Raw genomic sequence first — 70319 nt, 5'->3', positions numbered from 1 at the left:
GAAAGGCCAAAAAAGAAAAAGAAAAAAAAAGGACATTCAAGAAACGCATCACCCACGCGCGGGAGGGGCGCGTGTAGTCGCCACGCAACCAAATAAGCGCGACACGAAGTTCGTTATTCTCCGCCGCAGTTCTTCCCACATTCTCTCACATTCAAAACAGTAGTCTCTCTCTCTCCCGCTCTCTCGCGGAGCACGAGCGTAGGAGAGAGAATCGATCCATACCGATCGAATCGCTTCCGACGAAACCGAGCCCGCACTCCATCGGCCACCGAGCAAATCGCCGCGCGGGGAAATGGAGGTGACGGCGAGGGCGCCCGGCAAGATCATCCTCTCCGGCGAGCACGCTGTGGTCCACGGATCGACCGCCGTCGCCGCCTCGATCAACCTCTACATCTCCGTCACGCTCCGCCTCCCGTCGCCCTCCGGTACATTTCCCTCCCCCCCGGTTGTTCTCCGCCGCTGCTCACGTGCCCGCGCGCCGGCTTTCGTTTCGTGTGAACTTCGTTTGAGATGAGTGTCGTCAGGCGTCCGCTTGCCGATATGAAAATTCGCTGTAGCCTATGGCGAGGTGTAAGTAGCCATGATGAAATTCCTGGAAGGCCTGAGTTGAGCTGAGCTCCATGTGTTTAGTCCTTAGTTGGACGTGCTCAGTTCCGCACTTAATTCTCAATTCTTGTCCAAGTTTTTTTTTTTCTTGATTTTAGTTGCTCGTCTTTTGAATGCGCCTCAAGGTCGTACCTTTTCGCGGTCACGATTGAGGTCGAATCGTGGGAATCCTCTCCGGATGATGATCTTGATCGTCTTCTATGGAGAATATATGATCTTTATCCAAGTTCTTCTTTTTTTTTTTCTTTTTTTTAGTTGCTCGTCTTTTGAATGCGCTTCAAGGTCGTACCTTTTCGCGGTCCCGATTGAAGTCGAATCATGGGAATCCTCTCTGGATGATGATCTCGATCGTCTTCTATGGAGAATATATGGGAGGAGGAAAAGGTTTCTAAAGATGAATACTTTAACAATCCATTCAAATGAGTGAACAGATTTTTACCTGCCATTTTAGATTGGTTGAGAGGATTTGTCTGTGTTCTCTATTACCCTTGTCTTCGATTTGTTTTGCCATCTGGGTGAGTATTGAATCTTTCCCCAATCGGGTTGACCTTGCTGTGTTTGAACTGGTGCATGAAGCTTGTAGTGGAGGGCATACTTTGCACCATAATGTTATGCAATACAATGTGTTTTATACATTGGAATATTGTTCTATCACTAGATTTTTTATTGGCTTTGGTCACGACATAATATTGTCTTTCTGAGCAGAGACCAATGACACACTCAAACTCCATTTCAAGGACATTGGTTAGAATTTTCTTGGCCTATTGGTAGAATCAAAGAAGCACTTTCAGAATTAGATGGTATCGACTGTTCAACCCCCACGACATGCTCCGGAAAATTTGCAGAATCAATTTCTGCTCTAGTTGAAGAACAAAACATTCCAGAGGCAAAAATTGCACTTGCATCCGGAGTTTCAGCTTTCCTCTGGCTCTACACCTGTATCCAAGGGTATGTCTCTTCTAATCAGGTTCAGCAATACATTTTGCGCAGTGCATAGTTCTAATCTTTTCCTCTCTGTGGGTCAGGTTTAAGCCTGCCACCGTGATTGTCACTTCTGAGCTTCCTCTCGGCTCAGGCTTGGGATCATCTGCCGCAATTTGTGTGGCACTTTCAGCCACTTTTCTTGCTTTCTCCAAATCTGTGAGCTTGGACAAAGGCCATCAAGGATGGCTCGATTTTGGGGAGAATGAACTTGAATTGTTGAATAAACGGGCTTTCGAAGGTGAAAAGATTATTCATGGAAAGCCATCTGGAATCGACAACCTGTGAGCACATATGGTAAGTATCTTGTGCAAGTAAATTGTTACCTTCTATCTAGATTATTGGACTCTATGCTGGCTTTCTAAATTGATTATGATCCTTACCTGTCTTTGCTAGTGGTAGATCAACTGGTCTGCATGCTGGCATTCAATGGAAAGATTAACATTAATGTGACTCTAATGTGGTTTGGGAGCCTTTTTTTTTTTTATCTAGTTGGTATCCTGGCAAAGAAACAAATGGAAGAAAAACTCTTAATAATGTGGATTTTGTCAGAAATTATTTCCTGGTGTATAAACTCCAAGTGGTGGTTGTAAGACTACGTAGATAGAACCACTTTAGCCTTCTCAACTTGAGAAGAAGATATAGAATCAAGAAATGTCAATGCTAGATCTATTAATACAATCGAATGGTTCCTAATCTCGTTTGGCTGTGAATCAGGAGAAGGGGTTCTCTCTTTCAATTGGTAAATAGCGTTTTTTAAGTTGTCGAGCTTAACTAGAAAGGGTTATTGTATTGACTGTATACTTTATTCCGCAGGTAACATGATCAAGTTTAAGTCAGGAAGTTTGACACGCATTAAGTCCGCTGTGCCCCTTAGAATGCTGATTACCAACACAAAAGTGGGGAGAAACACGAAGGCTTTAGTTGCAGGTGTTTCAGAGAGGACCCTGAGACATCCAGATGCCATGATCTCTGTGTTCAACGCTGTTGATTCTATCAGCAAAGAATTGTCGACTATAATCCAAGCACCCGCTCCTGATGAAATCTCGGTAACAGAGAAGGAAGAGAAAATAGGGGAGTCGATGGAAATGAATCAAGGTTTGCTACAGTGCATGGGGGTCAGCCACGCCTCCATAGAGACAGTCTTGCGGACGACATTAAAGTTCAAATTAACCTCTAAACTAACCATAGCTGGGGGCGGAGGCTGTGTTCTTACCTTGCTGCCAACCTGTATCCTTTCGCTCAATTCTTTTTCTCTCGATAATGTCATTTGTTTAGTTTCGAGTTTTCACTGGGGTCATGCATGTCATCGTCTTCTTTTAATTGAAGCATCAATTCTCCTCATAAGGATACAATAGTTTTGAGAGAAGTCATTTCGTGTGCTAGTGTAGGATTTGCATAATTCTTAGCTCATACACTTGCATGAGTTGCATCCCCGTGGGTGCTTATGAGTGTCAAGAAAGAAGTAGGAGGCAGCACCTGCTCATGAAGGCTTGGGATGCTTTTTATGCAAATGCAATGTAAGTTCCATCCTGGGACAAGAACATGGAAAGACACCATGGGTCCGTAATTACGGCTTAGCACCTCAGGAAATCTGTCTGACTTGCACTAGAGAACAACTGAATTAATGTGTGGGTTCTCCAGTGGCCTGGCAACCTGATTCTTGAAAGTCTTTTTCAGAATTTCGAAGATGGGTTAAGTCCCGTTTGGTTCAAAGATTCTCAAGGGGCTTTCGCCTCGAAAGTTTATTGAGAAAAAAATTGAAGTGTTTGGTTCAGCATTTGGAAGTGTCTCGAATGCGACCTTTGAAATCTTTGAAAGCCCAAAGTGGGGACTTTTGGGCTTTCGCCAGCATTTTTAAATGCAGTTCACATTTCTTATTCATTCGATGATTTTTTTTTTAAAAACCAATCATCTTCCCCACACCTCAACCGCCGTTGATCGACGACGGAATTTCATCGGATTTTATTTTTATTTTTAAAAAATAATAATAAAACTCTTTGCAAATGTTGGATTCACCTTTTTTGTTGTCATTTTTATCTTTTGACAATCAATAGCCCAACTTTTATCAATACATTAGAATGATCATTAATTAACGAAGATGATTAATACTACAATAATTAAAGAAAATTATTTAAAGTTGAAAACAAATCTAAAAAAACCTAGGCTAAAAGTTGAGCTTTGCATTTAATCTATAATCAAATTCTTTTAATATAATTTTTAAATAAATTTACTAATACCTATCTTTTACATTACTCTCAACATAAAAATGTAAAAGGTTATATAGTCATTGTTTCTTTTTGCAATTTTAAAAATACTAAAACTAAAAAAACTTAATTTGTTTACACTAAAGGGCTTTTCAAATATATGTTTACCAAACAAGGTCTTGTATTTTCCGAAACGCTTTCACTTATAATTAATTTCAAACAGTCTAGCATTTTGAAAAATCCCTTTGAGGTCATTTGCATTCTCTTCGGGCCCTAGCTATGTTCTGTCTCATGTATTCATATGCTGTTTGTAAGTCTATTCCTTGACCCTGCGGATCAGTGCTATCAGGGACGGTTGTTGACAAAGTGATTGCTGAATTGGAAACCTGCGGATTCCAATGCCTGATCGCTGGAATTGGCGGGAAAGGGTGCAAGTCTCTTTCAGCGGTTCTTCGTGATCCCATTTCGCAGTGGCTATAAAGATTGCAGGAATTGGCAGACGAACCATAAAAAGATTTGCCTGCCTTCGCCTTCCCTTCTTCCGAGTTTGTTGTTGTACTTGTATATTATTCTCTCTTGCATTTTGAAACATTTTGTGTTTCGATTATAACCGAACCTTTAGTCTTAGCCTCTAATTGAGGTCGGATTACCATGTGACCATGTTGCCGCATGTCAAGTGTTTAAATTTAGTAACCCAAGAGCAATAAGCAATGAGATCTGGCGAACTACTTTTGCAACACTGTTCTCCATTTGGGGTTTCTATCGTTTCTTGTGCTTCAGATCTTAGGCAATCGCTCTTTTCTTCTCTTTAAATCGAGTATTTCTTTGGCCCGACTCTAGACTGGCAGTAGACATGTTCATGTTTACTCGAATGTCTGATCCGGATTGTGTATGCTGTGGTCCTTTCCATTTTTCTTTATGATCGTGATTCACAAGTGAACCGAGCACAACAATGTGTTGCAGCCTTTAGCATTGCTAGTTGGTAGCAACCTGATGAGTGATAATCCGAAGATTACATAACATACACAAATCTCAACACGAAGCATACATGTGGGATAATTGTACAGCGTTCTTTAGTATTGACCACTTACAGTTTGCAACGCAACATACACCAAGTTTTATAGTTTATTTGACATGAAACCCGTACGTTTAAGCTTTCTTCATGTCATAACATCAAGCTGAAGTATACCGACTTTACACACTTTAGAACTTCATAACACACATCTAAGAGACTTAACACCACAAAGGCACACCACCCTTTAGAACTTCGGTTGTATTAACCATTCACTATTGCCCCACCTGCAAAGAAATTGCAGAACCGAGCATACTCTTAGTAGTGGCGAGATTAAGTAAATGAAACTTGCAATTATACCGAGTGTTCTCACCGTTGGGATGAAGGACCTGGCCAGTAATGTAGGAGGAGCAATGGTTGCACGCAAGGAACACATAGCACGGCGCCACCTCGATGGGCTGCCCGGCCCGCTTCATTGGCACCTCCGACCCAAACTTCTTGACCTCTTCCTCGCTGAACGAGGCCGGGATCAACCGGGTCCAGATGGGCCCTGGTGCGACTCCATTGACTCGTATGCCCTTGCTCACTAGCTGGAGTGCAAGTCCTCTGGTGAAGGCTACGATCGCTCCTTTTGTTGCCGTGTAGTCGAGCAGCTCGGGATTTCCTTTGTAAGCGACTATTGATGTCGTGTTGATGATGGCGCTACCTTCCTTCATGTGCTTCAGAGCGTGCCTACAATCCAAAACTCAAAACTCAGGAGGAAATATCATGTTTATGCACGAACCGAAAGAGCAAAACGAAAAAACTTAGTGAAGTCTAATTTATATGCAAGTTATTCTAAAACTAAGTCTTCATATACCTGGTAATGAAGAACTGGGCAAATATGTTAGTCCTGAAGACTCTCTCAAGTCTTGCCTCATCAATCTCTTCAATGGTGCTGCACTTATATTGCTCTGCAGCATTGTTCACAAGTATATCGATCCGACCGAATGAGTTGACCACTTCATCAACCACTTTCTTGCAAGTCTCATCGTACCCAAGATCGGGCACGGCTATGGCTATTGGATCCTTCACATTAGACGCCTTTGCTTGCATCAAAATTTGGAGCAGGTCGTTCGCATCCTTGTGCTCTCGGTCCTTGACGAAGGTGAATGCCACCGTCGCACCCTCTTGCACATAGCAATGGCAGACCGCTCTCCCGATACCAGAGTCTCCTCCGGTAACAAGTGCGACTTTCCCCTTCCACAATTTCAAAATAAGTAGCATATTATGAACGCATACAAGAGAAATATCCGATCAAATTCCTGTCGGAGACTTGTTTAAATTGAGCATCAAGTATCAACTAATGGCTACTTTTTAGGCAACAAACATTTACTGATAATAGCCTCAGCACAATTCAATCTTTTCAGCATGCCTAACACTTGACACTAACACCTAGCGTGCGACTATCACAAACCTCGTTGTTTCCATGCGCTAGTACAAGTTCTACATCACGCAATGAGGGCATGCCACAAGGTGATGCGAATCAGCATAAATTTTTTCAGATTGGCTTCTCGAAACCTGGTGCCGAATGGAAGGGCATGCTGAGAAGATTGACTAATGCAATCGCCTGACAAGTGGTATCGGAGTTAAGGGTCGGGACACCGTTCGGGAGGGTGAAGTTGGTGGTAGGTCAAGGGCCGGACTTACTTGAGAAGGCGCAAGTGTAACCAAAGTCACTACTCACCTAGACCGAACCAGGATAGAGTGGATTGATTTATACCTCATGTTCATCTAGGACACACCAGATATTCTTACAATTGCTTCAATTATGTTTCTATCCAAGTTTGAATTTTTTAAGTGAAAATGCAAGAAGGATGAAATTCTTGGATGTCATCCTTTTTCAGGATTGAGAGAGAGAGAGAGAGAGAGAGACCCTAAAGATGAAGTTAAGTGAAAGACCTGGAGCTTGCCAGAGGGCTTGTAGTCATGGCTGGTGAACTGGGGAGTGGGTTCCATCTCGTGCTCTTTCCCCGGCTGCCTCTCCTGCCTCTGCGGCGGAAACTGCTCTCCTCCACCAGACGCCATCTCTCTCTTTTCTCTAGTGAACACAACTTCACGGCGAGCGTCCAAGCTCAAAGTGCGTGTATAGTGCTTAAATGGTAGACGTGCTTCGGTAGCTAGCCGATGGGGGAGGTGGCCACGTAGCATTACGTGGCGGCACCTGATTCCACGTGGCCGGCTGCAGCGAAGGACTCTGACCACTTGGCTTCGCGTGGATATGCAAAGTGAGCAACGTCGAGACGTGACGCTGCCCTTAGAGTCAAAGCCAAAGGCAAGAGAACACAATCAGGACGAGGGTGGAGCAGAGAAGATGACGATGACGATGGAGATGGAAGGAGAAGCAAGCGCATTTTGCGGCACACGTCGCCACGTCATGACCGTCATCCTCGTCGGTTTGACCTTCCGTTTCGACGAGGATCCGGAGAATCTCACAGCGCTGCAAGTGTCCCCTTCTCGTTATCCTTAGTTCTAAGAATCTCTTGTTTTGGGAAAGATTCGACGTATCTAGATTCTTAAAAACGCTTAGAGGCAGTTAAGTTGTGAGCCAATTAGATATATCGATTGTATACGTTCCATCTCAAGTGAATTCTTGATGGGGAAGTCCTATCATTTTCAAAGGGAATTCCTGAAATTTCACTGTGATTTGACTTTAAAATGACAATGGCATGGCGTTCGAAAAGTAACTACTACTGAAGATTTGTGGTTGATTAGGGGTGCTTTCCCAAGAAACAGAGAGTGACAGATAGATCGATATAAAAGTTCGAATAACCGATGAAAAACATGATGTATATCTTACTATCTCTTCAGGGATTGACAATGGGCACGCGATATCACGTGTCACAGGGGAGAAAAGAGATCAATGGACTATTTTTCACCGAAAAAGTTGATGTCATACTCATAGTGTACTTCTTGTTTCTATAGCCCCAAAAGGGTGAACCAGTTTTGTTGTCTCTTTTCATAGGACTATGTCATATCTTACGAAATTTGTCAGGCATGATTATCTAAAGGTTTATGAGGCACGATTATCTAAAGGTTTATGAAACACTTCGTAATTCTTACAAACTAGTTAAATCTAGACTTTTAGCCTACATAAGGCCTTTAATCAAGAGCAGTTTATATCTAGTTAGTAGGATTCGAACAAATTATCTCTAATTCTTGAATTGGAAATCTTTTAACGCCACAACCAACTCCGAGGGGTTCTTATTTATTGCCTTCTATTTAGTATTATTTCAATTGTTAATTTATATTTTCTTGAAAAAGACGCTCCGCCTATAAGAACTATTTGTGATTGGATTGTAACTCATTGTGCTGCAGCAATTCTTCATGTTGTAACTTATGTGTTTGATAATAAATATCTTTAAAATGCGGCGCATAAAGTTGTGTGCAACTAAACCCCATTTGGTTCAACATTTGGAAGAGGCTTTGGGACTTTAAAGTCCCTTGGCCAAATGCAAATGCATTTGGTTCGATTTTTTTGGGTGGCTTTGACAAGATGCAATTGTATTTCAAATGGTTCTAAGGGCCTTTAGCCCAATATAGCTCTAGAGGTACTTTGGAAAATTGCATCTTCGGAATACAAGTTCCCGGTATTGTTCATTCTCCAAAACCACCGCATGAAAGCCGATCAGAGGCCGACAATCGTCGGCCAAGGGGTCATGCATGCCGGTGACCGCCCCCTGAGGGTTGCCCAACCTCGACGACCGTTGCCGGACCTCAGGTGATGCTTGGGTTCGCGCGACCTAGGTGACTAATGGCTTGAATTACTCGACCCAAGTGACGGCCGCCTGGGGTCACCAACCTAGGCGACATCATTCGAGGCTAGATCTAGCCATCAGGTGGCCAGATCCGACGGTTTCGGGCGTTAGATCCAATAGTTCGATAGCCAAATCTAGCGGTTCGGTGGCCAAACTTAAAAAAAAAAAAAAAATACAAATGTTTTTTTTTTTTTTTTAATTTAATAAAAGTCATTTACAAATATAAATTTTACTAAACGATATTTTGGCCAAATTTGTTTCTCAATACACTTTATAATTACAATTTACCAAATGCTATTTATATTTCGAAAAATGCCCTTCACCCAAAGGTATTTGCATTTTTGCAAATGTATTATTCAAAAGTCAAATCAAATGGGCTGCAAATCCATTCCTCAAAAGTCGAACCAAACATGCCCTAACTTTTTTAAGAGCTGCCGCTAGGTGTTGTAATAACAAGTAGTTTTCCCATTATCTTATAAAGTTAACAGCATTCATTTTTCACCGGTGGAGAGACTGCCAGGTAGCCGTACCGAAATCTAATATTCGAACGCGAACCTTCACGAAATCGAGCCGCGAGACAGGCAGCGAGTCTCAGTTTTCATTTTCTGCATGTCTGCCACATGTGAACTCATCTGTCAGCTCGCTGCTTCGCCATTACTGGAAAGCGGAGGCAACGAGGTGGCACCTGGAAACTCCAACGGCAAAAGAAAAGCCAATAAGATGAGTAGATAAGAAGCACCGAAAAGCCAACTTGTTCTTCCTTTCATATCCACTTTTCTACAAAGAAAATCTGCAGCCGGGGTTCATATAAAGGTTTCGTTCTTCATTGCCGACTTACGACGATCTCGTTCCATTATTCACAATGGGTTTGGTCAATTTCTCCTCTCTGGGTTTGTTCTCGTTCATGCCATCTTCTTGCAATCATACCCAGTGGTCTGTAATGGTATGTCCTGTTTGATCGTTAATAGTTCTGGGGTTTGTCAGCTTTTACTTATGGAGTAGTTTCGTTTTTCTCATTACTACTGCTGCTGTTGTTTTTCATGGTATTGCCAATTCACGACCTAAGTGCATGCATAATTTCCTGTGCCTAAGAGGAATTCTACTTCGGCAGATCTGGTGATTTGGTCATTACTTAGTAATTATTAGTAGCTGCTGGCGTTTGTCTCGACTATGGTTGATTCTTGATTGGGATTGCCCAAATAACTCTATTGTTGATCCATAGGAGTTTTTACATTCCTACTTATATACCTTCAAGGGTTCTCGAGTAATCTGAGTTGTGTGAATAACAAGCAATCTGAGAGCTTCCACTCTTCACTCTTTTATCTTCTTGCAGACGACGAGGACAATCTTCTTCAAGGCATCAACAGCTACAGAACTTCCCAGAATCTCCAGCAGCTCGCCAAGAACGACAAGGCCAACTGCTTTGCGGACGAGCTCGCCGACAAAATCGACGACCAGCCCTGCAGCGCCACGTACGGTGCCAACACCCTCCCGGGCGTCGGCCTGCAGTCCTCGAGCTACCAGGACGCCCTGTCCAAGTGCAAGATCCACCCCAACTACACGACAGATGGCGTCATACTCCCAGTGTGCGTGGCGAAGCTGGTTCCGACGCTAGTCCTCACCAACTACACCCACAGCCCGTACCAGAAGTATTTGAATGACTCGAGGTTCACAGGAGCTGGTGTTGGGTCGGAGGACGACTGGATGGTGGTGGTGCTAACCACGAGCACACCGGGAGGGAGTTTTGCCGGTGGGGCCGCAGCCTTGCTTGGTGGGCTGAGTATGTGGGTGTGTCTGTTGCTCGGAAAATTGATGATGTTCTAAGACCTCTCTCTCTCTCTCTCTGTGTGGGGTTAATTCTGTATGTAGCTGGTTGGCTGTGGATGAAAGGAAGTGATGCATTTTGGGAACATGCAAATCTAATCACTTACTGCTGTAGAAAACTGTGGTAGTGTAATGTAAAAGTGAAAGGCAATTGTCACGATGTGCATTGGTTTGAATGGCTATCTTGTCTACCAAGGCACCGTCTCCCTATTTGATGGGGCCGTCATTCATATTCAAAGTGGATTCATCTGTTTTTAACGAAGTCACAATTCGCAAAAAGGGTTCTCTTGATAGCTTGCTTATGGGGATCTATTAATGTTCAAGATTCTTTCACAAGAATCGATCAGGAATATGCATTATCTACGAAAATCTATGCATAATCCTGACAGATGCAATCCAAATGAAAAGCTGAGATGCATCGACATGTTTTTCGTAACGAGCGTTTGATTTGTCAGTCTCTACTCCTGAACAAAAGCTGAGATTGCGTACATCCCAAATCGAGATCGGGGTGAATTAACGTCAGGATTGCATATATCTCTCGAGATTGCGTACATCTCAAATTGACTATAACTAATATCATGATTACCTCGTTACCTAAAATGGATATAACGTATTTATCAAATATATATCACATATCAAAATATACAGTATCTCTCTTTTTCGCTTCATTCTTCTCTATCTATCGACAGGTCTGAGTCGTCTGTACTGTCTCTCTCGCTCGCTCTTGTTTCTGTATGCAGATTTTTTCTTGCTTGTCTTCTACCCTCGTTTTGTTCATTCGCTCTTTGCAGAATATGTTGTTTCTGAGATCCATTATTCTTCCATTTATTTTCTTTTTTCCCTGAAATTTTTGATTGTCCATGTTGGATAATGTCACGTGCCGGAGAAAAATCAGTGCCGGTTGCGAAAAATCCAGTGGAATTTGATTGAGTACATGGTTTGCTATTTGTACTCTCAGGCGAAACTTTGTAGTTCCAGCCTCACTTTTTTGTATAGATCCCCATGTCCAACAGATATCAGCTGCTCTTACATGTTCCAAAGTATACAGGTGTTTAGATTTTTTCTTTTTCATTTTTTTTTTTTTTTTGCACTTTTTTTTTGCATTTTCTAAAGTATACAGGTTTTATCTTGATTTTCTTTTTATCTTGATTTCACGCGTGCAACTTGAGATTTTTGGGCTTTGACCACTTCACTATTTTGAGAAAGTTTTCCTGTTAGTTTTATTTATTTTGTTGAAAATGAATAATTTTCATTATAGATAATAATTTATATTTGAAATTTTTGTGGAGGATGAGATTTTCTAAATTGTTTTGGATGTGCCTGATGGTTAGGTGGATTTGGCAGGGGTGGTGTTACAGATTTGATGGGAAACGCTTCTGCTAGAAATGCTTTCCCTGGTGGTGGAACCGGCGTTCGAATCGTGGTTGCTGGGGACCGTGCACTGGGAAATCGAGCTTGATCCGAACAGCCGCCGCTGCTGTTTTTCCAGCGAATGTCCTGCTGGGGTTGTCACCAACGCGTTTGCCCCAAGATTTTTATCCAGATCGCGTGCCTCTTACAATTATCGACACCTCTTCAAGGTGCTCTACCGAAACTGTTCTGCTTTAACTTCCATCATCATCCAGGGAGTAAACCATATGTTTTAAACGGGGGTCACGTTAGCTCATTCAATATCTGTTTTTGCATGAATCTGAAATAAGAGTGGAGGACAGGGAGGACTCTGGGTGAAGAGCTGAGGCGGGCCGATGCTGTGGTTCTTACGGATGCATGCGATCAGCCTGCTACCCTTCTTCGATTCAGTACCTTTTGGCTTCCAAAACTTCGTCGATTAGACATTCAGCATTGTAAATCGGTTGTTCCTTTGTTTCTTGATTCCCTGCCATGGGAAAGAATTGCGACTTTCTTCTGAAACTTTTACTCTTGGTCGTGGAAGTCAAGCACATCGACTTCACTTTGATAGGCAAAGCCTTGTGAAGTGGCCTCTGTTCTGGTGTTTGAGTCACTGTCAGATATCTCTTAAATGTCATCTTTAGGTAACAGTCCCATTTATAGTGGTGGGCTGCGAACTAGATTTGAGAGATGAGAATCGGCAACTTAACCTGGAGCACATAGGGATGCTGATAATGGGAGATTGAAACTTGTATTGAGTGTTTGGCTTACAATCTATTTCAGGTTTGTATGAATGCTCAGCTCTCTTGTATTAGTTATAGTGATCCAGTAACATTTTGTCCTTGTCGAGAATTTTCTCCCTGTAGAGGTTTTCTCCTATGCACAAAGTTTTCTTCATCCAACCGGCCTACTATTTGATCGAAGAGCGAATTGTAAAGCCTTGTTTTGTCGAAGCCCTGGAGTGGATTTTCATTCTCTGCAATTGTGATAGGGATGGTGCCCTCAGTGATGCAGAGCTATCTGAATTTTAGGTCTGCATTTGTGCTTGCATTAGTGTGTCTTTTCTTTTGCAAGTTGGTTTGCATTTGACGCTATTTTCTTTTCCTTCTTTGGGAGTTGATGTATATAGATAGAGACTGCTTTAAGTGCCAAGAAGTTCTGATAAATAAGGATCATCCTGGCTATTTTAAGGAACCCTTAGCAAGCATATCTTCTGTTATATAGTCTTCAGAATGCATTCATATCACCTCAGTTCAAATGTTCGACAGGACAAATGTTTTAACACGCCTATACAACCTTCTGAAATAGTAGGAATCAAGAGGGTCGTTGAAGATTTGTCATCTGAAGGCACCGATGAACGTGGGCTGATATTGACAGGATTCCTTCTTCTCTATTAGCTGTTTATAGAAAGAGGACGTTTGGAGACAACTTGGACCATTCCTGAGGAAGTTTGGTTATGACAATGATATCCAACTAGCAGAGTAACTTAATTCCATCTTCATTGTGAAGATCAGGTACCTATATGTTTGGACATAAATAGCAAAGAGTAAAGGAGTTAAGACTTTGCTGTTTGCCTGGAGCAACATGTTGATGGCTTCTTATTTCACGACTTCATTTTAGTGACAATTTTCCTTCTTTTTTTGATTGCTTTAGCCAGAGTAAAAGGTTATTTTCTGTCACCCAACTCAACAAGAACAAGGGCATGATACGGCCATCCTTTCATGAAAAGACGCAGTCTCAACATAACTAAAATTCATCCTGATATCAACATATATACATCCACATATATATTTAACAAAAAGGACATTTGGTTATAATATCAAAGTTTTTATAAATCATCAAACCAATATATACCTCCAAAAACTAACTCACAAACTTATCAACTATATATAATTCATACCAAATTTTTTTATTTCACAACTCAAGCAATCGATATTTAAATATCAAAGCACTTTTCAAACCCACATTAATAAATCATTAACTTTTCAAGGTTCTTTCATAAAAAGTTTCACAAACCATTTATAATCAATTATTCAAGTTGAAGTCAAAAGTTGACCTCCCTTTTTAAATAACAAAACATCAATAAAGCCTTGATCATATTTTATGCAACAAAAGATGATGTTCTTAACTCATAACATATTTAGTAAAAAAACATGAGTTTAAAACACAAAGAATAAACAGTGTCACTCACTTGGAAAAAGCCAAAAAACCAATTACAGTGGTTATTTAAGTTGATGCACTCGAATTTTAACAAATAACTGAAAAACAATATAAAAAGACCAAGTAAAATGATATTTTAATAAATGACTCAACTATACTATGCTAATTTGTCAATAAAACAACACCTACGCGCCAACGAAAAACTTGCCTCTAACAAAAACCTATTGTTGTTTGCTAGGCGCAACTCATATGTTAAAATTCATAATGTCATAACTTTTCCACATAATTCCATTTCAGGCCAACTTATAGTCTATAGAAAGCCATTTTGACATACTATAAGAACCCCAATCCAGCTGCCCTAAGACCTTGTCGGAAATGACTGAAATTCGGTTCAAAAGTTATTGTTTGAAACTCTGTCCATAACACACACCGAACTTGAAAATTCCATTCTAGGTAAACTGTAAGCTTAAATCAAGATCCGTAAAATCTTACAGCTTCACAACACCCTGAACTATCATTTCTATAAAAATATGTAGCTTAAAAACTTAAAATCTGACTTCACCGAACAAATTTCCATTAATTATGAATTTCAAGCCCTAAATTTAAAACTACTCGGATTGAATGAACAAAGGGCGTGAGCATTTACCAAGCATTGTGAATCGGAGTTGAGTCGGCTTGATGAGTCATCCGTAGCGCGCGCACAAAATCCCCCTCTTTTTCCTTTCTTCTTCCTCCTTTCTCTTCTCTCTCTCCTCTCTCCTTTTTCTTTCTTTTCCCTAAAGTGGGTTCTTGGTCTCTCTCTCTCTCTCTCTCTCTCTCTCTCCCCTTAAAAGAGCCGAAGCTTCCAGTGTTCTCTCTTTGCTTCTTTTCTTGACTTTTCAAACCTCTTTTTTTTGTCCTTTTTACTTTTCAAAGCTCATATTTTACATTCTCTGCTCCTTAAAAAGATTTCATTCTAGAAATTTACAATACCTAAATCATGAAACAAGTGAGGGTATTTGCATATTGCCTCCTCCTCAAGCTCCAAAGTGGCCTCCCTCTGGTATGGTTTTGCCACTAAATCTTCACGTAAGGGATGGCGTGTCGTTACAACACCTAATCTTTCTTATTGACAATACAAATGGGCTACTCTTCATACGTTAAGTTTCTCTCAACTTCAACTATGTAAAATCTAGTATATGATTAGAATTTGGCACATATTTCGTAATAAGGATATATGGAACACATTATGCACTTCAAATAATGCTAGTGGTAAAGTCAATTTATAAGCAACTTCACTAACCCTTTCTAATATTAAGAATGGTCCTACATAACTTGGACTCGATTTCCATGCATGCCAAATCTCCTTATGTCTTTCATAGGAAAAACCTTCAAGAATACATGCTCTCCCATATTAAATTCTACCTTGCACCTTTTGAGGTATGCATAACTTTTCTAATAGTTTTGTGCAGTTTTCAAACATTATTGAATAAGCTTGACTTTCTCTTTTGATTGTTGTATGTACTTGAGGCCAGTTAACATACAAAGCTTCGAAATGAGCTATCTTAATGCTGGAATGATAGCTGTTACTATAAGAAAAATAAGTTCAAACGTTACATGAACCACCAATGTCAATAATGCAAGATCATAGCATATCCTCTAATGTCTAAATGGTTCTCTCTAATTGACCATCTATCTGTAGGTGTAAAAAGATGTATTAACGCCCATTCTAAACTCTTCCAAAAGTTAGACATAAATCTAGAATATCTATCGAAAATAATACTTAATTGGAACTCCATGAAGTCTTACCATCTCATTAATGTACCACTTCATCATGTCCTCAAGTGAAAGGCTGAATCAATATTACAAAAGTGTGTAGATTTAGTCAATTGATCGACAATCACTTATATAACATTCTTACCACTAGGCATTCTCAGTTAATTGATGATGAAATCAATGATAATATGCTCCCACTTCTATTTAGGTATTTCAAATGGTGCAATTGGTCATCTAGTTTCTGATGCTCAATTTTATTTGTTGACAAATCAAACATTGGTCGATAAACTTTACAATATCTTTTTTCATATTGATACACCATAATTTTTCTCTTAAATCTTTGTATATCTTAGTGCTTCTTGGATGAATTGAGAATCTAGTGCTATGAGTTTCCTATAATATCTCCTTTTTCAATTCTCAATTATTGAAACACATAGCCAACCACCAAACCTCAACGATCCATCCACGTGGATACTAAAGTTGTAATGATCCCAATTTCATCTCCAAAGTCACAAGTAGTGGGGCTTATTTTTACGATATCCTAGGCACATCACCGTCTCATTTCTTTTAAATATTCAATTTAAGTACAGTGGAAGTGTATACAACAACCATCTCTTTGACAACACAACAATCAAGCAGCTATGAAAATAGTACACAAAGCATGCTGCTACTATATTACATCAGTATATTTACAAGCCCTTATTTATGGGGCTATTTCCTTCCATGGTACATTATTGAGAATCTCTAGCTACTCTAGCGAGACTACAACTCCAAAGGGGGAGACTTTCATACTTACAAATTTGAGGGAAAAAAACAGGGTGAGTTATAAACTCAACAAGTAAATAACTTATTCAATAAAAGCATAACTTATTCAAAACATTTTTGATGACAAATCAATAGCAAAACAAAAGCCTTGTTCTTAATTAGAACATGAGAAATCGCCATTTAATAATATGCAAGTGTAAACCAAGATTCATTCCATAGTATGTGGAACTCACGCCTCACTCAATAATATGCAAACATAAATCAATATTCATCCCACAACATGAGGAACTCACGTCTCACCCAATAATATGCAAGCATAAACCAAATTTCATTTCATAATATGAAGAACTCATGTAAATAGGTTCATTCATTAATAGCTGAAATCCATTGACTCTTTCGGAATCTAACAAGCATCTAAAATCCATTAAGCAACATTCATTAATCCAAGGGTGATGGTGATCCTCAATAATGAGTCCGTTAGGCATCCAAACTTAATCTAGGAATGTCCCATAATATCCTCCATTGAATCCATTGGCAACATTGCCAAAATCCATCAATCAACGGTTAGAAATTAGTCCCTTGTATGACCATGTATTAATCATCACAATTTGGATTCTTATCTTCACTTTTAGTTCAAGAGCTTGAAGACGTGTTATGCATAAGTTTGTGAAATGACTCATCATAATCAAACGTTGAACATGTCGGGTGCAAATCAAGGATTGTGGTTTGATCCGACAAGTTTCAGTATCAATCTAGTACTAAACTTGGCTAAAAAACAATATGTGTCAATATCACATGAGACCATGAAAGGACTAATCCGTTTGACATGTTCACTGACCTAGTGTCAAACTTGGCTCGAGAATGATACACCTCAATAACGCGACATGATCACCGAGACCAAAAAGAATGACTAGACCCTAGTTTGTTTGTGACATGATCACGGACCAACCGGTGGTTCGATACCAACCTTGGCTTAAGAATGATACGCCCGCCCACCCGCCCACTTGGACCGGACCCGGTTATATAATAATATAATAATTTTTAATATTTAAAAAAATCACAAATCGAGACCAATCTTGAAATGACTAATCCATTGTGATCTCCCTTTTCTGATTCTCTTCCCCCTCGAACTTGAACATTTGTTCAAGGCTGATAAAACCCTTTTTCTTGAAAGGGCGGGAGATGGCGGAGGTAGTGGCAAAGATAAACTAGGACATGCACTTGAGGAGAATAAAGCTATCATGGTTGGGAGAGCTATAATAAGTTGAGGAGGGCAAGGAAATTACAAGCTTTCACAAAAATAATTTCCAAATCGGTTTGAATCAAAGCATAACCAAGCTTATCAAATAAGAACATGAACAAATTGGTTTGAATCAAAGCATAACCAAATATATCAAATAAGAACATGAACCAATTCTTCTAAAACAACTTAAGCCAAAGCACAAGCCAAAGCTCATCAAGAAAGAATCGAACTCATCCAACAAGAACACGACTTAAACCGAACTAAACGAGCATTAGCCGAACTTCAATTAAGTAAGAACAAACTTCCAAACAATTTCAAACAAGGATTCTATAGACTTGGACTCACATAACACAACACCCGGACTTGCATAACACAACACCCTAACCAAATATTAGTGAGTTCACTTACCACTTCCTCAGGTGGTGACCATGGCCAAGTGGTGGCTAAATGCAAGAGGTGAGCAGCAAGGGAGGAAGTGGTAGTGAGAGAGAGAGAGAGAGAGAGGACATGCAAGAGAGGGGAGGAATAGAGGAAATGAGCTAAGGTTTAGGGAAATGAATGGGTGTGCCTCTATTAATGGGCCAAGCTTCTAATTGTCTCAAGTCAAGAAGCATTAAAGGAGGATTAAATGGAAGACAACTTGGTCTTCAAGTCTTAACTTAAGAGAATTTATTAGCCTAAGCTCTTTAGGGACACATGGACATGTGACTCACCTATTGCATTAACTAACTAGTGTCCAAAGTCATTTAAGACAACTTGATCTTAAAGACAATAAAGTTCTAAAATGACTTGTCCTCCAAGCTTGGGCATGTGGCCCTCCTATTTTAAGGTGAAGAATAGTTTCGAGCAACTTTAAAAATTAGTGTCATTACCTTATCAAAAGAGTTCAAAAAATTATAAAAATTAAATAGTTATAAAGAAGACCTTAAATAATATTTTTCACAAAGGAAGCCAATTCAAATTCTTTTTATGGAAAGAGCTGCAAATCACCGAACACAACCCATCAATTTGTCTGTCGATTAGATTCAATGACCATAGAGAAAAACCCATTTTGAAATACAAATTTTCATAATTACTTTAAAATTTTGATATATTGTAAACATGGATGTCATTTACAACTTTTGTAAAGGAAACATGTTTAGATTCCAAAAGAAAAAATTTATAAAAAATCAAAAAGACAACTTAGTCACCGTTTTTATTGCACTGGATAGATTCATGCAGTAAAGGAATAAGGCTCTCGTATTAAATAGTATACCTAAAAAAAATCTGAAATTAAAGTATGTTTTAGATCAAGATGTTTTGAACAATTTTTATGATGGAAGTTTCACCAAATTCAAAACACAAAAAGCTCTATAAATTGGAAAACAATGAATGTCCAGTAGTTTTGAAAAATTTAAGATCTAAGTTAGAACTTAAGAAACCAAATGATGGCAAGTATATGAAGAATGAAGTGGTGCCTTACTTAATCTTGAGTGAAAAAGTATCAATGGTTGGATAATCTTGTCCTGCAAGTCTCCAAATGGGGGAATTAATGGCCCCAATCTAATAGGGACACATAAGCGCTAAAAGTCATCCTCTCCATTAATGACCTTAGATTTTGTCCATTATGAAGTCTAAGACCTAGTCATCTTGCTCTCTAAAGACTCTCATTAGGCATGTGACTTATTCCCATAATAATGTGCTAGAAGCCAAAGAACATCAATAACTTTAAGAGCAAAACCATTTCTTGCCATGTGTCTTGTTAAGTCAATATTGCGTTTAATTATTAGCTTCCAAAAGCAATAAATGCATTGTGGGAAAATATCTAAGTTTGAATGCCATCTCATTGGGTGGGAATTAATCGAGTCTAAATTACCTTATTTGGTCAAGGTTTGTGCCTAAGCCATGATTGAACAAAACCAAATGCAATTGAGCTTAATTGGCAAAGCCAAATTCAAATATCTCCCTTCCCATGTAAATGGGCTTTGGATGGGTCCAAAGTCAATCCTTAGGCAAGTCAATTGGTCCCCTAGCTGGTCCAAGGTCGTGTGCCATAATCCATGGCTAGTTTGAAATTGATCCATGTTGAATTTATTCGATCATGGTTGATTCTTAGTTATTATGTAATCATGTGGGATCGATTGATCCGCCTTCACACATAGTCACATTGAATCAACCATTCACAACCTACAGTGAGTTATTACGTAGTTGTGTGGGATCAATTGATCCACCTTCACACACAGTCACATTGAATTAATTCAAGGTCATTCACGAGTTACAATGATTGTATGGAGTCACCAACAACCATTAGTACGACCGTGCGGAATTGATCCATAACTATCCATTGTTCAATATGTGATGATGCACGATTGTCCCACTACCGATCATTATAGTCAAATAACCTATTCATGGTCAAAGCTCTATCCGAATATAATTAGTCCTAGTTGCCTATTTCCTAAACGGGTTAAATGGCTCAAAACCAACCCTTGGGTCAACTTATGGTCTATTCGACATCGTGTACCGATCCTTGGCTTCTTAGTCATGACTAAAATAGGTCAAAATTGAGGTTGTTACAAAAGTCGTCTTGTTTCCTATCTTCTATACCTTATTTGATCTTCCCCAATTAAGGATCTTCATTTTGTTTAGCCTTGATTCTATTAATCAACATCGGTTGTACTCAAAGATTAGCTAATCGAGTATTGAGCTGATATTACCAATACCTCAAGGTCTAACTTTTTCATATCCTCAAGAATAAGCTTTTGAGAAGTGTGCAATGCTACAACATTTTCAAAAGACTTATGACTCAAGGCATTAGTTATCATGTTAGCTTTACCTAATTGGTAATTGATGGATAAGTCATAATCTTTCAAAAGTTCAAGCCATCTTCTTTTTCTTTTTTAGTAAAAAAATATACTTCGAAGTCTTGTGATTTGTGAAAAATTCACATTTTTCACCATAAAAGTAGTGTTGCCATATTTTTAAGGTAAATACAACCATTACCAACTTTAGATCATGAGTAGGATAGTCCTTCTTGTAAACATTCAATTGACTAGAGACATAAGCCACAACTTCATCATTTTGCATAAAAACACAATCTAAACCTTCCTTAGATGTATCACGGTAAATTATGAAACTACCATTTCCTAAAGATAAGGTTAATATAGGAGTTGACACTAATTGCCTCTTCAACTCTTGAAAATTGCGCCGATATTGATCTTACCATACAAATTTAACTCCCTTTTGAGTTAGGCAAGTAAGTGAACTAGCAATCTTAGAAAACCCCTCCACAAATCATTTATAATAACATGCTAACCTAAGAAACTTCTCACTTTGGTGACATTAGTAAGATGATTCCATTGAATAACTACTTCAATGTTCTTTGGATCAACTAAAATACCATCTTTTAAAATTACATAACACAAGAATTCTATATGATCAAGCTAGAAGTTGCACTTATTGAATTTAGCTTTCAACTTTTTTTTACGTAAAATTTGCAAAATAAGCCTTAAGTGTTGCCCGTCTTCATTCAAACTCCTCAAATACATCAAAAAATCATCAATGAATACCATAATAAATTTGTCAAGAAATTGCTTGAATACTCTATTCATCAAATCCATGAAAATAGCTGATGCATTCGTTAACCTGAAAGGCATGACAAGGAATTCATAATGCCCATACTTGTTTTGAAAGCAGTCTTTGGGACATCATAAACTTTTATCTTCAATTGATGATACCCAAAATGAAGGTTGATCTTAGAAAAACCAGAGCTCCTTAAAGATGATCAAATAAATCATCAATCCGTGGTGAAGGTGTGGCATCCTAGAATTTCATGAAAATCCCTAAGTATTCCATGAGCCATGGATAGGCGATGGAAACACCGTTATTGTATTTTGTAGCCTTTTGATCCATGATTTGCAATGAGATTTATGGCCAAGCTTTTAATGGATAAATTTTGGGAAAGAAAGTTCTATCTTTGGCCATATGTATTATAAATTGGAACTTATGGATTTATGATTGCAAGTGTATAGCCATTTAATTTGCAATTTAGTACTTTGATTTAATAGGGATTTAGTTAGTTTTTAAAAGGGTCAATTCTGGATTTATTTAAGCTTGGGTCTTAGGCCCAAGAGTGTTGGGCCTAAGATGGGCCTTAATGGCCGGTCCATAAGCCCATGAAGGGCTGTTGTCACACGAAGGAGCCGGGGGGGAGGGGAGTCCGGTTTGCATGCCTCCCTCCATTTGTCCCATGGTGATGGCCAAGTGTCACCCCATGCAAAAGGTGATGATGGCTAATGATGAAGGGAAGGAAATTAGGGGGAAAAGGGTGGCCAGTTTAAGCGAGAGAGAGAGAGAGAGAGAGAGAGAGAGAGAGAGAGAGAGAGAGAGGAGAGAAAGAGAAGGAAGAAAGGAAGAAGGGGCCGTGCGCCCGCCTAGCCGCGCCATCGAGCCCGCTTGCCCCACCGTTGTCTTGCTGAGTTTTCTTTGGATTAGAGGCAAGTGAAGTCCTAAAACCTACTCTTTGCATTGCTGTGTGTATGTGTAGTAGATGGTAAGTCTCGGTTGTGGAAGATGGGATGAAATTTCTGAGCTATGGAAGAGATTCGTTGGTCATGCATGCTGTTTCTGGAAAGACCAGTTTGACCATTTTTGAGTTTGTGTGTTGCATGTGAATTTTTAGTCGGAATCTTGTTTCTATTTCTTCATAAAAGTTGTATAGAATAACTTGAAGAACAACATACTAAAATTTGAAGAAAAACGAACAAGAAATGGTTAGTGAAATGATTTTTCTTTGGAGAGACTAGATCTGGAATTCGTCGTGCTGACCTTCAGTGGTTTCGTGGTCTGTAAAGTAACCTTCTTGTGAAAATTTTACTTTGATCTCTTAACGAAAGTTGTAGTGTACTTCTTGAGGTAGAACATATAAAAAATTTAGAGGAAATTAACATATGTAGGACGGTGAAATGAGTTTCTTTTGAAAGATGATAATCTGGGAAGAGATGACACCGAGAACAGGGGGAAATAATTTTCTATACCCATTAACCTAGAACGATTTGGGTTTTGATGTCTTCATGAGATATTTACCTCTAGGACTTTTCTACAACATATTAAAATTTCAGAATTTTTTGGAGTTAATTTGGGTATTTAATTTAAATTTCCTTTGAAACGGTGCAAGTTGAAATATTGAAGTTTTGAAAACTGTGATGCATGGACCGTGCTGTTGTGTGTGAGGTTCTTTTGGTATGATATTATTCATGAGATATCTGCCTTTAGGTCTTGTCTATAATGTATCAAGTTTTCATAATTTATTAAAGTCATTTATTAATTTCTGGAGTTTTAATGAGAGGAATGCATTCTGCTTTATTCGAAAACTGATGTGTTTTGATAAATAAATGAAATTCTCCATGTGATGAAATACTTTGAGTGGTTGATTTTGCTGCATATGTGATGAAATATGACATGTTATATGGCATGAAAATTTAGTTGAGACCCTTGATATTGTTGCATCAAATGCCATGTTGAAATTGAGATACATGTGTGAATATGAATTGAGATAATAACAAGACCGTTAGAGGTGTGAGCCGACGATGCCCCGGGAGTGTCGGGATGCTCGGAGTGTGTGTGCCGGATGCTCGGAGGTGTGTGCCGGATGTCCTTAGGAGTTTCAAGATGCCCGGTAGTATACGGTACGTAATGTCCAGGAGGAATGCCTAGTGGTATGGCGGTACGTAATTCCGGAAGCCCCGGAGGTGTGTGCCGGGGGGATTCCTCGTGATGCCAGTTGGGGTACGAGATGCCCGGAGGTATGTGCTGGAGGTTCCTTGCGATGCTAGGTTGGACGCGAGTGATAAATTATGGGATGCGAACATTGGTCCCTAGAAAGAAAAACTGATGAGATCCTTGTGAAAGATAAGAATTGAAAGTGAATCATATGCAATCATATGCATGGGTATATGCATATGGCATGATGCATGATCTGCTTATGAAAGTAAATTGATGTTATTTGATATTGAAAATGCGATCATGAAAGCATGAATGGATCTCATGGTGATGTATGCTTGATAGAATGGATGATATGAATCATGGTGATATATGCACGATGGCATGGTGAGATATGCATGACTGCATGGTGGTATATGCACTATGGCATTGTGAGATATGCATGACTGCATGATGGTATATGCATGACTGCAAGGTAAGGTATGCTTGAATGCATGAATAATATGTGCTTTGTTCATGTTACCTTGATTGTTCTGTTTGACGCATTGAGTAGTTGGGTGGATCTTTACTGCTGAGTGGTTGTACTCACCTCATTTGGGGAATAACATTTTAGACTAGATAAGATATCTCTACTGCCACTGCCACCGGTAGATGGATCCAAGTGGTTGGATATGACCGCGAGGAGGAGGATAGCAAATGAAGGAACTTTTGGATGCCGACACTGATCGATAGACTTTAAGTATATGACTATTGGAGGAGATGTCGATCATTTTTTGAAGTATAGCCGAGTATAGAAGACTACGACATTTTGATGTACCGATTAATGATGTCCATCAAGTTATGTAAATAAAAGTGTACGGCTTTAACTTATATAAAATGTTTAGTTGGTATGCATCGTTTTATGAATCTAAGGAAGGGAGTTGATGGATGTGCTTCCTCCATATAAAATGCGCAGGGACCGATCTAAATGTTGTAAACCCCAGGATTGATAGACCTTCAGGTCAAGCAAGAGAATGTAAATCGTACTGTGGCGACTCTAACGATTCAGGGGCCGTCGAGGGGTGCCACAGAAGGATATTTGTTTTTTATTGTCACCTTATTGAGTTCTCCATAGTCTATGCAGCTATATACTATCATCCTTTTTTTTTCACAAATAGAATAGGAAATCCCTAAGGTGATACACTAGATGTGATGATACCTTTATTCAAAAGTTTTTGCAGTTATTTTTTTAATTCATTCAATTCAGAAGGTGTCATCCAATACGGTGTCTTATAGATAGGTGTCATGCCAGACATTAAAATGATGGAGAAATTAATCTCTTTATCAAGAGGCAAGCTAAGTAAATATTCAAGAAATACATCAAGAAATTCTCTATCAATATGAGCATTTTCTAGTTTTACCATTTCCTTACTTGTGTCTTTTACACAAGCCAGATTACCACAAAAACCTTTTCTCAAAAGCTTCATTATTTACATAGCTGAAATTAATCTTGCAGAAGTGCCTTTATAACTTTTTGAAAAAGAGAATCCGGGTTGATTTGAAGGTCAAAAGACAACATTCTTTAAATAACAATCAACAATAGCATAATATTTTAATGACCAATTCATCCCTAGAATAACATTGGAATATGGTATATTTAACTTCACCAAATTCACAAGCTATAGTACATCATCAATCCAGAGCAAACAGTTCTTGAAAACACAATTAGCAATTAAGAAATTACCAATGGAAAATTAGTATGCAATTCATATTATAAAAGCTTAGGCAATACATCAAATTTCCTTGCAAAGCAATGAAAGTGAAGGAATGCAGGGCATTAGGACCAATGCATAAGTGTATTATGAGACAACAAAAATATTACTTGCAATAACTATGTTAAAAGCCATAGCGTCCTCTTTTGTCATCGCAAATTTTTTTTTAGTTCTCCTTTACCTTTGCTGGCTTTCTTGTAGCCTATCAATTAGTGGGGCAGTCTTCCTCATAGAATAAGTATATGCCAAATGTCCAAGTTGTCCACATACAAAACATATTCTACCATTCCTAGGAAAATTCTTCTATATAAGATAATCACAGGTTATATGTCCCATTTTTCCACAAAGAAAACATGATCCTCTCTTGTGGTAACAAGGATGGCTATGGTATCTCTCACAAGTAGCACAAGGGCCTAGATTACTTTGAATTTTGAACTTTCCTGACTGGTTAAAAACTCTTTACTTGTTGCTGCCACTTGTTCAATTATCCCGATAATCAATGGATTTCCATTTTTATGTTGAGATACACCTTGTGCATCGCACTCCAAAATGTCTTACTCAACCCTAATCGCTCGATTCAAAACATCTTTATGGGTTGTTAGTTCAAGAAGTATGTGTACAGTTGAATGTCCAATTGGAGCCTGCAGTGAACATGTCCACCTCTATGCCTTTCATTGATGGCAAAACCATCCTTAAATTTACTTAACTAATTAAAGCGGGTTGTGTACTCCATAACTATTTAACTACCTTGAGATATATTGACAAAGTCGCTTCTCATCTTCACTTTGAAGGACTTTGGAAAGAATTAGGCGTTAAAAGCCTCAATGAAATCTTTCCATGAAATGATTGCATCATTACTTCTAAGGGTCGATCTAATTCCTTCCCACCAACCAATAGCTTCACCTCCAAGGCATTGACTGCCAAAGCTGACTTCTTTATCGTCACAAACATTCTCGGCTTTGAACATCCCCTCCATGCTTCTAATTCAATCGTTAGCCTTGAAAGATCCAACTTCCCATCAAACTTAGGTGAATCCGTCATTCTAAATTGGGTGAAGGTACATGAGCAACTACTCCATCTTCACTTAATTCTTTTGCTTGACATACCCATGGATCATTGCTTGTTGAAATTCGGTCAAAAGAAATGGCTCTTGGTTCTCTTACCTTGCTTCACGTGGGTTAAAACTCCTATCATATTGATCCTCCCGTCTCCTCCTTAAAGCTGCATCTCGAGAAGTTTGAGGCAAGTCTCTAGCATTAGGGGCAACAACTTGCTTGCCTCTACTATTATTATGAAGTGAGGAAAGTGTCTCAAAATCACGAATTATCATTTGAACAAAGAATGGAGCTGCAACTTAGTATCTAAAGGGCTAACATATTAAAAATCTATCACACAATCTCACAATGTCCCATATCTATCAAAATAAATCAAAACTTAAGTTCTAATACCAGCAAATGTCACATCCCAACTCAAATAAGAACAAGGGCATGACACAGCCTTCCTTTCATGAAAGGATGCAATTTTAATATAACCAAAATTCAGCCTAATATCAACATATATACATCCACACATATATATTTGACAAAGAGGTCATTTGGTTACAATATTAAAGTTTTTACAAATCATCAAACCAATATATACACCTCCATCAAAAACTAACTCATAAACTTATCAGCTATATATAGCTCATACAAAAAATTCTCTAATATCAAAAAGCCCTCCCCAATAACGCAATACTCACGTCCTACTTGCGGCTTGCTGAAGAACTTGTAAAAGCAAGTAGATGAAAGGAGTCAGTTACCATGGCTTAATGAGTAATACATTTATTTTAAGTGGACTGAACAATTACTATACACATTTGAAACACAAATATAACTCACTTTCACAGAATTTGGAATTTAACAAACCTTGAATACCAAAGTGTGATGTTTCTTACTTTAACATAATAAATTCATAACAAAAGTACCCACGATAATAACAAAGCAAACCTAATGGTCTAGCCCATTGATCAATATCATAAAAACATAATTCAATGGTATACTATGTTGACTAATCTCATGCTTAAATATCTAACCATGGTCATGAGTAACGCCTGTGATAAAGCGACCAAGATTCCCCACTTAGTTAGGTCTCCACTTATTATTAGTCAGTTATTTGACCCATAATGATGATATCCTAGACTAGTATGCTTATACCCACACACCCCTTAAGATTTACAGAGACACTGAGCATTAATCATTAATGACAATCTCTAGTACTCCACAAATAGAATAAGAATGATCTCACAACACAAGCAATTGATATTTAAATATCAAAGCACTTTTTGAAATCACATTAATACATCTTAAACTTTTCAAGGTTCTTTCATAAAAGATTTCACAAACCATTTATAATCAATCATCCAAGTTGAAGTCAAAAGATGACTTCCCTTTTTAAACAACAAAACAATGGTAAAGGCTCGATCTTGTTTTATGCGACAAAATATGTTATTCTTAACTAATAGCATACTTAATCCATAATTTTTTTTTCAAAACATGAGTTTATAACACAAAGAAAAAAATATCACTCACCTAGGAAAAGCCAAAAACCAACTACGGCGGTTACTCGAGTTGATGCACTCGAATTTCTAAAAAATAACCAAAAAACAATATCAAAAGACTAAGTAAAATGATATTCTAATGAATAACTAAACTATATTATGCCTATTTGTCGATAAAACAAAAAGCTCGCCTCTAGCAAAAACCAATTGTTACTTGCTAGGCACGGCCCATGCGTTAAAGTTCATCGTGCCATAACTTCCTCCTTGGAATTCTGTTTCAAGCCAACTTATAGTCTTTATAAAGCCATTATGACATACTATAAGAACCAAACTCTATTGCCCCAAGACCTCATTGGAAACAATTGAAATTTGGCTCAAAAGTTACTGTTCGGAACTCAATCCAGAACACACGTCAAATTTGAAAATTCCGTTCCAAGCAAATTGTAAGCTCAAATCAAGATCTATAAAATCCTACAGCTTCACAACACTCTAAACTATCATTTCTACAAAAATACTTAGCTTAACAACTCAAAAATCAGACTTCACCATATGAATCTCCAATAATTCCGAATTTTAAGCCCTAAATCCCAAACCACTCCAATTGAACGAACAAATGGTGCGAGCACTTATCGAGCATTGTGAATCGGAGTGAGTTGGCTTGACGAGTTGTCCGTGTTGTATACAAGCCAAATCCCCCCTCTTTTTCCTTTTTTATTTCTCCTTTCTCTTCTTTCTCTCCTTTTTCTTTCTTTTCCAAGCGGTCTCTCGTTCTCCCTCTCTCTCTTCTTAAAATAGCCGAAGCTTCCACTATTCTCTATTTGCTTCTTTTGTTGACTTTTCAAACCCCTTTTTTTTTTTTTTTTTTTGCCTTTTTTACTTTTCAGAGCCCATTTTTACATTTTCTTATTCCCTTTAAGTTATTAACTATTTTACCCTAGTCTTGGGAACATGATGTAGTGTGAGATCCCTACTTAGACGAGAATTCGCAAGGCCTTGAATGACAAAACTTGGTTGATATCTTGAACAGTTTCTTTATATGAAATTCCGTAACTTAGTTTATCTTTCATTATGCTTAACTCATTGTTCTGGGGCATTGAATGCTACATGCTTGTAAATGTGCATACAATTATGGGTTCACTACAATACTTAAATTGGTAATAACAAACTTCTTGCCTACTTGGTTAATCTATCTTGATTTGGAAATTGTTTGATAATCTCATTCAACTTTCTTCTTTGGAAATTGGAATAATATTTCTTTAAGGACCCGCATGGTAACATTTCTATTTCTCCCAATTTATGTTCTTTTGTTCCCTGAAACAAAAAAAAAAAGAACAGAAATTCGTTTGGTAAAACTTTTGTTCCTAAGAACAGATTTGGAACAAAAAAAAAAAATTAGCTTATTCCCAGAAAAATTTCTAGAAATAAGCCAATTTTTTCTTTTGTTTTTCTTCCTTGCTGCAGCCTTGGGTGGCTGCCTGCCAATTGCCAACCACCTCTGGCTGGCCGTGGCCACCGTTGGCTTGACGCCGAGAACCCCACCGATGGCGACCATCATCGCTGCTGCCATCTGATCGTTATCGCTGCCGCCCATAGCCCACCGGCCACTCCCGATCGCCAATGATTGCCACCGACCGTTCGCGCCGTCCATTGCCATGTTGATCGCCAACCGCTAGCCACTTGTCGCTTGTTGCCGTTGCTTGTCGCCCGTCACCATTGGCCATTGCCGTAGGACCATCGGCCGCCGACCGTTGCCCTCAACCAATCGTCGTCGCCTCCTACGGCTGCCTGTTTGCCTCCGGTGGTCGGCGGTCGGCAATCCTGCAGTGACGGGTGGCGGGCAACGACGACGAGTGAAGGGCGCCTGGTGGCCATCGGTCCATGAGCAAGAATAAAAAACAAATTAATACAAAAAATAAAAAATTGTACCAAACGCATTTCTATTCTTTTTCTATTTCAAGAATATAAATTTTTTGTAGTTACCAAATACATTATTTTACTCATAAATTGTTTCCTAAAGTAGAAATAAAAAAGAATTATTTTTGAAAAGAAACTGTTCCCCGACCAAGAAGGGTTACCATTCGCACCCTAAGTTTCTATGGCAGTTGAGGTGCTAATGGGAATGATCTTGCCATGTTTGCACTAAGTTGAAGAAAACAACATATGATTTGCATATTTTCTAATGTAAATGAGTGTGAATTTACCCGTTGAGTGAAATTGTTTAGGCTTTAATACAATTATTATATATATAACTCAAAGGCTGCATTTGGCCGTCAAGATAAAATTCAGAATCGCATAAAATTTATCATATCTTGCATTTGATGCCTGCTTAAGATAGGATAAAGTTAAATATATGAGGAGTATAGATTGGATAAAATTATCCCATAGAGAAGTGAGATAAATGTAGATATGATTTCTAATAATTATAATAAGGAAGTTATATTTTTTGAATAATAATTTCTTAAAATTATGTTTCAATACAAATAATATTTGAATTCTAATATTAGAAATAAAAAAAAAAAATAAAAAATACGTTATTTTAATTTTATCTTATTTTTATTTATATATTCGAATTTAATTTTATTTTATAATACAAATTCAATATATAAATATAAATATATATGTATAGTTATTACATATTTGAGGTATTTTAATATTTTAGGTATACTAGTACCATTTACTATTTAATAAATATTTATTAGAGAATGATGGAAGGAAAGAAGAAATAAAAAAGAGAAATTAATTCAAAAAGAGGAAAATAAATAAATAAATAAAATCAAATAAAAATAAATAAAAATAAAGTAGGTAAGAGTGTCACCAAGAATTTTTATCATCTGAGTTACATTTATACTAATATGTCATTTATACCAAACACTATATGTGATATGATGTGAATACATCTGATATTATTACTGTAATCACCAAGTAGTGGATATGATAAAATGAAATCCCTAGATTTTATATTTTATCATATCCAATCTAATCCTAATTAGAAATCTAAACGATCAAATGTAACCAAAGAGGCTAGTAGTTGAATCAAGTGAATTAGACATAGATTTTACACATAAAGTTATTAGTATGGACCATACTTTGCTAATTACCATCGACATTGACTATGCTTTCTTTGTCAAGTTAGAAATTACCAGTATAAAAAGAAATTAAGTGATTCATAACATATATATGACAATACGTTTAAATATAGAAATTTTAATTTGTTAATTGTACATTGCAATCTTGTCATAGTACCATATGAAATGCCACATCATTTTGCGCAGTGGTGAATTGCTTTCTACATAAATATATATATATATATATAGTGTTAAGTTGATGATACAAAAAAGATAAACATCATATAAAAAGTCGGTATTATCTTTGGATTGAATTTTACTTTTTATTTTTGCTTAATTTAAATTTTGTAGTTCATACAGAATCCGAAACATTTGAACTTTCATCGCACTTAAATGTTGACACGTAACTATACATTTTTAAGATGTTTTAATTTTTGAATAATGTCTTTAACGGGAAGTTTCTGCTTTTATTTAAGTCTAAACAAACTAGAATAAAGAAAAGACGAGAAACAGTTAGATTTACAGAGTTGGTTCTATCATTGACAATGTGGACACTCTTCGCTTAGGATAACATGTAGAGATAACTACAATAAAAAAAAACACATGAAAACCCAAGCAAAATATTGAAAAAGTTTGAAGTAGAAAGTAGGTGTTGAAACCTCTTCATTTTAATCTATGTTGCTTTCTTTTCGAACTATTATGAGCCGAGCAGGCAAAATTTGTGAATAAAGAATATTCTACGGAGTCAATTACTATAATTTGTTCACATCACAGTCAATTACTTTTGCCACATATAAAAAGAGCGAAATTCTTGTTCAAACTAAAAAAGTAGTGCCCGACAAGTTTGAACAAATCAAAGTACCATGAACACGGTGACCAATACATTGACACGAGGATAGACGTGTTATTGAAAAATTGAATTACGGCACTGCAACAAAACCGGGGGAGCTGAGCTAGCCTACGGTAAGAGACGTGTTATTGAAAAATTGAATTAAAATTTGCAAATCAATTGGGAACAATAATACATTGTACAAGTATCGATTGGCCACGTTGCATAGCGTCCGTCTTATTATCGGTGCATATAATTCTTTTTTCACTTTATAAATGCAATCCTTCGTGAAGTTTGGTTTCTCCCATCTTGCTTCTTGCTTGGCCGAGGATTGCATTTGCAATGCAGGTGGCGTTTTGAATCACGAAGATAAGTAACTCAAGCCAAGGAAAGAACAACCAAATTCAGCTAGCACAAGATAGGAAATGTGAATTTGGCCATAACATAAGAAAGGAAAAAGTAAAGGATTATTCAGCTGGAAATAATATAGAAAAGGTGAATGTTATTTCAATCCTATGAATGCAAAAAATTAGGCAATAGGGACTTAAAATTTTCAGCCACAAAAATAATGTAGATGGGGCCATAATATCATGCAAAATTCGGTCAAATATAGAGCAGGAGCGTGCTGGTTTGGATGGTGGTGCGAGTACAAAGGCCTAGACATGAACAATTCTTGGGTCAAAACCAAGGTCGATCCGAGAAGAAATTCGGCTAGCGTCCACGGTAATGTCAAGGTAAACACTAGAGATTTATGTGTTGTGAGTGTGGAACATAAATCGATACCTACACTCAGGAAAAAGCCTGATACCTATACCTGAGAAAATTGTCAAGAGAGAGCCCAAGTCTAAGCTCATCAATATAATTACTTGAACCCACCTTCACTAAAAAGTATAAACCAATGAGTTATGGGTGAAAACATTTATGCGATTATTGTTCATCGGGAATTCTCTCTACTGGATTCCCGATTCACTGTTCATCGTTCTGTTGCAAGGCTATTTCCCGTGGCTGTAGTCATCGGAATGGGCTGATTTTTGGAGGGCAACTTCATCTCAACCTCATCTTCAGTTCCACTAAAGGGATTCGTAAAAGATGATATGTAGCCAGAGATCTCGGCTGCCTAGAGCTGCTGGGCGAACCGGTTCTTCTTAAACTAGTTTTGCTGGTTTTTTCGAGTTCCCGGGATTTCTAGTGGTCGGTTTCGCTTCAAATTTAGAAGGCAATCTCCTGGTGCTTCCCTCGACCTTCCCTCCAAAGGATTTGTGCTAGTTTGCTCTGGATCTCGAGATCCATTTACTCCTAGGTGGGCTGTTGCAGGCTGGAGTAGTTCCGACCGGTGGACAGAGCTCAGTTTCGGTGGGTGGAGTCGTATAGGCCTAGGATCCCACCCTCCAAGCGGCATCCACTCAGGTCGACTACAGAATCAAGTTCCGGTTTCTTTACTCTGCTGTTGTGAGCTACTGCACGATTCTGGTTCATTTTTTGGTGGTGTTACTCCTTGTGCTGTGCTTTTCTAGATTCCTACTTGCCCCTGAGTTGCTGTTTGATGCTATATCGGATTAGACTATTGCATTCGATGGTTTCTCTTTGGTTGTGATTGGGAGCACGCCAGGTGTTTGTGGAAATGTCCACGTCTGTTGTTCAGGATGGAGTCCTGGATCCAACGACCACTTCTCTGCAGGATGCTTCCAGTGGCCGCCCCAATCCATCTTCAGGTGTGGGATTGCCCTCCAAGCTGCATGCTAGGGCCATCACTTCCTTGTCCGGCAATGCTGGACCAAAGAACAAGCAGCAGGTCCAACATGATCTCTCTTCTCGGCCTCACCAGTCTAGGGGACGGAGTTGCAGGCTTTCTGCTTCGAAGCGTCCTGAGCACATCCCTACTGGACATCCGAATGCCTTGGCCCGTTTTGGGCTAACGTGGCTCAGCTAGTTGTGAAGGGATCCGAACTGTCCTATATCCCCCCTCGTTTGTTGATGGCAAACCAATGGTGAATTTGCCGGATGAAGCTTTAGATGCTGCGGACTGGAAGTGGCATCAATGCTTGGTCGGCTATTTGGTAGGAAGGAGGAAGCTCCCTTTCGGTCTCATGGAGCAATCCCTGAAAAAGGTTTGGGATGCTAAGCTTGTCGAAGTCCTAGCAAATGATCAATGATTTCTCTTCTTCCACATTCCCGACCCAATATTTCGGAGAAGGATTCTTAAGGAAGGACCGGTCACGGTTGCTAGAGTGCCACTTATTTTTCGTCAATGGCAACCGCTCATGGACCTTAAGAGGGAGAATCAATCATCTATCCCGGTTTAGATCCACCTAAGGAACCTTCCGTTCGATTGTTGGACCGTGTCGACGATGAGTGCTATCGCGAGTGTAGTCGGCAAACCACTCTATGTTGACCAACGGAATGGACCAAATGAAAATGGTCTCCTTTGCCAGAATTTGTGTGGAAATCGCCATTAGTAAGCCAAGATGTAAGACCATTGAGGTGGTTTTAAAGGGAGTCTCTCGAACCATATTCATAGAGTATGAATGGCTGTCGGCTGAATGCTTGGACTGTGGGACATTTGGGCACAATTGCCGTGCTCCCCCTCCTCCTTGCAACCCCGCTGGACACGCAACCAATCTGAGACAGACCATTGGGTGCTCGTCTACTTCTAGGCAGCCTTCATACCCCCCGCTCCTCTGGTTGATCCTGCTCCACCGGTGGCTATAGCGACAAATCCTCAAGATACGGCCGTCCCTAATCCAGCATCTACAAATCCGGCCCCTGATCCGCAAAGGACCTGCACCGATCAAGCTTCACACAAGGACGTGATCGCTCCTGCTCCGTCCTTGGCCTTAGCCTTGAACTATCCTGCTCCATCGGTCCCAGCAGTGGCTCGCGACCCTGACTCGGTAATCCCACAACCTCAGGCTACTAAGGAACAGCCTTGGAAGCAGCCTAAGGGAAAAAAGAAAAAAGAAGCAGACCTCCAAGATTGGAGAATCATTCTAACCAACCATCGCGGTTGTTGAAGAACACCCTTGTCCACCCAAGACTCGTCCTACAGCTGTTAATGATCAGCCCCCTCCCGAGGTTTCTACTGCTCACCCCTCCGCTGCTGGGAGTGAAGATTAGGCCGGTCCATGCAAGGATCCTGTTGCGGAAATGCTGCCTCTCGGACCTCCTCGCAAGGTTCAGAGAGGATCGAGTGCTCCTTCGAAGGTGGTTCTTTCTCCCTCAGCCGAGCCTTACCCGGAGCAAGACTCTTCCTTTGGTCTTAATCACGGTGTGGAGTTGTAAGTTCCTGCCACTTATGGATCCTCAGATGAGGATGACATTGTATCTCCTGGTTCTTCTCTCTCTCCCTCGCGAGCTGCCTCTATTAGCGTGGAAACCATCCAGGAAATACTGTAGGCTTTAGCTCTAGGCTCAGTTCTGGTGGTGATCCCTGGGGCTATTGCTGTTCCCCGACGGAAGCCTCATAAGCAAAGGTAGGCTCTTCGCCTCCCTTTGTCTTTGTAGAGTTTATTTAGTCTTGTATATATTGTCTATATATGTATTTCGGGTGTTGGAATGTTTGAGGTCTTATGGACCCATTGAGGAGAGCTAAGGTTTGTAACTTGACTATTTCTAATAGCCTATGTATGATCGACATTGTGGAGACTAAAGTTCCGAAAGATCTTTTCCGTTCTATGTCTTCTGGCCTATTGTTGGGATGGACTTGGACCGCCAATTATGATTATGCTCCTAGGGGCAGGATTTGGGTTGGTTGGGAACCTTCGTTGGTCAGTTTTGAAGTAATCTCTTCCAATGATCAGGCCATCCATGGCAGAGTGAAGCTCCTTTCATCGGGACTTTGTTGTTGCATCTAGTGGTCTATGCTTAGCATACCTTCGTATCTCGGAGGCTTTTATGGGAGGACCTGATTAGGATGAGTTCTTGTGTCTAGGATATGGCTTGGATGGTGGCTGGGGACTTTAATGCCATCAAAGACCCGTATGATAGAATTGGCAAAACTCTCGCCTAGCCTCCATCTTTTGATGATTTCAATTAGTGTTTGCGTAGGGCGGAGCTTGAGGATTTGAGGTATGTTGGGCTTCGGTTTACATGGTCCACATCCTCTAGGCCAAACCGTAAAGCTAGGAAAATTGATCGGGTGTTGGTAAATGCTTTGTGGAGCTCGTAGTTCTCTTATTCAGAAGCGACGTTTCCAACTTCCGATATTTCTGACCATTCTCCTATGGTGGTTAAGGTGTCTCAGCCGGTTCCTTGAAGAAAGCCTTTCAAATTCTTTGATTTCTGGATGGAGCATCTGTCCTTTCATGATATTGTGGCAAGTGTGGGATTCCCGGTGGGAGGACATCCCATGTTTAGGCTGGTTAGCAAGTTGAAGGCTCTGAAGAGGCGGCTCAAGCAGTTGAATAGAGATTCCTTCTCCAACTTATCTAAGAGGGTTGCAAAATCTAGAAATACTTTTAGGTTAGCCCAGCTTGACCTGCAGTGGATCCGACCAATGAACTCTTGGCAGAGCTAGAGAAGAGTCACTACAAGTCCTTTGTAGAAAAGAGAAGTCAAGAGTCTTTCTTTAAGAAAAATATATAATCAGATGGTTCGAGAATGGCGACAGAAACACTAAGTGCTTTCACTATTCTGTGACTACAAGGCAGCTGAGGAACACGATCCTTTTAGTTCTTGATAGAAATGGTATCTTGATCACTGAACCAAGCCTTGTTTAGGATACCTTCGTCTCTCACTTTCAAAAGCTTTTTGCTTCGCGATCCGCTTCCTTTAGGCCTGCTTTGATAGACCTACAACATGCTATTCGCTACCCTCTCTTTGAGGATCAGATTACTTTTCTTTCCCATCCTTTCTCAGGAAAGGAAATCCAGGACACTTTGTTCTCCCTCCCCCGTGGGAAGGCTTCGGGGCCGGATGGTTCGGTGTTGATTTCTTCAAGAGCAACTGGGAGTTGGTAGGGCTTTTAGTTGTTGAGGTAGCTGAGGACTTCTTTGCTATGGGAAGACTCTTAAGGGAGATTAATGCCACCATCCTGGCACTGATTCCTAGAGTGTCTAATGCGATCTCGGTAAATGATTGTAGACCCATTGCATGCTGCAACACGATCTACAAATGTATTACCAAGGTCTTAGCCAATCGTGTTGCCACCGTTTTTCAAGACACTATTAGCCCTTCTCAGAATGCTTTTGTCAAGGGTCGTTGCATCAAGGATAATATCCTCATTGCTCATGAGCTCTTTGTAGGTTTCCATCGCCACTTGTACATCCCCAAATGTGCTGTTAAGGTGGATTTTCAGAAAGCCTATGATACGGTCAACTAGGAATTTCTTGAGTTGGTGTTGCATGCTTTTTGCTTCCCAAACCATCTCATTAGGTTAATTATGGTTTGTGTGCGCACTCCTATGTTCTCTATCTCCTTGAATGGGGAGCTCCATGGTTTCTTCCCTAGTGGCCGTGGCCTTCGCCAAAGGGACCTCATGCCCCCTTATCTCTTTACCTTAGTTATGGAGGTATTCTCAGGGATTCTTAGTTCTTGTGCGGCGCAACTTGGTTTCAAATTTTTCTGGAGGTGCAAGACGACAAGTTTATCTCATCTTTTCTTTGCGGATGATGTCTTTCTCTTTTGTCAAGTAGATATGGCCTCCATTTCGCTTCTAAAGGACGGGCTTGATATCTTCTCGGCATAGAGTGGATTGAAGCCGAATAACAACAAAAGTGAGATGTTTCTTGCAGGGGGCTCGAATGAGTTGCTTATGGAAATCAAGAATACCCTTTGTTTTGAGGAGGGAAAGCTGTCGGTGTGCTATTTGGGAGCCCCTATAATCTCTTCCAGGCTTGGCAAGGTGGACCGTGTGTCCTTGATTGATCGTATAACGACTAGGGTCTAATCTTGGACGCATCTTTTTTTTTTTTTCCTTCGCCAGCAAAGTCCAACTTATAAGGTCAGTCCTTCATGCAATCCAAGCGTATTGGGCAAGTGTTTTCACTATTCCCGTCGTTGTTTTGTACCGGATTGAATAGATCCTTAGACAATTCTGTGGAAGGGACCTAACCTTGGAAAGGGGGGGCGAAAGTTTCATGGGAAGATGTTTGTCTCCCCTTGGGAAAGGAGGCCTTGGGATCCACAAATTATGAGAGTGCAACAAAGCTTCAATGCTCAAGCATATTTGGATCCTATTCATAGACAATGAGTCCTTATGGTGCAGGTGGATTCACTCAACATTCTTGGAAAGGAAAAACTTTTGGGTGGTTGGAGTTCCAACCTTTTGCTCTTGGGCCTGGAAGAGAATCCTTCACCTGAGATCTGAGTTTCGACTCTACTTCCGCTGGAGGATTGGAAATAGCTAGTCGGTATCCCTTTGGTTTGATCATTGGCATCAGAGAGGTCTGTTGGATTTTATTTGCACAGAACCGACAATCTTAAACTTGGGTTTATCTAAGTGTGCCACGGTGGCAGACCTCTTCTCACCGGCCGGAATGACTTTCAAGACGGTGATCGATTCTTGGGACTCACCCCTTCCTCTCCTTTCCAGTGGTCCCGATAGTTTTGTTTGGAGTGACAATCCTTTGGGCCTCTTCTCGGTCGCCTCGGCTTGGCATATCTTCAGAAGAAGGAAGGAAAGGGTCAATTGGGCTTCCTTTATTTGGAACAAGGCTATTACGCCAATGTATCAGTTCAATCTCTGGCTTATTATAAAGAATCGTCTTTCTACCCAGGCCTTGCTCATGTCTTATGGAATAATTGGGAGAGAAGTGTGTGCTTTTTGCAAGCTCACTTTGGACTCCATAGACCATCTTTTCTTTGGATGTTGCATCATTGCTAGCATGGCTTTCTTTTGGGCGGCTAAATGCAATCTCCTAGGGCGAAATAGGTCTTGGTCAGATAACCTTTAGTGGGCGATGAGATTCCTCTCTGGTAAGGATTTCTATCACTCAATTGGCCATTTTTTGTTTGGTGCTCGTTGCCACTTTATTTGGAAGTATAGGAACGATATTCTCTTCAGAGATCATCCGGTCACAGTTGCGGCTATTAAGAAGCATCTTGTCATAGTGGTTAATGATAAAGCCTTAACCTTCAAGAATGTTGAAGATAACCCTAGAAATAGAAAACTCCAAGGCGGACTTGGGGTCTTGATCCTTCTATTTTCTCTCCTCTGCCAGCGGACACTTAGTTCTCCTTGGTTGGCGTTGAGAAGGCTTGCTGAGCGTACGGCTCCTCTTCGCTCGGACGTTTACTGGTTGTCCTCATTCCGGCTCGGCTCGTGTTCACCTCGGTTGGGATGGCCTCTAGTCTTCTTGGTGGCTCCCTGCTAGGTGTTTTTGGTTCATCTTTGATTGGTTGTCTGTTGTTCTTATGAGGATGGTTTCCTTTTGTCCTGCGTGGCCTCGTCCTTCCTCTTTTGTGTCGGTCATTGTTTAGGCCTTTGCTCGCATATGCTGCTCTTGTGTTGTTCTTTTGCATCCGACGCCCTTCCACTCGTTTAGACTCTTTGTCTTGTTGAGTGCAAGTTTTGTGGTGCCAGATCTTGTGTCAATGTTGGTTCTAAGCTATATACTTCATTACCTTTTACCAAAATAAAAAATAAAAAATGAGTTATGGGTAAACTAAGATATATTAACTACTCAATACCACACCAATTCTTCAATTTAAGATTTCTCTAGCATAACTCACTCACATGTGCATCTTAACATTATGCTTTTGTTTCACTGTTCAATTTTCTTGTATGAGTATACTAATGTTCTCTCTTGGATTCATCTGAGTATTGAGTTTGATATGCGTTCACAACCCGATACAAAACTATGGAGTTTTTTCCACACCATTTTCTTGCATCGATTTTAGGCATTACTCATTTATTTATTTACTGTTATTTTTTATTTTCATCATTTAATTTGTTTCTTATTCACATCATGGACGTTTAGTTGGTATATTACAAGAGGTGAGCAGTTTAGGGTTAGTCCAGATTCTATTTAAATCAAGATACTCGTCAGAACTAGTTCCTAGTTTTCGGAACATGAAATCTATTTGCACACCCTAAAATTTAGAACCTATCCTGTTAGATTTCAAAGTCATTTTCTGGATTTACTCGGGAACCGAGAAAACAAACTTCCATTCTTAAACATTCTGACATTGCGTATAAGCTCCCGACGTTATGGCTAACAAAGTCAAGTCTCCGTTTCTTTAATTTTTCGAATAAATTTATCAGAATCCCAGCCTGCAGGATTCTATCAATAGAATATAAGCTTAGCACTCTTTCAGCAGCTGCAAGAGCCACGGCCAAAGCGAAGGCGTGCTCAAGACTCATCACATCACTCGCAAAGTAAACAAAGAAGAGAAGTCCCATCAAAAGTGGGAAGTCTATTTTTCCGATGGGCCATCCAGGAGATCAGATAAAATCTAAGAACATTTAGAGCAAACCGTGTTTATTCTGCACTAATCCACCTTAGTTCCCTTATTTCTGTGTCAGGCAACAGCAATATTCAATGAAACCAGGAAGAGAAGCTGTACATAGATCTCTGTCCTCCACATCAGAATGTGGTCAAAGAGTGCCATAAAATGACAGCCAATATATTCATCAAATGACAGAAGCTGTTCCTGATTTCTATTTTAGGGTTTTGTAAGTTTTTGGTCTCATCCAGTTTTTACCTAGAAACTGGGAATCAAACCGCATAGTAAATATTCTTAATAAAAAAAAAAGGAACTAAGAACTGGATGGAAACATGCTCACACCTATATATTGCACACAAGGTTAAAAAAATTATATTATTGTTTAGATATTTATTGTATTATATTAAAATGAGTGGTTAAATTTTTGTTGCTAGCTTAACATTATCGTTTTTAAAATTTATTTACCATCATTTAGATTAAGCAATATGCATTTATTAGATTAGCGTAAATTTATTTTCCATGTATAGCTCACGAGATTTTGTTTCGAACCTTTATAATAGTCAATTTATAGTATTGCTTGATAGGGTTTGCGTCCATACATGAGAACTAATCAAGTCGCATGTTCGCATTTCAAAATAAAATATCATAAATAGTAAACAATAAGCATAATAATAATATCACTTGTCATCATCATCATTATTGATAAATTATTATTATAAGGAGAAGAGAAACTCACAAAGACAAACATAACCTTTTGCCCTTTATAAAATTGGGTCAATTCCAAAAATAACTCTACACTTTTTTTTATCTACCAAAAAACCCCAAATTTTAGGTCTAGTCCCAAATTTGCCCCAATTTTTTTTTTTAACTCAGAAAAAACCCCAAATTTCAGGTATAGTCCCAAATCTACCATGAAATTTTCTTTTGTGTGATAAAAACTCCAAACTTTGGTTCTAATTCCAAATCTACTCCATTTTTTTTTTTCAAAAAAAAAAATCATCAATTTTTACTATAGTCCTAAATTTGCCCCTGTTAACCCTCTGTCCAAAAGTCACGATTAGTAGTTCCTAATTTTTTATTTATCCTAGAATGATTTTATTTTGAAGATAATTTTCCATGTCACCTTATAGATGTGTATTTATTATTTTGTGGAAATGCCACAGTATGTTGAGACTGGATGACGCGATAGATTTGAGAATATACTAAAAGTTGGTGAATTTTTTTTTTTTTGGTACAAACGGAGAGTAAAACTTTAAATTGGTACACTCATCAATTGTCACGTATCATTTAAATTATCAATTTGACAATGAATAGTAAATTTATCACAAGTGTATCAATTTAAGGTTTTTGGTGATTAAAAATTAGTTTGAGATAAATTTATAATAAGTGTACAAGTTTGAGATTTTTATAATTAAAAATTAACGGTTAAAAAATTTATTTTGATAAATTTGTTATAGGTGTACCGGTTTTTAGGTTTTCCATTATATTAACTCATTTTTTAAATAAAACAAAATTCAAGGTAAATTTGGGATTAGACTTAAAGTTTAGGATTTTTTCTAAGATAAGAAAAGTTTGAGATAGATTTGGGATTAAATCTAAAGTTTGGGATTTTTTTGCGATAAAAAAGTTCGGAACAAATTTAGGACTTGATTTAAAGTTTGAGTTTTTTTTTTGGAATTGGCCCTCATAAAATTAGATGACCCACGACCTTAAAATTATGAAAATAAGGCAACACGTTCGGCCCACGGCTCAATTAAGGGTCTCGCACGCCGCACACGTGGCATGTTGTGCTGACTCGTAAAATGTACTTTTCCAAACACGCCGTCGTTTTCTAGGAACCCAAAATCCAATGAACCAGATTAATTGCATTACATTTGGCCCGTCCGGGCATGAACTGAAATAGAATAGGAAAAAGACAGATTAGAAATCCGACAAACATTTTACGAATTGTAAAAAATCTCATCACATGTTTAGTGCAATTTGAGATATGATAAAAAGAGCTTTGAAAATCTCACTTCTTAGCACAATCTTTCACTATATTTATATTTTATCGCTTGAACTCTCTCGTCAACGTCTCAAACTTGCTCCCTAACTTGCTCATGCTCCTGAATTAAAAAAAGAAGAAGGTAGTAACGGGAAGTACGGATGGGGATGTTAGCGAACGTCATTCAACAAGTTAAATATGATGCTTTTTCCGAGATTTTCAAGATGTCATGTTAAGATTGTTGTTCTCAAAGATCATATTATTTTTCACTTTGACCTACCGCAACAATCATCAATATTTAAGTACTTCGTTTCAAGGTTCCTTCGAGAAAAGCTTCACTCGAGAGCCTAGGTAATTATGAATCGGCTCAATCATAACCGTTGATTTATAGAAATCTCGATTTTCATGATCGAACCTAGGATAAATCCGAGCTTTACTACAATGGGAATCCCTAGATCATTAAGGGGCTAATTCAATAAAACCCTCTAACTTTAGGATTAGTCCCAATTTTGTTGGAACTTTTTTTTTTTCTTTTGGTTCTAAAGATAACTTCTCAACTTTCACTTTTAGTCCCTAAATCTGCCAGTGCCAAAAAATTGCTACTTGTTTTTTAAAATTATCAACATTAGAAGGCTGTTGTTGTTCTATACAAACGTGAAGTCCTTAATGAAGACATAATAAACCTCTAACAAGTCCTAATATTCATAATTTTGAAGAAACCTAGTAGCGGTTCTTGAAAACGTGGAGAGAAAGTTGGTGGTCTTCAGGCAGAAAAAAATGCTTGGCGCAGAATTGGACTAAACCCAAAATTGAGGGGTTTTTCATGGAATTAAGCCATCGTCGAGAGCATCAAACCTGCCCGAAATTGCTGGCGATTTCCTTTTTGTTATGTTCTTCCAAAAATGCACGAATATATGGAAAGCGAGGAAAAAAACAATACTTTCTGCCCACGGAAAAAAAGGGAGAGAGAGAGAGGAAAAAAAAAAAAAGAAAGAAAGAAAGAAAAAAAAAAAAAAAAAAGAGGGTGGATCATTTTGCCCTGAGTCGCCACCTTCTGACTTTCCAACTCCAAAGCCGAAACAGCCGAAAGACCGAAGCCTCCATAGCCATCATCAACTCCGTCCTCTTCTAGGGTTTTAGGTGGGTCTTTCTCTCTCTCTCTCTCTCTCTCTAACCCTCTCTCTGCAACCAGTCGATCGGGAGGTCTCGCTCTCTTTCGCTCTAGCTCTCGCGTATCTGTATTGGGTTGTCTTTCTTTTTCATTCTTCTTTCGCCGTTCTTCCCGTATTCCCCCTCGTTTTCCGTCCGTTTGCTGCGTGTGTGCAGATAGATTATCGTTGCTTTCCGAGATTCATTGCCCCTTCTTCCGCTCGCTCGCTCGCTTTCTTTATCTTCTTTTGCCGTGAATTCGACTGCCCGTGTCGGGGAATGTCGCCCGCCGGCGGAAAATCAATGTGGGTCGCGGGGAAAAACGCAGTGGGAATTTGATCGAGCACGTGGGCTGCTGCTGTTTGTGCTCTTGGTCAGAACGTTTTTATTTTTTTGGTAATTTGAGCTGCCCATTTTTGGGTAGATCTCCATGTCCATGGAATCAGCTGCCCTTTTACGTGTTCTGAAGTATACGGATGTTAGATTCCTTTTTCCGCATTGTTTTCTTGATGATTTGGCGTGTTCGCTTGATTGGCAAGAGCTTCATATCGCTGCGTTTGATTTTTCCCTTCTTGGGGACGACTGATTTTGTGACGTTTTGGATGTGGGGCTGATGGTTTTGGGGGATTTGGTGGGGTGGGGGATGGTGTTGCAGATTTGATGGCAAGGGCTGCTGCCGGAGCTGTTCCATCTGCTGGTAAAGCTGGGGTTCGGATTGTGGTGGTCGGCGACCGTGGCACCGGGAAGTCGAGCTTGATCTGCACTGCGGCCACTGATGTTTTCCCGGCAAATGTCCCTCCGGTGTTGCCCCCCACGCGTTTGCCCGAAGACTTCTATCCCGATCGTGTGCCGCTTACGATTATCGACACCTCTTCAAGGTACTCTGTCTAAGCAATTCTGCTTAGCTATCATAGACATCAGCAAGATTGTACTATGTATGTTTCTAACTGGGGTTGTGTTAGCTTATTCGATATTTGTTTTTGGATGAATATGAAATCAGAGTGGAGGACAGTGGGAAATTGGGTGAAGAGCTGAGGCGGGCTGATGCTGTGGTTCTTACGTATGCATGTGATCAGCCTGCTACTCTTGATCGATTGAGTACCTTTTGGCTTCCAGAACTTCGTCGATTAGAGGTTAGGTATTGTAAATTGGTTGTCCCTTTGTTTCTTGATTCCCTCCAATCCACGAGAAAGAATTGCAACTTCATTTGGAAACTATTACTCTTGATTGCTGAAGTGAAGGGATAACAAGTTTATTTTGATAGGCAAAGCCTTGTGAACTAGTCTCCATTCTGGTGTTGAGAGTCACTGAGCAGAAATCTATTAACATATCATCTTCAGGTAAAAGTCCCGGTTATAGTGGTGGGTTGCAAACTAGATTTGAGAGATGAGCATCAGCAAATTAGCTTGGACCATGTGATGACACCAATAATGCAGCAATTTCGGGAGATCGAAACTTGTATCGAGTGTTCAGCTTACAAACAAATTCAGGTTTTGGTTAAATGATCAGCTCTCTTGTGTTCGTTATAGTGATCTAGTAATATTCTCTCTTTGTTGAGCATTTTTCTCCCTGCAGATCCCAGAGGTTTTCTACTATGCACAAAAGGCTGTCCTTCATCCTACCGGCCCACTATTTGATCAGGAGACACAAACTCTAAAGCCTCGCTGTGTCAGAGCCCTGAAGCGCATTTTCATTCTCTGCGATCAAGATAGGGATGGTGCCCTCAGCGATGCAGAGCTAAATGATTTTCAGGTATCCTTTTGTGCTTTCAATAGGATATCTTTTTGCTAGAACTTGTTGTACATCTGATACTGTTTTTTTCCTTTTGTGGGAGGTTATGAATTTTGATTGATACAATTATAAGTGCCAAGCAATTCTGATAGCTCACTGGATATTTTAAGAAATTTTTGGCAAGCTTATCTCCTGTTATGTACTCTTTGGCACGTGTTCATATAACCTCAGTTTGTGTATTTGACAGGTCAAATGTTTTAACGCGCCTCTACAGCCTTCTGAAATAGTGGGAGTCAAGAGGGTTGTTCAAGAGAAGTTGTCCGAAGGAGTCAATGAACATGGGCTGACATTGACAGGATTCCTGTTTCTCCATGCTCTGTTCATTGAGAAAGGACGTCTGGAGACAACTTGGACCGTCCTAAGGAAGTTTGGTTATGACAATGATATCAAACTAGCAGAGAATCTTATTCCATCTTCATTTAAAAAAAGTCCTGATCAGGTACCTATATGCTGGACATAAATAGTAAAGGAGTTACTGTTAGTTTTTTGGTTTTTGCCTGGAGCAATATGTTGACGGCTTCTTATTTCATGACTTTGTCTTGGTGACAATTTTCTTTTTCATTACTTTAGCCAAAATAAAAGGCTATTTTAATTTGCTTGAAGGTACAACTGTTTCGTCCTAGTGTCATGAATGTGATGTGTTGTAGTATCATAGTCAAATGAGAATTTGGACCACCTTGAATCACAAAAACCGGTTGATGTCTTGAAAGGTCTTCCGATATTTTTTAGCTACTTAATTTGTCACATTATGCGAAGTAACTTATCATGCTGGGGCAATGAATGCTGCATACTTGTAAATGTGCATACAATTATATGGTCACTGTCAATATTTAAATGGTGCTACTTGACTTAGTCTGTCTTGATCTGGAAGTTGGCAGTTGGCTGATCATCCTGCTTACCTTTCTTCCTTGGAAATTGTAATAAAGTCTTCCTTTACATTTCTGTTGCTCCTGAGGAGCTAGCGGGATGATCGCATGTTTGCACTGAGTTGAAGAAAATACCATATGTATGTCAAATGGTCAAATTTTAAATGTGTAAAGCTACCTGGAAGTTGTGCCTCTCTTCTGCTACAAACAGTTACTAATTTTTTGTCTTTAACTGGCATTACATTCAGGTCAATATAGTCTTTGGTACTGAATGTTTAATTATTTCTACTGATGGTGTTTTACATAGCATGAAAGTTTTTACTTAGTTTGGTTCTCTGTGTAGAGCGTGGAGCTGACAAATGAAGCTATTGAGTATCTCAGGGGGATATTTGAGTTATTTGACATGGATGAAGTATGTCCAATCTCGTTTCAATTCCCAACTACCCACTTTAGTTGAAGCTTTAATCTAACAATTTGACCTATGTTGCTGGTCACAGTCTAGTCCTGAAGTTCTGAGAATCCTGACTTTCAGTATATTACTTTACAGGATGGGGCTCTACGACCTCTTGAAATCGAGGATCTCTTCTCCACTGCACCAGAATGGTAATCCTGTTTCTGTTAGAAACTCGTGCTGTTCTTAAGCTGCTTCTCTGCTTTCTCTATAATGAGTGGCTTCTTATTGTAGATCAGTTCAAACTAGTTATTTGTGCATCCACATTACTCCCCTAGATGGTTATGGGATTAAGGGAATATGTTAGGTGAAATTACTTTGGATATGAATATGCAATTACAATAAGTGCATATTTTATTTGAAAATACGGGTGTAAACATGGGCAATGTATATGCTGTATACACTTTACCACTAAGTTGTTTGTATGAGATTCTAATTGTATAGAACTAAGACCTGCTTTCTACATTCAGTCCGTGGAATGAAGCTCCATACAAAGATGCTGCAGAAAAAACTGCATTGGAGGGACTAACGCTGGATGGATTTTTGTCTCAGGTATGAGCATTTACCTAGCCTTCTAATTTTATGTTCTATGATCTGAAAGTACAGAAGTATTGCCCTTTGCCTTCTTTAAGTTGATATGAGGGATCTAGTTGTACCCCTCTTTTTCTGTGTTTCTGTTTGTGGAAGGTTCAGAATTGTAATGTTTATAACAATTTCAATGCTGGATGAAGTTATGTAATATTCTTTTGCTTCTTGTTTCATCATTTTAACTTATTAGAAGTCCTGTGACTCGTCATGCTTGGAAGGTCTTGTAAGAATGGCCGGATGCTATTTTTCACCATTTTATCTGCTTGCTTTTGTTTGCATTTTATATTTGATTATGCTATGATTTGAATATAAATTGCCATTTGAAACTTTTGATGAGTAGCATGATTTTTTCCTTCCAGGTATATGGAAGTCTAAAGTGATTTTTAAGTAGTCTTTTTGTGTCGATGCAGTGGGCTCTGATGACACTGTTAGACCCAGCTCGGACCCTGGAGAATCTCATCTACATTGGATATCCTGGTGATCCTTCATCCGCTATCCGTGTCACTAAGACAAGAAAAAATAATCGAAAGAAGCAACAATCCGACAGAAATGTTTTCCAATGTTTAGTTTTTGGGCCTAAAAAGGCTGGAAAGTCAGCGTTACTGAATTCTTTTCTGGGGAGGTTTGCCTTCTATTAATCTCTTCTGAGTTCTGTAACATTGTGAACTATTCAGTTCATCTAGTCTTCATAATGGCGTACTGTTGATGCAGACCCTTCTCTGAAAGCTGCTCTTCATCAACTGATGAGCGTTATGCTGTTAACGTTGTTGACCAACCTGGGGTAAGTTGAATGGCATTTTCACTATGATTTGTTACTTTGTTGCATGGTTCCTCGGACATAAACTCACAAGTTACGCAGGGAGTCAAGAAAACCCTTGTGTTGCGAGAAATTCCAGAAGATGGAGTGAAAAAAATGCTGATCAACAAGGAGGCTTTGGCTGCCTGTGACATAGCCGTTTTTGTTCATGACAGGTTATTATAACTTCTTGTCATTGCTGTGCGCATTGGTAGAGAAATGTCAGATGATGCCTTATGCATAATAAATTGTCAGCCTTCTCCACACTATGCAAGCTGCACTTCTCTATTTTAGAAGTTGAATATCAAGTCAGGTTTGTCATATATACCTTTCATGTAGAAACGATGGAAGATGAATAAAATCGATAGTTGACTTCTGTTTACATGTCAAAGAAAAAAATAAAAATAATGGAGTAAGTTCACCACTAAATATAATAGTAGAATAGGCAGCCAGTGCACGAAGCTCTTGCTACGTGTGGGGTTTGGGGATGGGGTGGACTACTTTGGGTCTAATGAACGCAGCTTTACCTTGTGTTTTGGCAAGAGGCTGTTGCCAGGACGTGAACCCACACCTCCAGTCACAAGGTGAAAACTTTACTGCTGCACCAATGCTCAATAGTGACAGAAGTCAAATGAAAGCAAAAATAGATGGAACTAGGATTAATGTGGAGTTCTATGAGTTATGAGAGGACTAAGGCTATAATTGGCCCCTTCGTCTTCTCAATCCTCAAGCTATTAGTATACTGTGAACCATTGCTGGCGTCACCATCATATGTTGGTTTGTTTGCAATCTAACCCACTTATCTTTTTAACTTGTAATGGTAACGCATTGTGTTGAAGAATATCAAGTAGAATTGGAAATATGTTAGTAGGTTATTAATTAAGGCAATTAGGTTTCTGTGAGTGTCTCTTGTTCACCATTAGTTTGGCACTTGTGTCCTCTTTTTTTAACTCCCACTAAGTAAACATTTGTCATCTCCCCCACTTACCCCTTCTCTCTCTCTCTATCCTAAAACATCTGCAGATTGTTCTCTTCAATGTCAATGTGACAATTTTCAAAATTATTTGTCTTCAAGTTGGTAAAGGGTGAGACTTGTTTAGCTGAGTCATTCCTAGGTTTATTTGGGTTTCTTTTGTCTCAGCATTGTGAACTTGTCTTCTTGTTGGGTCGTTATTCTTGTTATCACATTGAAGACCCTCTTCCCTGAAGGGAAAAAGTAATTCTGAAATCCTTGCCATTTCATACGGTATGGTTGTTTGCTAATCTTGACAAGAAAATGTATATGGTCCTGCACTTCACTAGCTGTATTGTTTGATGAATTGTGGATTGAGATGCAATGACAACTATGCTTAGAGTCTATTATTAACTCCATGTAAGCAACCAAGTTTATATTGCTCGCATTTCATCACTTTTGAACTTAAGTTTGTCCAATGCATGAATATGCCTCTTGCCATTAGAATTGTCAGTGCACTGAAAGTGGTATCTTCCTTGGTTTTCAGTTCTGATGAGTCCTCTTGGAAGAGAGCGACTGAATTACTTGTGGAAGTTGCCAGTCATGGTGAAATTACTGGTTTTGAGGTGCCTTGCCTTATTGTTGCGGCTAAGGATGATCTAGATCCATTTCCCATGGCTATACAAGACTCTACCAGGGTATAAATTTTTCCCAATAAGCATATGCTTTCAAAAAAGTTAAGGATGTATTATCCAAGAAGTTGTCCTGTGCTTTCTTTTTGCAATGGGATCAAGCGATGGGGTTGGAAGTGCTCACCATCCTGTGCCTTCTATAGTATTCTTTTGGTTAAGTCAGCCACATAACATGTGCTTGATTTTTTTTTTCCCTGCCAAGATTATCACTTTATTTGGCATTACAAGAACATCTTCAGATGAATCTTAATCTTGCTCTTCTTCTCAATAATTCTCCAAGAAAGAGAGAAATGCTCAGAGAAAGAGAAAGTGCAGATTGTGGCCCTGCTTCATTATTCCAAATTGTCCGTTAATTTAAAATTTATACTTCTACCTTGCTTTTTGCGGATGTTCGGTTAACATTCTCTTCAATCTTATTCTTCTGTCTTTGCTTATATAGGTTAGTCAGGATATGGGAATAGAGGCTCCTATTCCTATCAGCACAAAACTGGGTGATTTTAGTAATATATTCAGAAGGATTGTGAACGCTGCAGAGCATCCTCACTTGAGCATTCCAGAAACAGAAGCTGGGAGAAGCCGCAAGCAGTATCATAGACTTGTCAATCGCTCTCTTATGTTTGTTTCAGGTAAGTTGGTTCACCAAGGATCCTTAATTGTCTATCAGTGGTCTGTGACTGGTTGTAATTTTGATTCTTGGTTTATGGGGTATGTGGAATTTAGAAAGGCTTATTCAGAATTAGACCACTTTATTTTCACAATACATTCTCATATTTAAGCAAGGTAAAATTGCCATACACAGTGCCATTGCTGAGAAATGTTCTCATTTGAGTATTTTTTTTTTTTTTTATCTTATTGTTTCAGTGAAAATTGGGTATGCTAGAGTTCTTAAAACAGTTAAAATTGAAATGACGGTGGCTTATTCTGGTTAATTTAGATGATTGGGTATTCATACCTAAAGATTTTCCGCAAAGTGGTGACAGAATAACTGATATTTTGATCTGTTAATGAAAGATTTTTGGCTAAAAGTTTGATAATGTGGAATTGATTCATCAATTTTGACAGTTGGCGCTGCTGTAGCTATTGTTGGGCTGGCTGCTTACCGTGTCTACTCTGCAAGGAAGAACGCCTCCAGTTGATGATAAAGCCTCGTTTATTATATGGCCTTTATAGCTGTTTGATCTTGACGCTGCTTGGCAAAGCTTTATTTGGTACCTGCTTTACTGGGGTTTTTGAGGTTGCAGGGTTCTCTCTTTGTTGCTGTTTTAAGTTCTCCTCATCTGTACTTCTGTTACAGTCATTTCCTGGTAGGTTTTGGTAGGCTAGGGTTTATGGAGTATAATGTTAATACATGTTAATTGAAATGAGGTGCTTTGCAGCACCTGTGCAATTTAAAGTTTTGCTAGAAATTTCAGAGAGAGCTTGTTTCGAATTATTACGTTGATTTTCTCATTCTCAATTTTGCTTTTGCTAGTAAAATCAAAGTGATGACTCGGAGGCTGCCTAATTCAGCTTGCCGAGGAATTTATCTCAAAACCATTTGCTCTACTTGTTCCTAATCTTTTCAGAAACTCTACCTGATGCAACATCATAGGTCAAGCCTGTGCATGTTGCCGTCCTCAAATCTCAGGTGCTAGGCGGCTGATTCATCTATGAAAATTGCGACCTAGTGGCAGGTTTGTCTAATCTATTCTTTTTCGGAGGATCTTGAAGCAAACGGTAGATGCCGTACTAACCTAGTTTCATATAGTAATTTGTGGAAAATCAGGCTATTTGTAGGACTAGAAAGACCCTGGACAAAACGTGGTCATATTATTTTTGCGACACCGCATTTTGTCTGGCACTAAAGAATTTTCTCAAACGAAATTGGGATAGACCTTGTAAAGCAAGAGACTTTTATAAAGTTCGACGACTTAAGACATTGCGACGGAACAAAGTTAGAAGGAAAGAAATGAGCAAAGTGCCCTTCCTGGCCAGGCATCATAAAATGAAAGAAACATTTTGACTCAAATGGCTCTGCAACTGAGCCCTGCATTGGCGGATGTGCATTTATCACTGTCTTTCTTGAGCCACCCTTCTCTGATTCCGCAACACTTGATCGAGCGATCAATCTGGTATTTGCTGCTGCCTTCTGTCTGCAACTGTGAACGATATATCTCTAACTCCTCTGGCGATACGCAGAGTCGGAAGTCGAGTTTGAAGAGAAAGTTGACCTCCATCCTGTTCATTTCCGCATTGCTTATTCCTCCCACTTTAGCAAAATAAGAATTGTTGGCACCCCTGCACGTTGTGAATCGGGCATGAACGTAAGAAATCTTGAACTAGGCTCGGAGATGGTAATATCATAGAACGAAGATCAGTCAATGGCATTTGGTAACGAGCCTCTAATCGGTAAAAGGTCCTTGAAAAGCTTGCATCTAATCATTAATTTTGACTCCAGTTTCAAATTTAAGCATCATGACATTTGCGGAAGTACGGAAATCACAAAAAATAGCCAAATTCGAACTCGATCAGACATGTCTCAAAATATTTTCAATGAGCATCACTCAACCGAGCTCGGTTGTTCTGCATTTAATAGATGAAAGGAGACCTAAGAAGATCAAATTAAATACAACTTGTGGATGAAGGTTCCAAGTAAACCTGCAAGAGTTGCAAGTATCTGCAGCCAAGAGCAATGACTTTCTATTACGCTTGCCGACATACGGAGCCGAGGAGAGCATTGCGGTCGATGGTGACGAGGATGTTGGGGAAAGGGTATGAAGTACTACTATGCGGACACAAAGCATCATCCTCCAAAGAGAAATCGATGCTTGCATTCGAATACAGGTGGTTCAAACTTCTTAATCCAACCAGACCCGACAGTTCACTAAATTGGACGTTTCTGTATCTGCCCTAACAGGTCTAACTGATCATCAAATTCAAACTAGTATTGCGACTACTAATCGGGAGTCGATCGATGCATATACGTCAAGCTCTGCGTGCGCACTTCTGCTATCAAGAGAAAAAAGAAAATGAGAGAAGAATAGCGTGCGGTGTCATGGAAGACGAGTTTATGCAGGGGGCGAAGGCACTTACGCGTTGTCTATGAACTTGGAAGCGACCACCACGCTAGTTATCAAGAGCCTGTGGATGTTAAGTGAAGTGAGACAGCCGGCTGTTCTTTCAAGGAACCGGTTGATGTAGATGTATGCTACGACGAAACAGGACATGCTGCAGCTCGTGTACTTGCAAATGCGCTCGAGGTACTGCCGAACGCTCATGGTGGGCGCCCTTGACCCGTGGAAGATGGTAACGCCTTCCTTTCGCTTCGAGGGCTTCGATAATTTCTCGTTTCTCCGTATAGACTTCTCCAGAGCAGAAGCCATATCGAACAAAATCTGGGGTGTTCCCGAATCATCGTTGCTGGACTTATCCAATCCCAGAGAGGCGTAAGTATCTCGATCAGCACCGACACCATCTAGTTTCGATGTTTCCATAGCTAAGCACTTCGATGAATGGAAACAGAAAACAGACAGCATCAGATGATCAGTCAACTGTTAAAACCCAAGAACAAGATGAGCAAGTAATGATGCAAAGTTGAAGCTGAAACCCTAGTCTAGCAGAAGCTGACAAACGCTGGAAGAAATCATCTTACAGTCTTTCAAGTTGACTAGAACTTGTGTGACCTTGGAGATCAAGAGGAATCACGAAGTGTACACGCTGAGGAATATTATAGAACATAATGTGGAAGTTGATGTGACTCTCGGTTTGTTCCTTTTCCAAGTGGGAGCGAACAGAACGCTTTCTAAATTAACAGGGAATATCTAGTACACACAAATTCACTGTTCTCTTCAATAAACTAATGCAAGCGAACGCAGAACTTCAGACCCATTTGTACCTCTTGGGAAAAAAAAAAAAAACTAAGATGCGCATTAAACTAGCCGAAAAAAAAGAATCAAAGATGCTATCAAGCATGCATAATGTCTTATCATATACACATACACATGATCTTGGCTTAAATGTCTTATTCAGGGAGCAAGGGATCCAAATTAAAGAACCTGCAGTCGGTCCAAGCGCAGAGTAAGGTACTCTTGAAGAAGAATATAATAGTAAAGATGTCAAAAAGAAAAAAAGAAAAAAAAGTGAAATAAAAGAATGGCATAATATCTAGTCAAACTCAGGAGCAACTGGGGAGAAAAGAACATAGCTTTTCTTTCATGGACCGCCACGAAATGATGCATATTCCAACAATGATGAGGGATATCAACATGGCATGTAAAAAGTCCGATCTTCCCTTTTCATGGTCGGCAATTCCCCCATCTTGTGTCCGCCGAATCAACAGAGCACATCATGACTTGGATAAATAAATAGGAAAAAAGATCAAGAAAACTATTAATTGAATCAAAACAGGGGAATAATCAGAGTTAGGATCGCCCGCCTGAATCTAAACTTGCGTCTTACCGACTTTTCCATCCTAAAAAGAAACAGAAATAAAACGTTAAAAAAGCCGTTTGCTCTTATTAATTCCACAGTATCCTGTTTTAGTGCACGCCAATCTGTTGGCGCAATTTACGCAGGTCACTGCAAGCAGTCTTTGGTTCCACTTTATGATGTGACAATCCATTAATTAGCACTAGCTTTTGATTTGAGTGATGGATGAACTGGCAATAAACATGATCTCCCAGAGAAAATCTAATTGTTTATTACAAGAGAGTGAGAACAAAATGGTCACTTCCTTCCTTTATCCAGTTACAAGGTTGAACTGGCACCAAACACGATGAACATCAATCTAGCCCACCATTTCAATATACCAAAGAACGACAACCAGGAAGCAAAACCAAAGGTCCTTTAGTCACCGCCCAAAGGGTCACTTCCTATATTCAGTCACTTCCATGAAACCTGAAGAATCAACTGGCTTGTAGATAAGATTCTTCCACAATTTGCCTCAAGGTTGACATAGCTGGTCCAAGGCCACTGAACTGGGCTCAGCAGCCACATGAAGCCTGGTGACAGACCGGCCCGTCAAATTGGCCTGCCCAAGCCTTAAGGGTTTACGTATAGAAACGAAGAAAGTAGACATAGGCAGACATTCTCACAACCCGCCAAAAACTATACTTCCTTGAATGCAAATTAGGAATGTACTGTTTTGGACGTAGGAGGCTCATCCAACAGCTGGTTCCTAGGCTATCCCACCTCGTCGGACTGTGCTTTGGGTTATGGCCGGAGCAATCACCTTCCCAGCAACAACAGAAGTCCTTATCACAATGTAGTAGTCACTGGAGTCTTCTTTTGGGCCAGAATGGTGGAGTAATTATTCACCAGATGGCATTCCAAACGGAATTAAAAAAGAAAAGGAAAGAACAACAGAAAAATGAACTATTCTGAGAAGATGTGGGTTATTTCTTCACTTCTAATGACTGCTGATGCGGGAACTACTATTTTTGAACTCCTAGGTGCGGGCACCTGAAACAACATTTCAAACTGATAAGAAGTCCAAGTTTGCAGAATCTTTGTCCCAATTATGAAGAAGCAGAGCAAGAAAAGGCACCATTCATTTATTTTGTGGCATTCTCTCCATCGTTAGATTTAGATTCATGACTCCTTTCAACTACAGCAGCAGCTGCTGATGCTGCCTTCTCCAACCCCATATTCTGTAACTCTTTAAGGAATCCATTAACATCAGCAGGACTAATTTCATAGGGGCTATGGGCAGGACCAGGAAACGAGCCACTTGTCACTTCTTCCTTGTATTCGAGAAGAGCTTTGTTGATAACATCCCCAACTTGGGCATACTGTTTACAGAATTTTGGCGTGACCTGTGGAAGTGGGGGTTCCTTTGCTTGAGTAAAATCAAAAGATGCTGAAAATGGAGATGAAGCACAGTTATAATAAAAGAAACAGACCTTGGCATGATGAGGGTGTTGGAGCATTCCAAGCAGATCATGGTATACTAGAACCTGCATCAGAGATGGAAAATTAGCCCAAATGCTCATTCTTTAGAGTCTACTACCATTCTGAATGAAGCTGCTACATGGCCAGTCAGAAAATCAAAGCAGCTGAAGATAATTATAGCTGTCAGGTACATGGGTGATGGAGATAGGCAATACAATAAAAAATTTGGCCTAAACAGATTTGGTCATTCATTGCAGTTAGAGAAAGAAAGACTGCACCAATTGTTGCTAAACATCACAGCAACTCTTCCCCCAATCAATTTCCCTTAGGTTTTCAACTTTATTTATTTCTAGTGGGGAGTAGGATCGACAAGAGTGAGAAAAATTTGTCCCTTAAAACCACACAAATACACTTAACTCGATAGATAATACTCTCTGATGTCTCCATGTAAATTAATGCGGTTCTATTAGAAGAGGTTTCCTAGAGCCAAAAAATCCAGGCTTCAAATTAAGTTGACGCGTTTGTACTTGTTGAAGTGTGTGCTACCATAAACAAACTACAAGATACTCTTACTTGAGAAAATTGACTAGGACAATCAACATAGATGGAGAGTGAATTATAAATGAAACCCACAATCCAATGAAATTTAAGCAGAATCCCCTGCCACATTCATGTAATCACTTTCAAAAAAACCTTTATCTTACGGCTGGTAAAATGAATTTTCGATAGGCCAACCGAAATGTTCAATAGAATAGTTAATGCAATGTCTTTTGACCCAAAAAAAAAAAAAATTTTGATATTTCACCTGATGCGTGCTTAAAACCCTGATCAAACCAATGAAACAAAGAACTAACCTGACCACTGCAAAATGGTCCGGCTCCAATTCCAATAGTAGGAATTTTAAGAGCTGAAGTAGCTGCTGCAGCCACTGGTGCTGGTACACATTCCAAAACAACAGAATAGCACCCCGCTTCCTGCAAAGCTAATGCAGTCTCCACAACCTATAAGAAGACAAAGCCAATTTAATTTCAACGCACACAAACACCAACGTCTCTGGGAACAACTTCATGATGTTCTTCAATATGGGAATGGATGAGAAACGTACCTTGACGGCACTAGAGATATTCTTCCCCTGAGGCCTAAATCCACCAAGAACACTAATTGCCTGAGGGGTTAGCCCCACATGCCCCATTACCGCAATTCCAGCTTCCACTATCGACTTCGCAGCAGTAATTCTCGAATGGCGATCCTCCTTCCAACTTAATCGCATCCATTCCTCCTTCCTTCAGCACCCGAACCGCCGTATCAACAGCCTGTCAATTACGAAAACAACACAACTTACCAACCACGCACCTTTCACTCCCACAAATCAGCATGTAGCAATTTCGCAAGACGTGTCACCAAAACAAGTAAAAAAAGGACTTCTCTATATACTGACTACCAATACAGAGACATTTGAGAACAAATCAGCACGCTTAAATCCTCTGGCCCCTGAGGATAAAAGATCATACATTTCTTACTCAAAAGGGCTTTACAAAAGAAGGGAAGCATTTACGCAAACACCATAGCGACACCCAAAACTAACTTTTTATCTTCATCAACTTCTCCAAACAAGACATACGCGAAAGGACGTCACATCAGATGCCACTACCTGATTCGAGCTCGACTCGTAGCTTCCGAAAGGCAAGTCCCCGACGAGCATGGGCCTCTTGGCGCCGCGGGCGACGGCGCGGCAGTGGACGAGCATCTCGTCGAGGGAGATGGGGAGGGTGGTGTCGTGGCCGTGGACCACCATGGCGGCGGAGTCGCCGACGAGGCAGACGTCGACGCCGGCCATGTCGAGGTGGACGGCGGAGGGGTAGTCGTAGGCGGTGACGACGGTGATGGGCTCGCCCCGGCGGTGCTTCTGCCGGAGGCTGGTGAGGGTCACGCGCCGCGCCGGCGACTGGGAGCTGGGCCCGCCGTAGACGCTGTTCTCGGGGACGTTGCTCATGCAGCGGAGGAGGGCGGCGGGCAGCTTGGACAGCGCGGAGGCCATGGAGGATCGTCTGGAGATGATGGCGTTGAGCGCAGCCATTTACATGAACCCCAGAGAGAGAGAGAGAGAGAGAGATTTTTGCTTCTGGTACGTCAGCAGCAGAGAGGCTATCTTTTATAGCATCCGCTGGACCCGCCGCCGCTTAGTCAAACATTCTAGGACATCATATGGATTCTATATTCCTGGCTATCATATAAAAAATATTCATCAAACCTTGTGTGTGTGTATATATTAAATTATTATATATAATGATTTTCTTATCTGTGAATGACATGTTGACTGTCAAGCATGATGCTAAGAATATCAAAGGGCTTAAAAGGGAGTTGAGTAGAGCTTTTGCACCGAAAGATCTAGGATCAGCTAGACAAATCCTATGCATGAGAGTTACTCGTGACATGAAGAACATGAAACTTTGGCTATCCCAAGAAAAGCACATTGAAAAGGTGTTGGAAATATTTACCATGAGTACATGTAAACTAGTAAATACTCTGCTTGCAGGTCATTTCAAGTTGAGTAATGGAGAGAATCCTGCAAGTGGGGAAGAGAAGAAATAGATGATGAAAATTCCTTATGTATCGGCTGTGAGTAGTTTGATACATGACATGGTTTGTACAGGGTTAGATATTGCTCATGAAATTGGTATTGTGAGCAAGTTTGTCTCAAATCCAAGTAAAGAGCATTGGACATATGTGAAAATGGATGTTGAGGTATCTTGGATAGAGGCACTTCCAAATTTTGCTTATGTTATGCAAATGGGAAGCCCGAGTTGAGTGCTTACTTAGATGTAGATTATGTTGGTAACGTTGATTCTCAAAAATTCTCATCAAGTTATTTGATGACTTTTGCAAAAGGAGCAGTTTGTGGCAATTAAAATTGCAAAATATCCGTTGTTTTGTAAACAACTAATTATCAAAAAGAAGTAAAAAACTTTGGTGAATACAGAAATTTCGTATAAGAATTGTGATTGAAGCAAATGAAGTTTGTTATGTATTGTGATAGCATGAGTGCTATTTATCCTGATGAAACCGATGTTGCATTCAAGATCAAAGCATATTGATGTGAAGTATCGTTGGATTCTAGAGAAATTAGAAGAGAATAATTGAGAAAGTCCATACCAACGACAAATGGATCCGATATGATGACCTAAACAAGATGACCTAAACAACCTTGCCCAGGTGGAACTTGACTTTGTAGAAACAAAGTGGGCATGATGAAACTTCCCACATGAGGTGGAGGGAGAGGTTTGTTGGCTGGGTCTAGGTCTTGGGCTTATTTCACTTCAAAAGTTAGTTCAAAAAGCGAGATTTTCTCTCGTACTTATAAATGGATCACCATTTCCTTCCACAAATGATTTGATATAACCTCAACAAAGAAAAACAGTCATTATTATATTGTGAAGCTAGCAGAAGGCAAGCTAGTTAACAACTTTACACGCATGATAATCTTGCATTATTGAACATTAATTACTCCTCTTTAATCTAATTGAGCACGTACGTACTCACCCTAGAGGGGATGAAGGATCACTTTCAGTCCATGTTGAGGGCGTATCGTGAGGATCTGGGATGGCAAGTGGACGTAGTCCGGGGACACAGTAAAGCTGTAGTGCCGCAGAATCATCGCGAGGATGATCTTCACCTCGGTCGTCGTGAAATTTGAGCCCACGCAGTTTCGCGGTCCCAAGCCGAAAGGGAGGAACGCGGCGGCGGCATCGTTGCTCACGGCTCCAGCGACCCCTTCCCTGAACCTCTCCGGCTTGAAGAGATGCACGTCGTCGCCCCAGATTCGAGGGCTGTGGTGAATCGTCAGGATCGGTATTTGGAGGGCGATGCCCTGAGGAAGAACAAGATCTCCCAATGTGACCTGCCTTACGACCTTTCTAATGGTGTTAACGACTGGAGGATATAGTCGAAGCGACTCGTTAATGATCATGCCTACCTGAAAAAGATTCGAAAGAATGTGACGTGAAGGTTAACCAAGTCTAGATAGATGAGGGTGTATGAACGATTAACAAAGCATGAAAAAAGTAATGATTAATATTACAAAAAAACTCTAACTGGTATAAATTAATTTTGTGATAGATCTACATCAAATTAATTTTTTGACCGCCAAAAATCTCAAATTTGTATATTTGTGTTAAATTTACTTTCTATTAATTTTTGTTAAATTATATTCATACTAAGAAAAATTGTAATCTTATGAGCCTATGATAAACAAATGGTACACCTATCAACTATCGCATGTAATTCAAATCGCCAATTTGACGGTAAGATTTTATGAAGACTAATGGATAGTAAGGGCATCATAAGTATATTGGTTTGATTTGATGGAAAATTAATGGTTTGAAATAAATTTATCACAATTGTACCAATTTATAAATTTTTATGATATTAACCCAAAAAATAAACCACATTAACATACCGTCTTAAGTTTCATAATTCCTTCATGGTTGGGATCTTCATTGCCAAATACATCAGTTACCTCCTTTCTTGCTTCCTCTTGCCAATCCTTGTGAATTGCAAGGAGGAAGATCGTCCAAGTGAGGATGGACGTCGTTGTTTCTTGTCCCGACAAATGGAACGTCCTGCACTCGTCCATAAGATCATCGATCGTGATTCTCTTGCTTTTGTCTGGATCATGGTAGGCCTTCAGAAGAGACCCTAAGTAGTCATTCCCGTAGTCATCCATTTCTCCCACGTTTACCTTCTTTTCTCGCTTCTCGATTATCCCTAACAACGCATCGCATATCGCCTTCTCAAGTCTCTCGGACTTGATATCATCGCTCGTTTTCCATATCTTTCTATAGAATAAGGTTAAAAGAAAACACGATTCAACTTTTGAACCACACCAAAATTAGCATTGAAGTTCTGTTAGAGAGAATATAATAATAAATTTGGTCAATAGCTAAAATAGTAGTCACCATCTATGTAGCATTGACACAGATACGAGACACATGACACGACATGATACGCCGATATGTCATTCTAAAAAAATAGAGTATATAATTAATTTTCACTAAAAACATTAATCCAATATTTGTCAATATCATCCATTATTTTAATTTGACAAATTCAACTACATTTCATTGCAATGATCCATAAAACTTGAAGGGAAAAAAAAACAATTCACATTCCACTATTAAATTTAGGGATATGTGCACTACAAGTCATAAAACTTGTAGTGAAAGTGTAATTGAGTCCTAAAACTTGTCGTGAAAGTGTAATTAAATTCTAAAACTTATCAAATTAATGCAATTGAGTCCTTTTGTTAACACCGTCAATTTGTTTAATGGAAAATTCTAAGGTAGTATTTTTAAATTAATTTATTTATCCTATGTGGCATTTTTTATTACTTTTTTCTTTAAATCTTATTTAGAGAATAGTAAAAGAAACTTTTAAAAAAGCTAAAATAATTCTAAAAAAATGGGAAAAAAAGGAGGCAGGCCGTGGCTGCTTGGCTAGGCAGGCCGTCGTTGTCGTTGCTACCACCGTCGGAGGAGGCCGACGGCTTAGGAGTGGTGGGGGACGGCTTGCAGTTAGGGAGGGGCGACCCTTGCTGGCCCAGGCGAGGCTCGAGGTGAGGCTCACCTAGATTTGGGGGACGCCTCAACTTGGGCTAGCAAGGCTCACCCATATCTAGGCAACTCAGCCCTCGCTTGTGGCTGGCGAGCCTCCCCAGTCCTAGGCAAGCCTCGGCGACCCTCGCTAGGCCTAAGCGAGGGTGCGGTGTCACCCTCCGACGATAGTAGTGGCAACGACGCTCGTCCTAGGTGTGGGAATCATGTGTTGGAATTCCGAACTCGCATGTCAGGGAGAGTTGATCATGTGATGGATTTTTCGACACTCGTTGACCACATGTCAGACACGTGTTGGAGTGTCGGACATGACACGAAGGTTCTTGAAGAGTATTAGTGCTTCTTAGATCACCATTGATACATGACAAAGAGGAAGCATACTATGGCTAAACTATATCTCATTTTGAATGCAAAATATTTTAGAAAAAATAATGTCATCTTGAAAAGCTATTGTCCTTTATAATGGAAACAATTTGTCATGAAATTTTTTCAAGTGAAAAAGAGTTTTATTGAAGTATAATATTCACAAGAAACAAGAAGTTCTACCTGATTCTGGGAAGTCTTAATTTGAAAAGATTTATGGATACAACAATAGTCAGCTCACTCAACATTTGGAAAATCTCCCTCCCTTCTATGTAGCTGCTTCCGAATGCTGTCCTGGAAATCACATCCGACGTGATCATCGCGAACTCTTCAAACAGCTCGACCTCTTTGGCTTCTAACTTCTGCCATCTATCGAGCAGCGCGTGAACACTATCTACCATTGCTGGAATCATGCCCTGCATATTCACGATTTAGGGTACTGTAGCAACAGTTCTCATGCATGTTCTAATCTTTGCATGGCTTAGAACATACATACTCAATTCTTGCTATGCATATATCACAAAAACTTGTGTATCAGTACAATGTAACAAGCTTTCGTCTTATGTCTATCATTTGGCGTTTTATAAAATCATGATGTATCTAAACCCAGATTGATAGAAAACCCAAGTTCGTGCTGTATGGCGGGACTTCTGAGGAGCACGATAGAAAACTACCTTCAAGCTTTCGCCATGGAAAGCAAGATGCGCCAACCTACGTTGCCTTGCCCATTTTTTGCCTTCGGTCGCCACAAGCCCGTCACCTAAAATCTTCTTGATGTCTCCTGGAAATTATAGCTTAACATAGGTTTTATCTCTGTTGTTAAGTACTTCTTTGACTAGCTCGGTGTCTGAGATAATTAGGAAAGCTTGAGGACCATACCAATGCAGGTAAATCCCCCCTACGTACCGTTTGAAGGCATAGTGTTAGCAAGAGCTTGAATATAAAACAATTGAAATACAATGAAGTTACTCTAGATGGCTCTACATGACTTATGACCAAGTGTGTGTTAATTCTATATTATATATTCATCAATAGATGAGCTAGATATTATAAAAGTAGGACCTAAATTACCATATAGTTTATTCCACTTGTGAATGTGAGGCTCAACGATGGGTAAAATCTCATGAGAAACATTCGTCATGGGCTCGTTCATCTTCATCATGACATCCTTCTTCAACTTGGATATTTCCTTGGTGCAGCCATGGATGAACTTGCAGGGAGGGCCTTTGATCCCTTGTGAAGCCATTGTCCTCTGTACCCGAATCGGTCTCCACCATAGCTTTTGGAGCAATTTGGTAAGAATTGAGGAGAGAAACAAAACCAAAATGCTCAACAAGAAACCCAACAAATCCATGGCTAATTGGGCTTATTTCCAAAGTTGAGAGGCCGAAAAGAAAAAATTCTTTTGGGTGGATACGAAATCGAAAGTGCCCATTTTATAGCCACTTTATTGCGTGAAACCTTGGCTTTCGTATTTGTTTAAAATTTGAAATTGCAACACCTCCCCATTTATTTTATTTCATTTCATTTCGGTCCGTTGACTTTGGTGGCTTGACCGGAGAGAGACGTAATGGAGGTGGTTACTCCAAGATCATCCTTTGGTTGACTCAACTTGCCACCCCATTGGGAGAATTCAAACTTAATATGGGGATAAGTATACTATCAGTGCCATAAATTGTGTACGGTGCTCATTTTAGTGCCAAAAGTTTCTATCGGATTACTTAAGTGCCAAAAAGTTTGAAAAACGATCATTTTAATGCCAACTTTGATTTGGTTGGCCGGAAATCAGACGCGGTACTTTTTTTTATTAATTTTTGAAGTGATGTAGCTCGCCGGAAAGTATAGTCAGCATTTAAACAATAAAATGACGCCGTTTGATGTGTCTCTCCCATTTCAAAACTCTAAATCTCCAGCTAGTCGCCGTCCTCAACGGCCCTAGCGCTTGGCGGTTGCGGCTTCAACCCCGACCTTGACCCCGATGACAGCAGCTTGGCGGCCAAGTCGAAGGCCATGATCTCGGTCGGTGCTTGGGGAGGCCGCCGATGAGCGCGCCGCCCCCAATCTCTCCCTCTCCATCTCTGATCTCCCTGACGAGTGCTTGGCCTGCATCTTCCAATACCTAGGCTTTGGTGACCCGGGCTGGTGCTCCCTCGTGTGCCGCCACTGACTCGCGATCAAAAGCCAGAGCCGCCAGAGGCTCACCCTCCACGCCCACTTGGAGCCGCTGGATGCGGTCTCGGCTCGAAGAATTTGAGGGCGTTGAAGTTGGTGAAATTGTACCGAGATTGGGATATGGTGCTACTACGATGGAGGCCGAGCGACGGCGGCCGGCGTTAGGCAAGGATCGGACCAAAAAACCCTAATTTCAATCCCTTAATAATAATAATAATAAAAACCCAAATCAGTTGTGCGACGTTGTTGTCTTGAGGCCATCCACTTAGGACAGCAAAACGACGTTGTTTTCTTAAGGCCTTGTCGATTTTTTATTTTATTTTATTTAGAAAAACTACATAATCATTTTGGCCAAAATCTCTCGCTGGTGGCACCAAAGTGATCATTTTTCCTCCGATTTGCACTTAAGTGATCTGACGGAAACTTTTGGCACCAAAGTGAGTGCTGTACACAACTTATGGCACTGATAGTGTACTTCTCCCCTTAATATTGGGATGGAAAAGTAAAGTATACATTTGAAGATTTTTTTTCTTTTTTTCCAAGTACTAGGTGTTTAGGCTTTTTCGAGCATTGTAACAATGTTAGTTAAACGTAAAAGTTTCAAGATCTTAGCAACTTAAGTATATTTTTAGCAGATATCAAAGTGTGAAAGTACAGCAGTACTTGAGTAATGAACTAGTTTCTTCAGAGATTTGTGACAAAATTGATGAAATCGTATTACCCTACTAATAAAAATGGGAATAAGTGCATTAGAAGTCGTAAAATTTGTCACGAAAATGTAATGATGTCTTAGAAATTTCAAAAAATATAATTAAATCCTAAAATTTGTCATGTAGGTGCGATCAAGTTTTAAAATTTTCAAAAAAGGCTATTAATGAAACGATTTGATTTGACTAATTTGACAAGTTTTAGGACTTAATTGCACATTTTGAAAGTTTTAAGACTCGGTTGCACTTTCGTGATAAGTTTTAGAATTGACTTGTATTTTTGTAAATTTTAGAATTAAATTACACTTTGTTAACAAGTTTTAGGACTCTTAATACACTTATCTCATAAACATAAAAGCTTCAATAGTAAAGTTAGATCTTTTGCACATTTTTATGAAATTGGTTGCCATTATCAACGCTACAAGGTATAAATTTTCATATATTGTCAACTCCATTCATTATTCGGAGATCCAGCACAAAAGGAGGACTCGCCAAAACTCCAGTCTTTTTCTCCTCGAAAATTGCATTTTTGCATGTTGTATTCCAATAATTCACATGGGCAGTGCTGGTGCGAGATGTTCGGACATGAGCCTAATATTGAAATTTTGTCTGAGTGTCCTTTCATTTAGTCCATTTCACGGGAGAATAGATAAAGTTTGCATGTGCAAGTCCATTTTTTAAAGCTATAATATTATCAATTGTGAAAACAAGCGATTGACATTAAATAAACAGAGCAAGATTATGCATAAGATACCCGAGTTATGTTGTTTGGTCGATATGATGTACGTCCATAGGAAGAATAGCTCAGGACACCATTATAAATCTAACGACACAACAAATATTACAACAACACTCGAATTGCTTAAATACTTTGAGTGCTTCTTAGTTCCCAATTATACTCAATAACTCACATGGTGTTTAGCTTCGCAATTTCTCACGATTTGATCTCTTAATCTCACAAACAAATTCACAAATCTTACCGCAAGATTTAATCAACTTCAACCCTCTCAGATTGTTATACGGAGTAATTCACGAAGAAGTCGTCTTTTGGATACTCTTCGCAAAAAAAAAAAAAAAAAAAAAAAAAAAAACTCACTTTTTTTTTATAGAAATATTTGGATAAAAATTAGGAAATTTATTCAAATTAGGATACTCACTTAAACAAGGAGACTCCCTATTTGAGTCATTCACCGTCTCAAACTCGAGAATATCTTCAACAATCTTCACCTTGGCTTGATATTTGAGACAACTCTATCACTTTGCTAGAAATCCAAACTTCACTATCACTCTCCCATAACCCTTCATGGGCTCATTTGCCACAAACATCTTTCTAGTCTAAGCTGCACTTGAATTTCGCCACACTGTGGATCTCATCATAACACGAACTCCACCTGCACCTTTAACTTCTCCACAAGGAAATGCTTACCTCAGAGCAATGAAAGCATTTGTAATGTTAATTAGATTTTCACATTAACAACCCAAATATGATTTATAATTAACAAGCAATTCACTAAATATTTTTAGGGTTTTCATTTAGCTAACGAAAATCATGCTTAACATGACATAAAACATCATTTATCTAAATGTCCTAATCCTAACAACAATTAAAAACATTATTCTAGCAGGACAAACGAATTCATGGAACCATTCTAATATGATGATGTACAAAGCATGTGTACTCTAATGTGACATTCAATTTTTGAGTGCCGGACACCCTAAGTACCAAAACTTAGTATGAATGGATATTTAAGTGCCAAAACTTTCAAAAAATACACTTAAATGTCAAAATTAAAGAAGCAATCATCTTACGGTCTCTTAAGTTGACCAGAACTTGTGTGACCTTGGAGATCAAGAGTGACAGAAGTGTGCACGCTGAGGAATATTATAGAACATAATGTGGAAGTTGATGTGACTCTTGCTTTGTTTCTTTTCCAAGTGGGAGAGAACAGAACACTTTCGAAATGAACAGGGAATATCTAGTGCAAACAAATTCGCTGTTCTCTTCAGTAAACTAATACAAGCGAATGCAGAACATCTAGACCCATTTGTACCTCTTGGGTAAAAAACAAAAAACTAAGATGCTCATCAAACTAGCCGAAAGAAAAGAATCAAGATGCTATCAAGCATGCAATGATGTGTTATCATATATACATAGATAGGACCTTGGATTTAAATGTCTTATTCAGGGTGTCAGAGATCCATATTAAAGAACCTGAAGTATGTCCAAGCCTAGAGTAAGGTACTCCTAAAGAAGAATATAATAGTAAGGATGTAAAAAAGAAAAAGAAAAAGAAGTTGAATAAAAAAATGGTATAATAGCTAGTCAAACTCAGGAACAATTGGGGGGAAAAGAACATAGCCTTTCGTTCATGGAATGCCACGAAATGATGCATATTCCAACAATGATGAGCGATATCAATACGCATGTAAAAAAGTCCGATCTCTCCTTTTCACGGTCGGCAATTCCTCCATCTGTGTCCACCGAAACAACAGAGCAAATCATGACTTGTATAAATAATTAGAAAAAAGATCAAGAAAACAATTCATTGAAGCAAAACTGGGTTAAAATCAAATTTGGATCGACTTTTCCATCATAAAAGGAAATAGAAATAAAATGTGAAAAAGGCCGTTTGCTCTTAGTAATTTCACAGTATCTTGTTTTCGTGCACCCCAATCAGTTGGCGCAATTTGCACAGGTCACAGCATGCAGGATTTGGTTCCACTTTATGCTGTGATAATCCAATAGTCAGCACAAGCTTTTGATTTGAGTGATGGATGAACTGACAATAAACAGATTGAGATCTCCCACAGAAAATCTAATTGTTTATTACAAGAGAGTCGGAACAAAATGGTCCCGCCTTTTCTTTATCCAGTTACTAGGAAAATTGTCCAAAAAATCATAAACCTATTGTACTTTTGTCAATTCAGTCTTAAACTTTTTAACTTTGCCAATTGAGTTCTAAACTTTTTCACTTCTTGCTAATTCAGTCCATCTAGTCAATTTTAGCTGGAAAATGTTGTCGTGGACACCAGCGGTGCCATGTAGGACAGCCGATTTGGCAGCGTGGACAATTTTCATAATATTTTAATATTTTAATATTTTTTATTTTTGATTTTTCTGTTTTTCCTTCTTCTTTTTTCTTTTATTTTCTTTTTTTTTTTTTGGCGGCGATTTGGGTGAGGCGCCCTGGCACAGGCGAGGCTCCCCTCACAGGGGCTCGTCCTGCCCGGCTTGGGTGAGGCCGGCCTCGCTAGATCTAGTGAGGAGTTGGTGAGGGGAGCCCTCGCCTAGTCGAGCGTTGGCCTCGCTCGGACCAGATCTAGCAAGGCCGACTCTCGCCCCTTGTTGGGCGACGGTGATGACTTGCGAGAATCTGTCCGTACTTCTCCGATGTTCTTGGCTCTCCTTTTCCCTGTCATCTTCTTCTTCTTTCATCGTTTGTGATTGGCGTCATTGCAAGTCGTCGCCGTCGCCCGGCTGGGGGTGAGGGCCGGCCTCGCCATATCGGGTGCAGGTGAGGCCGTGCTCGGCGGGTGAGGGCGAGCCCTGCGAGGGCTCTCCTTGCCCAACCATGCCTCGCTTGTGGGCTGTGGCGGGCGAGGCTAGCCGGCTAGCTATGGCCGATGGTTGGCCATCGCTTGTGGCTGGTGGCCGGCCACCGGAAAAGGCCAAGAAAGCCAAAAAAAAAAAAAAAGAAATAAAAAAAGAAATAAAAAAGAAATAAAAAAAGAAAAGAAAAAAAGGGGAAAAACAGAAAAAAAAAAATATTATTAAAAATTGTTCACGTCAATGTTGACAGTCTTATATGGCACCGTTTGGCGTCCACGTCAGCATTTTCCGGCCAAAATTGGCCGGATGGACTGAATCGGTAAGAAGTGAAAAGGTTTATGACTCAATTGGCAAAGTTAAAAAGTTTATGATTGAATTAGCAAAAGTGCAATAGGTTTAGGACTCTTTAGACAATTTTCCCATTACTAGGTTGAACTGGCATCAAACGAGATGAATATCAATCTAGCCCAACATTTCATTATACCAAAGAACAATCATGAAGCAAAACCAAAGGTCTTTTAGGGCACGTTTGATAACGCTTCTATTCCCAGGAACAATTTCTAATAAGAAATAATTCTTTTTGATTATGTTATCAGGAATAATTTTTAAGTATTTTAAGCCGTTTGATAACTGTCCAAAATTTCAATTCCCAGAATAGAATTGCGTTTGGTATCGTGTTCAAAATTTATACTCCAAATCATTTTCTTTTAATTTTTAAATAGTTTTATTACCTTTTTCCTTTTTTTTTTGCCTTCTTTTCTTTTTCCCTTTCTTTCTCCTATTCTTCTTCTTCAAGTGGCCGATCGTTGGTAGGCAGGTTGGCGACCGGCCGCACGAGGGCCGACGACCTCGGCCGAGTTTCGCCGGTGGTCAAGGGAGGTCCGCCGAGTCGAGCCTGGTCTGGTGAGGTTGAGGAGGCTGGGCTTTCCTCCGGTGAGCTCGCCAAATCGGTTGCTGGCGACTGGTGGCGGTGGTCGATGGTGGATGGCAATCGCGGCTGTTCGTAAAATTCTAAACGCAAGTGCACGTATCGAACAAGTAATATAATGATGAGATAAAGTATCGTCCCACGGAGATCGATGATTAATAAACCAATTAAATACTAAAATAAACTAATTCTAAAATTTATCTAACAAATCAAAATATAATTAAGAATGAATTAAAAACGAAATTTGTAGACTAAATGCAGTAAATCGATCAGATAAATATGTTAGAGCATTCGATTTCACCATAACCACTATATACGAATTTCAGATTGTTGTGAATACAAGAACGATATCAAACATGTGATAGCAGAATTTCCTAATCTATTTACTATCCTATCTCTAGGTATAGCAAAAACTACTCAGCTTATTAATCCACTATATCTCTATGTGAATTAAAATAAACATGAGTGCATTAAAAACTATGAATATTCTCGGTTTACAATGAGTCTTTTGGATCACCTTATCACCGAAAGCTACACAAATAACGCGGTATATTTCTATCCACGTTTAATTCATGGTTATATATTATAATGAGCAATTGCATATTATCACATCTCAGTCTCAAACATGCACATCAGATCATTCAAGTGGTGGCTAGTCACTCAAAAGCAAGAACGCAATAATATATAACTCACATGAATGAAATCAATTGTAAAACATAAAAATCATGAAATTCATATCATCATAGTTAGGCTACATCGTAGCCCTAACAAAAGAAAATTAGAACATAGTAGAATAAGAAATAAAAATAAAAATATAGATCAAACCCAGCATCTTGAATCAAATGACAAGAATTCTATCACCACTTTTGTCTTCTCTTCAAAATACTTGAAAAATTCTCAGAACAATGGAAAACGATCTAACCCCTCTAAACCCGGCTCTCTCTTCCTATTTATAGGAAATCTAAAATATCTACTTGTAGATAACATTAGGGAACAAAATCAAGAATTTCCTGATTTGATATCCATCTTCCATCGCTGCTTTTATTTGAATTCCGATAATTGCCCTTCTTTTCCTTATCTTCTCCATATCTCATTATTCTGCATAAACAAGGAAAATTTAAATAATCAGAAGGAAATTCAAATATTTTCTCATAGATAATGTATTAATTGTTGCCTAAAATAGGTAAAATAACTCTATTTTTATAGAGTTATCAGCGGCGATGGTAGTAGATGAAGAAGAAGAAAATGGAAGAAAAACAAGAAAAAATAAGAGAAAAATAGAAAATGGAGGCTTATGTCACGGGCCGAGAGTTTCCTTGGCCTTGGAACGATCCATGGCCGCCTAGCGAGTGGAATTCGCCAGGCCAGCCCTTTCTTCTTTAGCTGTTCCACGAACAATACGGTGAATGATTCTTCGTACGAGATCCTACCACGCCCAGTTTCGCTCGGGCGTCTAGTCCATCGAGTAAAGCAGTAGTTCTCTTTAGGCACAACAACTGGTTTCGGCCTGCCATGGCCTCGTTAGGAGAGCGGCATCAACTCCCGACTAGTTTGTGCACGGGAGGCCTACCTCGTCTTCAGAGCTCCTAAACGATATAATCATTCTATCATAAAACTCCCTAGCACCAACCGTCCTGACGCCACTCCAACGGACAAGTTGTGTTCTACCCTTCTGCCTCACACTCTTCACCAGATAATCCCAAGCGCCACTCACAAGTGTCACGAGTACGGGAGGATTCACGGACCATGACATTCTCCCCCACTCAATTCGCAACGCCCTCGTTGCGATCTCTACTCTGTCGCTTCCTTGCGTAAATTAACCATTGATGTGCCACTTTTGGGAATTCACAT

General features: G+C 39.5%; 7 protein-coding genes across 12 annotated transcripts; 3 read left to right on the top strand and 4 right to left on the bottom strand.

Moving 5' to 3' along the window:
* Nucleotides 1-134: 134 nt before the first annotated feature.
* LOC120290901 (mevalonate kinase-like) lies at nucleotides 135-4402 on the top strand. The gene is given in 7 exon segments (XM_039307735.1): nucleotides 135-425; nucleotides 1312-1347; nucleotides 1350-1554; nucleotides 1632-1867; nucleotides 1870-1884; nucleotides 2404-2817; nucleotides 4135-4402. Coding segments are annotated over 7 exon segments (1179 nt in total). The 5' UTR covers nucleotides 135-292; the 3' UTR covers nucleotides 4275-4402.
* Nucleotides 4403-5070: 668 nt separating this feature from the next.
* LOC104432333 (NADPH-dependent aldehyde reductase 1, chloroplastic) lies at nucleotides 5071-6873 on the bottom strand. Its single transcript, XM_010044790.2, has 4 exons — nucleotides 6748-6873; nucleotides 5666-6045; nucleotides 5180-5538; nucleotides 5071-5093 (listed from the first exon to the last, which is right to left on the bottom strand). The coding sequence occupies exons 1-4, from the start codon at nucleotides 6871-6873 to the stop codon at nucleotides 5071-5073; spliced, it is 888 nt and encodes a 295-aa protein (XP_010043092.2).
* Nucleotides 6874-7066: 193 nt separating this feature from the next.
* On the top strand, nucleotides 7067-11886 carry LOC104435149 (uncharacterized GPI-anchored protein At5g19250). Its single transcript, XM_039306983.1, has 3 exons — nucleotides 7067-7304; nucleotides 9937-10383; nucleotides 11759-11886. Exons 1-3 carry the CDS (start codon nucleotides 7067-7069, stop codon nucleotides 11884-11886), a joined length of 813 nt encoding a protein of 270 aa, XP_039162917.1.
* A 31125-nt stretch (nucleotides 11887-43011) lies between these two features.
* Nucleotides 43012-50706, top strand: LOC104432331 (mitochondrial Rho GTPase 1). Of its 3 annotated transcripts, none has more exons than XM_010044787.3 (15): nucleotides 43012-43126; nucleotides 43791-44013; nucleotides 44136-44268; nucleotides 44476-44625; nucleotides 44711-44887; nucleotides 45114-45365; nucleotides 46136-46204; nucleotides 46340-46395; nucleotides 46714-46795; nucleotides 47242-47453; nucleotides 47543-47612; nucleotides 47691-47803; nucleotides 49127-49277; nucleotides 49711-49897; nucleotides 50334-50706. In XM_010044787.3, the coding sequence occupies exons 2-15, from the start codon at nucleotides 43796-43798 to the stop codon at nucleotides 50405-50407; spliced, it is 1944 nt and encodes a 647-aa protein (XP_010043089.2). In that variant the 5' UTR covers nucleotides 43012-43126; nucleotides 43791-43795; the 3' UTR covers nucleotides 50408-50706. The 3 variants fall into 3 exon arrangements, with proteins under 3 accessions (XP_010043089.2, XP_010043091.2, XP_010043090.2); XM_010044789.3 differs by lacking the exon at nucleotides 43012-43126 and adding an exon at nucleotides 43150-43189; XM_010044788.3 differs by lacking the exon at nucleotides 43012-43126 and adding an exon at nucleotides 43512-43531.
* Nucleotides 50707-51139: 433 nt separating this feature from the next.
* Nucleotides 51140-53346, bottom strand: LOC104432330 (cyclin-P3-1). 4 transcript variants are annotated; one of them, XM_039303912.1, is made up of 3 exons: nucleotides 53250-53346; nucleotides 52344-52753; nucleotides 51140-51548 (listed from the first exon to the last, which is right to left on the bottom strand). In XM_039303912.1, exons 2-3 carry the CDS (start codon nucleotides 52742-52744, stop codon nucleotides 51275-51277), a joined length of 675 nt encoding a protein of 224 aa, XP_039159846.1. In that variant the 5' UTR covers nucleotides 52745-52753; nucleotides 53250-53346; the 3' UTR covers nucleotides 51140-51274. The 4 variants fall into 4 exon arrangements, with proteins under 4 accessions (XP_039159846.1, XP_018724083.1, XP_010043087.1 ...); XM_018868538.2 differs by lacking the exon at nucleotides 53250-53346 and adding an exon at nucleotides 52858-53156; XM_010044785.3 differs by lacking the exon at nucleotides 53250-53346 and adding an exon at nucleotides 52903-53155 and having other exon boundaries at nucleotides 52344-52801.
* A 563-nt stretch (nucleotides 53347-53909) lies between these two features.
* Nucleotides 53910-57250, bottom strand: LOC104432329 (3-methyl-2-oxobutanoate hydroxymethyltransferase 1, mitochondrial). The gene is given in 7 exon segments (XM_010044784.3): nucleotides 53910-54710; nucleotides 54796-55063; nucleotides 55151-55204; nucleotides 55994-56140; nucleotides 56245-56379; nucleotides 56381-56452; nucleotides 56791-57250. Coding segments are annotated over 6 exon segments (1095 nt in total). The 5' UTR covers nucleotides 57217-57250; the 3' UTR covers nucleotides 53910-54710; nucleotides 54796-54802.
* A 1430-nt stretch (nucleotides 57251-58680) lies between these two features.
* LOC104435145 (cytochrome P450 CYP749A22-like) lies at nucleotides 58681-62357 on the bottom strand. Its single transcript, XM_039306982.1, has 5 exons — nucleotides 62183-62357; nucleotides 61786-61892; nucleotides 61295-61527; nucleotides 59596-59974; nucleotides 58681-59112 (listed from the first exon to the last, which is right to left on the bottom strand). The coding sequence occupies exons 1-5, from the start codon at nucleotides 62355-62357 to the stop codon at nucleotides 58681-58683; spliced, it is 1326 nt and encodes a 441-aa protein (XP_039162916.1).
* Nucleotides 62358-70319: the final 7962 nt, after the last annotated feature.

Source organism: Eucalyptus grandis, chromosome 2 (genome assembly GCF_016545825.1).
Source record: "Eucalyptus grandis isolate ANBG69807.140 chromosome 2, ASM1654582v1, whole genome shotgun sequence".
Taxonomy (NCBI): domain Eukaryota; kingdom Viridiplantae; phylum Streptophyta; class Magnoliopsida; order Myrtales; family Myrtaceae; genus Eucalyptus; species Eucalyptus grandis.
Note: the sequence above shows the minus strand (reverse complement) of the source record. Positions and strands in the feature narration are given on the sequence as shown.

Coding starts and splice junctions, on each gene's coding strand:
- LOC104432333 (XM_010044790.2), bottom strand. CDS start 6,873: ATGGCGTCTGGTGGAGGAGAGCAGTTTCCGCCGCAGAGGCAGGAGAGG. Junction 6,046..6,747: donor AGCCCTCTGGCAAGCTCCAG/GTCTTTCACTTA, acceptor AAATTGTGGAAG/GGGAAAGTCGCACTTGTTAC. Junction 5,539..5,665: donor GCCCAGTTCTTCATTACCAG/GTATATGAAGAC, acceptor TTTGGATTGTAG/GCACGCTCTGAAGCACATGA.
- LOC104435149 (XM_039306983.1), top strand. CDS start 7,067: ATGCAAAGTGAGCAACGTCGAGACGTGACGCTGCCCTTAGAGTCAAAG. Junction 7,305..9,936: donor GCTGCAAGTGTCCCCTTCTC/GTTATCCTTAGT, acceptor ATCTTCTTGCAG/ACGACGAGGACAATCTTCTT. Junction 10,384..11,758: donor AGCCTTGCTTGGTGGGCTGA/GTATGTGGGTGT, acceptor CCTGATGGTTAG/GTGGATTTGGCAGGGGTGGT.
- LOC104432331 (XM_010044787.3), top strand. CDS start 43,796: ATGGCAAGGGCTGCTGCCGGAGCTGTTCCATCTGCTGGTAAAGCTGGG. Junction 44,014..44,135: donor ATTATCGACACCTCTTCAAG/GTACTCTGTCTA, acceptor ATATGAAATCAG/AGTGGAGGACAGTGGGAAAT. Junction 46,796..47,241: donor TGGATGGATTTTTGTCTCAG/GTATGAGCATTT, acceptor GTGTCGATGCAG/TGGGCTCTGATGACACTGTT.
- LOC104432330 (XM_010044785.3), bottom strand. CDS start 52,786: ATGCTGTCTGTTTTCTGTTTCCATTCATCGAAGTGCTTAGCTATGGAA. Junction 51,549..52,343: donor TCCAAGTTCATAGACAACGC/GTAAGTGCCTTC, acceptor CACAACGTGCAG/GGGTGCCAACAATTCTTATT.
- LOC104435145 (XM_039306982.1), bottom strand. CDS start 62,357: ATGGCTTCACAAGGGATCAAAGGCCCTCCCTGCAAGTTCATCCATGGC. Junction 61,893..62,182: donor CAAGTGGAATAAACTATATG/GTAATTTAGGTC, acceptor TATAATTTCCAG/GAGACATCAAGAAGATTTTA. Junction 61,528..61,785: donor TCCATGGCGAAAGCTTGAAG/GTAGTTTTCTAT, acceptor GTGAATATGCAG/GGCATGATTCCAGCAATGGT.